At 36.1% G+C, this 66,379-nt stretch overlaps 2 protein-coding genes and 1 non-coding gene across 15 annotated transcripts; 1 reads left to right on the top strand and 2 right to left on the bottom strand.

Moving 5' to 3' along the window:
• Positions 1 to 9,506: 9,506 nt before the first annotated feature.
• On the bottom strand, positions 9,507 to 23,095 carry LOC138903481 (dehydration-responsive element-binding protein 2D-like). 13 transcript variants are annotated; one of them, XR_011412605.1, is made up of 4 exons: positions 22,856 to 23,095; positions 20,239 to 20,322; positions 10,727 to 10,771; positions 10,061 to 10,532 (listed from the first exon to the last, which is right to left on the bottom strand). XR_011412605.1 is itself a non-coding variant. In XM_070191621.1 (3 exons), exon 3 carries the CDS (start codon positions 11,930 to 11,932, stop codon positions 11,282 to 11,284), a length of 651 nt encoding a protein of 216 aa, XP_070047722.1. In that variant the 5' UTR covers positions 11,933 to 18,085; positions 20,214 to 20,322; positions 22,856 to 23,095; the 3' UTR covers positions 10,778 to 11,281. The 13 variants fall into 13 exon arrangements, 6 of the variants coding, with proteins under 6 accessions (XP_070047722.1, XP_070047723.1, XP_070047721.1 ...); XR_011412607.1 differs by having other exon boundaries at positions 20,239 to 20,319; XR_011412609.1 differs by lacking the exons at positions 10,061 to 10,532; positions 10,727 to 10,771 and adding an exon at positions 9,507 to 9,575 and having other exon boundaries at positions 20,214 to 20,322.
• Positions 23,096 to 26,745: 3,650 nt separating this feature from the next.
• LOC104113117 (uncharacterized) lies at positions 26,746 to 30,113 on the top strand. Its single transcript, XM_009623216.4, has 2 exons — positions 26,746 to 26,989; positions 29,330 to 30,113. Exons 1-2 carry the CDS (start codon positions 26,847 to 26,849, stop codon positions 29,940 to 29,942), a joined length of 756 nt encoding a protein of 251 aa, XP_009621511.1. The 5' UTR covers positions 26,746 to 26,846; the 3' UTR covers positions 29,943 to 30,113.
• A 34,109-nt stretch (positions 30,114 to 64,222) lies between these two features.
• Positions 64,223 to 64,316, bottom strand: LOC117280763 (small nucleolar RNA SNORD96 family). Its single transcript, XR_004511342.1, has one exon. It is a non-coding gene; the product is annotated as a small nucleolar RNA SNORD96 family (small nucleolar RNA).
• Between the last annotated feature and the right edge of the window lie 2,063 nt (positions 64,317 to 66,379).

Genomic DNA, 66,379 nt, shown 5'->3' with positions numbered 1-66,379 from the left:
GTTGTGGGCCCTCGACTCTATTCTCTTGAATAATCCAGCTGTGTGAGAGGTGCGATGTTTTGTTGCAAGTCCAAGTACCCGTGTGAATGGTCTAGAACTTGCCCCGGATGTGTTTCTAGGTAAAATTCTAAGTTTTGCTTGGCTTGAGAAGTGATTATAGGCTCTCCTTAACCTGTATCGAAATTTTCTATGACCCACCAATGTTGTTATCCCTAGTCAACCCTTTTGAGCCTAAAAACTTTCTCATTTGATAACCATGTTACAAGCCTTTACCCATTTTATAGTGATCCTCTCTTGGCACCCGATCTTTCCTTAAAACTCTTGAGAAACAGTTGGCTAAACCATAAGTTTGGGGGAGAGACGAGAAATTTAAAAGTGGTATCAAGGTACAAAAGAAGAAAAGGAAAGGCAAAGAAAAAGAAAAAAAGAAAAAAATTGCAAAAAGAAAGTGAATAAGTTGAAGAGTTGAAGGACTTCAAAGAAAAGCAAAAATGCAAAGCATGGAGAAAACAAAGAAGGAGAAAACGAATATCATGACCAAGAAAGAGTGATGTTAAGTCTCTCTAGTTCCCCTAGGGAAAAAGAAAATGACTCAAAGAGTCGGCAAAGCATGAGCCAAAAAAAGAAAATGGACTGCTTAAGGAAAGATGAACCCGTTCTACTCTAACATTTCCTAACTTAGTCCAAAAGCCTTCATTACATGCCGAAAAATCCCTACGTGATTTCAAGACGAGTGAGCTTACATTGGTGGTGATTATGACATTCTTTTGAGAGAGATGAGCGAACGTTTCACAAATCCTTGAATTGAGTGCTTCATTCTTAAGTGAGATAAGCTAACAGAGAATAGAGGAGGAGGAGTTTGGAATCCACAGTAACCTATATGAAAGTACGAATTTTCTTGATGAGTAAGTCAACTCTTGATGCCCAAGTGTCACATTAGAACTATTTGTGCTTAAAACTTCAAATCATTGTTTGTTGATAATTCATAAGTATTTTCGGTAATTGTAGGTCCCAATTGATGTGTGTTTGCTTCATCTTAGATTAGCTGGAATAGCTCTTTTCTTGTGGAGGTGGGAATTGCCTTATTTGCTTGAGGACAAGCAAGAGCTTAAGTTTGGGGGAGTTGATAAGTAGGGATTTGGACTACTTATTTGCGCCTTTTGGCTTCTCTTTAGTTCAAAAATATTTAAAGGTATTCCCGAAAACTAATGAAATATGCTTACTTGCAGGAGTATTGGAAAATGAGCCACTATGATGAAATCCAACTCAAGGAGGAGTGATCTGAATAAGGACAAAAATTAAGCACATAAGATCAAGTGCAGATCGCAAATTTCTATCTGCGGCCGCAGAATGTGAAGGAAAATCAATAGAGCCCTAGTGCAAAGTGCGGACCGCATAATTATTGTGCGACCACAGAAGCTACGTAAGAGCCAAAGTTTAGAGAGTTTCATTTCAAGCTCAGGAAGAAATGCGGACCGCACAATAATTGTGCGGCCGCAGAAACAGCTATGCGACCGCACTTTAGGAAATGTGCCGTCCGCTGAAGAGCCAAGTGCGGCCGCACCCAGAATTGTGCGGACCGCAGAACATGAGAGATGCGGCCGCAATTCAGAATTATGCGGCCTCATAGTCTACTCCTGTCAAGATCTGAAGAGAAGTGCGGATCACACATATAAGTGTGCTGCCGCAGAACCTCCGAAAGAGCAATTTTATCTGAAAATTTTAGTTTTGTATAAATAGACTACTTTCACGAAATTAGGTCAAGTTTTGAATATTGAAAGTACTGTAGCCGTTTTTCTTTACTCCTTTAGGCAACTTTAGCTTACTTTGGTGATTTAACATTGGATTTTTATCTTTTAATCTTGCAATATGAGTTTTATCATCTTTTCTTCTCTATTTTCTTCTATACCCATTATGAGTAGCTAGATTTTTAGTTAGAGTTGTGACCCAACCCTAGTGTGTGAACCTAGTGGATGTTTGATTTATCGCTTGTTTATGGTTGGGTGTTTATTATTTAGCCTTGTTCTTGCCTTTAATTGTAGAATTAATGGTTGCAAATATTAGTTTATACCTATTTAACTTGGTCTCTACTTGATAAAATAAGACTTAGTCTAGGAAAACGTGGCTAACAAGAATTTGGGATAAAATTAAGAGATTGATAGTCCCAATTAAAGGGTTGAGCCTAGAGATAGTAAAACCCGGCTTGAGTATTTTATCAACTATTTTGTTCAATACCCATTTGGACTTGAGAAAGCCAAATTGGGCAAAATCACTCTCTTACCGAGAGGTATTGAGTGGGTATTTGAGTGTTGGTTGCTATAATACACCCCGACTAACAAAACAAGATTTAAAGTTTACAACCCGTTAGGCAAACACCTAGGTGAAGGTTATACCCCTAGGACTTTTTATATATTTGAAAACCATCCAAAAATAATATTCTCTAGTTTTATATCTTTAGAATTGTAATCCTTAACGTAATTCTAGAAGTAAAAACAAAACCATATTTGTGGAAGTGCAATCAAGATACTTCACGTGCTTTATTCAAATATATACCACTAATCCCATCTCAGCTTCCTGTGGATTCGATCCCGACTCCTTATTGGATATTATTATTGCAATCTACCGTTTCAAAACCCCGAATAGATATGTGACTTGGCGAGATCAGTCATCACATTATGCATGTGTTTTCTTGTGTTTTCCTGCAAAGGTGGTTAAAAACGAACAATGTTTTACAGCTCATAATACTTATTTAGATTTGCTTCTTTTTTAGGAATTTTTCTATTCTAACTTTTTCACTTTCTACACTATCCTTCAATTTTTTTTCTTTTCTTTTGATTGAATGAATCTAGAATGTATTAAACAAAAAAGATGAAGTAAACACAATATTTTTCGCCCAAAAAAAGGAAGTTAATGCATTATTTCCAAAAGAAAGAAGTTTTATTCCTTTAAGATTTTTTCTTCAATTTTTATTCTTGATATAACATTTGATATAATTAACGTGAGAAGTACGTGCAACGTACGTGCCAAATGACTCGCTTTTATGTAAGATAAATCTCCTTTCCTACCCTCTTACGAAGCCACTTCTTTGGCCTTCAGCATTTATAATGATGATAATGGCCATGTGGTATATAAGTATATAAGAATTAATAGATTGATTGCGTTATAGACTTTTCTAGTTCTGTCACTATAGTTGATCTGAACTGTCAATTTGAAATACATAAAAGAATTGGGCAAGAATAGGAGATAACAATGACATATACATGAGAAACCAATAGTTTAAAAGGAAAAAGAGCTAGGAAGCTGGTCTCAGATACGTGTCTTTCACATGACAAGTTCACTAGTACTTGCTTACGCTACTAAAAACAGGAATAGCGATGGATAAAATTCATTGCTAATCCTAGTTTCCCATGGATTAGCGATAGGTTATTAAAATTTTTGTTATGTACGAGCGATATAGAAATAGATTAGCGATGAAGTTTATAGTAGAGCAATCAAAGATCATGTTTTTATTTGGTTTTTACATTAGCGCTTATGCATGTATATATTTTTTGTTCCCATGTAAAGGTAGCGATTTACATCTCAGAATATCTTTAGGTTTTCTTCCCTTTTAGGAATTTTCTTTTCTAACTTTTTCACTTTCTACACTATCATTCAAGTTCGTTAATTTATTTTTCTTTCTTTGTTCCCATGCAGAGCAGTGAGATATTTTGGGAAAATAACATTGATGTGGAAAAACATTGAGTTTTCAGTTGTTCAATATGGTATAGGGATAGTATTTGTAGTTTAGGAATTGAAGCGGACAATGAGCTTTATAGAGGAAGCTAGTTTCTAATATGTTTTTATATACAGAGAAATTTCACTGATACTTGTCAAGAGATAATAGGTATGGATAATTCATGATTTATTTTCAGCATAAAACCAAAAAGTTCTCTCATTATTTTTCATGTGTGTTGTCTCCTCTCTTTTAAAAAAAATATGTGTTACTTCTTGATTTGTCTTTCCTTTGTGAGGACAAATAGGTTTTCCTTTACCAAGATCATGTAGCGCAAAATGGAAGGTTCTATTCCTTTTAACTTTTTTATTCTTCAATTACACACAAAATGTGTAATATATAATTAACGTGAGATATACGTGCAACACCAGTGTCCAGTGGATAGCCTTTATACATAATATATCTTTTTTCGTACCCTCTTCCAAAGCTATTCATCTTTGGCCTTCAGCATCCACAAAGCTCCTGTAGGTGCAACTAGCATTTTCAGAGCCACCTTTACCTCACAGACAACCTTTTCTAGAGCAATGTGACATTTTGGAAAAATGAAACTGATTTGAAAAAGAGTTTGAGTTTTGAGTTGTTCTATATGATTTAGGGTAGTATTTATAGTTGAGTAAGTGAAAAATGAGCGTTAATGGAGGAATTTGGTTTCTCATACGTACATGGGAAGTTTACTAATACTAGTCATAGAGAATCAATTTCATGTTTGTAATTTACTTCTTAGAATACTTCTTTCGATTTTTATTTTTTTGGGAGTTCTTTTGTTACTTACTTTTTCTTCTAAGTGGATGAATCTGGAATGTATTAAAAAAAAAAAGTAAATTCTGATGTCAGTGGAAGAAAAAGATGAATTTAGTATTCGTAGTAATTGACGTGCGATAAACGTGCAATGCACGTGTCCAACTAATAATTATTATAAATATATCTTATTAATATCTCTATCTATCATAACTAAATTGTGTATCTAACAATTGTTCATATATCATATCGAAGTTATAAAAAATGAATAACAAAAATGCCTAAAAACGGATTAAAATATGTTAATAAGAAAACAAATTTATCCCTCATGATGGTATATGACAAAAAAAAAATTATATTCATTTGCAAGTTGTAAAGAATAACATCTTTAATTAAATATATAATAACACCCAAAATAATATTTTTCTATAACTAAAAGCAATCAATGATCATGTTTATAATTGCAATTAACATGAATGCTTATACATGTATTTTCTTTTTGTTCCCGTCTAAAGATGGCGAAGAACGGACAGGGTTTTACAGCTCAGAATAGTTTTTAGGTTTTCTTCCTTTTAGAAATATTTCTTTTCTAACTATTCCACTTTCTATACCATCCTCCAAACTCGTTATTTTCTTTTTCTTCTGAGTGGATGAATCAGTAATGTATTACACACAAAAAAAAGGTAAATCCTTATGCCAGTGTGAAAAAAAGTCAAGGGAGATAAGTATTTATAATAATTGACGTGTGACAAAAGTGCAATGCACGTGTCTTTTTTTAAAAAAAAATATTTGTGTTATTTCTTAAATTGTCTTTCCTTTGTGATGTCAAATAGATTTTCGTTCACCAATTTCTATTAGTCCTTGCAATAGAAAATTTAACTGCTAGAATAGTTATTAGTATTAGTAGTTTAGTAAGATAAATTACATTATCAAATTCATGTAGGAAAACGGAAAAAAATATGTAATATTTTCCAAAAAGCGATGGTACTATTCCTTTTAACTTTTTGTACTTCAATTATTGTTCTTAATATGAAATTTTTAATAAACTGTTGTGAGACCACGTGCAACGTACGTATCCAATGACTACTCTTTATATACGATATATCTTTCTTTTTTACTTTTTCCCAAAGTTATTTGTCTTTAGACTTTAGCTTTCATAATGCCCTTGTAGGTGCAACTAGCATTTTCAGGGGCATTTTTGTCTCGCTTTTAACCTTTTTTTTGAAGTTGCTTGAGTGATTTCTTTGTTTTCTTTTCCGTATAGCAGTGTGAAATTTTGAGAGAGTAGGGCTGATTTGAAAGAGAATTAAGTTTTGAGTTATTTAATATGGTTTAGAGGTAGCATTTGTAGTTGAGAAAGTACACATAAGTTTCAATACATGAATTTAATTTCTAGATACTTTTGAGAAAGGTCGAGCACCACCGAAGTGACTATACATATTAATCTATTTATGAATTTATATACTTCGATTGAAATTGGAAGTTCCAAGATAGGTGGCTGGTATTCCTATGTGTCGATGTATATATATGGGAAGTTTACTAAACTTTATCTAAAGCAATCTAGAGTTATGTATCCATATTTGTAGTTACAACTAAAACGAATGCTTTAATGCTTATGCATGCGTTTTCTTGTTGTCTTTATGCAAAGGTGGCTAAGAACGGACAAGGTTTTACAACTCATAATACTTATTTAGATTTTCGTCTTTTTAGGAATTTTTCTTTTCTGACTTTTTCACTTTCTACACTACCCTCCAATTTGTTACTTTTTTTTTTCTTCAGAGTGGATGAATCGAGAATGTATTAAACAAAAAAGATGAAGTAAATGCAATAATTTCCTCCAAAAGAAAATGCTATATTTCGAAAAAAGGAAGTTTTATTCCTTTAAAAAATATTCTTCAATTTTATTCTTGATATAAAATTCGATATAATTAACGTGACATATACGTGCAATGTACATGTTGAATGACTAGCATTTATATAAGATAAATCTTCTTTCCTACCCTCTTATGAAGCTACTTTTTTGGCCTTCGGCAATTATAATGATGATAATGGCGATGTAGTATATAAATATATAAGAATTATTAGATTGATTGTGTTATAGATTTTTCTAGTTCTGTCACTATAGTTTATCTGAACTGTTAATTATAAATACATAAAAAAATTTGGCAAGAATAAGAGATAATAATGACATATACATGAGAAACCAACAGTTTGAAAGTAAAAAGAGCTTTAACGTAGGAAGTTGGTCTCTGATACGTGTGTCTATCCCATGAGAAGTTCACTAGTATTTGCTAGCACTACTAAAAACCGGATTAGCGACGGATAAATTCTACAGCTAATTAAACAGTAAAATTCGTTGCTAATCCTAGTTAGCGACGGACTAGCAAGAGATTTTTAAAAATTATGTTAGCTACGAGCGATTGAGAAATAGATTAGCAACGAAGTTCATAGCTAATTCCTCTTTTTATTACTATAAGAACAATCAAAGATCATGTTTCTATTTAGTTTTACATTAGCACTTATGCGTGTATATTTATTTTATGTTCCCATGCAAAGGTAGCAATTTACATCTCAGAATATTCTTTAAGTTTTCTTCTTTTTAAAGAATTTTTCTTTTCTAACTTTTTCACTTTCTACACTATCATTAAATTCGTTAATTTATTTTTCCTTCTTTGTTCCCATGAAGAGCAGTGTGATATTTTGGGAAAATAAGACTGATTTGGAAAAGAATTGAGTTTTCAATTGTTCAATATGGTGTAGAGGTAGTATTTGTAGTTGAGGAAGCAGACAATGAGATTTATAGAGGAAACTAGTTTCTAATATGTTTTTATATACAAAGAAAGTTCAATAATACTTGTCAAGAGATATTAGATATGGATAATGCATGGTTCTCTTCCGGTATAAAAACAAAAGAGTCATCTCATTATTTTCATGTGTATTGTCTCCTCTCTCTTTAAAACATATTTGTATTACTTCTTGATTTCTCTTTTCTTTGTGAGGTTAAATAAGTTTTCCTTTACCAAGATCATGTAGCAAAATGAAAAATATATATAATTTTTTTTTTTCAAAAAGGAGGTTTTATTCCTTTTAGCTTTTTGTTCTTCAACTAATACGAAAACGTCTAATATATAATTAACGTGAGACATAAGTGCAATACACGTGTCTAGTGGCTAGTCTTTATATATGATATATCTTCTTTCGTACCTTCTTCCAAAGCTATTCGTCTTTGGTCTTCAACATTTTGGGAAAATAAAACTGATTTGGAAAAGAGTTTGAGTTTTGAGTTGTTCTATATGGTTTGGGGTAGTATTTATATTTGAGTAAGCAGAAAACTAGCTTTAATGGAGGAATTAGTTTCTCCTACGTGTGTATGTACATGGAAAGTTTACTAATACTAATCACAGACAATCAATTTCATGTTCGTAATTTACAGCTCAAAATATTTCTCTCGATTTATTTTGGGGAGTTTTTCTTTTCTAACTCCACTTTCTACACTCCCCTCCAAACGCGTTACTTTCTTCTTCTTTTTTCTATGTAGATAAATCTGGAATGTATTAAACAAAAAATGAAGTAAATCCTAACGTCATGATAGAAAAAGTTTGAACGTAAGTATATTAATATCTCTATCTATCATAACTAACTTGTGTATCTAACAATTACTCGTATATCATATCGGTGTTATAAAAAATAAATTAAAAACACGTAAAAAACCTCTATGTTCAATAATCTTCTTCATTATTTTTCATGTACGTTTTCCTCCTTTCTAAATGTTTGCGTTACATTTTGTATTTAACTTTCTTTTAATAAGGACGAATCGGTTTCCTTTACCCCTTTTTTCTTTTTTCTTTCTTTTTTCTTTTTTATCCCTTCTAGAGAAAATTCAACTGCATATAAAGATAATCAATATTAGTAATTAGTAATTCACTGGGAGATATCAACACTGCCAGTCATTTAATAAAACAGGTAAAATATGCAATACTTTCCAGAAAAGGAAGGTTTATTTCTATGTTTTCACATAGTTATCACTGAGACATTCTTATCTTCACCCGAGTTTTATATCAAACCAAGTAATTTAACTTTAGCATTTAAAAGAATACAATGTTTATCAAAAATACGTTTTTTACATTCATTAGTTTCGTGTAAATTACACAGTAGGAATAAATTTTTACTGTTAACACTTCTCAGGGAAGCCCATTTTCCGGTAGTGATTAGTGTTGCATCTTTAACCGGTTGGAATCAATTCTGGGTTTAGCAAGTCTTCCTTTCCAAACCTAGTCACTGTCCTTTGTTCTTCAATATTCGTATTGGTGATAAATGATAGTATTGCCATGTGTAGCGGTAGAGTCAGAAAATGAAGCTTATGCGTTTGGAATTTTACATATTCAATAAATTTCTTAAAATAAATATAAAGTTTAGACTAAAGCGCCGAAACGAAGGCCGAAAGGCTGGCTCCGCCGCTGACCATGTGGTGTATAGAAACTATTATATTGATTGAGTAATAGTTTTTTCCCGTTGTCGGTAGAATTTGTCTGAACTGTAATAAGTCAATATTGGGTCAGTCGAGACTCTTTCTTAGTGAAGAAGAAAGGGACAGCGGAATCTAAGGCCACACCAGACAGAAAACATATATGCAAGAAATATAAAAGAACTGATAGTATATAGCAAGTCAAGAATCAATAGTTCAAAGGGGTAAGAAAGGAGTAAGATATCTCATCATCATTGATTCTAACATGTATGCCTATTTTATCTTTTTCATGTACAATTTTTTTCTTCTTATTACACCTCTCAACTTCACCTTCCAAATACATATATCATTTTCTTATCCTTGCCTTATTCTTCCTTGTTCTTATTTTTCCTCCTATTAACACGTCTTATGTCTTTTCCATTGCTTCCTCTGGTATTACCATTAGTGTTTATAAGGCAAACTCATAATACATCCTTATTTCTTCCCTATCCCCTTTAGAAACCAAAATTCATAATGGTGATAATTGCCACGCGGTATATTAAACTATTAGATTGATTGCGTAATAGATTTTTCTTGTCTTGTCGGTAGAGTTTGTCTGAACTGTTAATAATTACGTGAAAAATAGAAAAAGAAATTGACAGCTTAGATGTATATGATAAATCATGAATCAATAGTCAAGGGAAAATTTAACCAAGAATAAGATATCACCATAGATTCATATCCTACAAACCTCTTTTATCTGTACATGTGCCTTTGTCATTGTTGTTCTTATTTCCCCTCCTACCAGCATGTTCGCTTTTTCGTTTCTTCCTCTGGTACTACATTTGGTTTTGTAATACAAACTCAACAACAATAACATATCTAGTATAATCCGACAAGTGGAGTCTGGGAAGGGTAATGTGTATGCGGATCTTACCCCTATCTTGTGCAGATAGAGAGGCACAAGATAGACCATTGGCTCAAGAAAAGCAAAATCACAGCAGTTTTAAAAGAAAACGATAACAGCAAGATAATAAAAAGCCCAAAGCAGAAGAAATACCATATAGTAATAGAAATCTAAGAATAAGAATTATAACACACTCATGTAATGAAATTTTTTCTTTCTTCCATACCCTCTTTTGAAGCCATTCTTCTTTCCCCTACAACATTGATAATCCACGTGGTACATAAAAACTATTAGATTGATTGCATAATAGACTTTCCTATCCTGTCAGTAGCGCTTATGAACTATCAGTTACAAATACAAAAGAAAACAATTGTGCAAGAAATAAGAGAAAATGATAGTCAGATGATGTAGTAAATCAGGAATCAAAGTTAAAAAGGAAAAAGAGTAAGAGTGAAGACATCTCATAATCATAGATTCATGCTCAATATACTGTCAGGTTTAATAAGGCAAAACCATAATACATAATTCTTTCTTCCCTACCCTCTTCCAAAGGTATATATTCTTCCTTGTCCTTCAACATTCATAGTGTTGACCATAACAGCCGCGTGGTATATAAGAACTATTAGATCGATTGTGTTATACACCTCTCCAATTCCGTCAGTAGAGTTTGTCTGAAATGTCAATCAAAAATTTAGAAAACAATTGTGCACGAAATAGGAGAAGGTGATGACAAATGAGGAATCAATAGTTTAGAAGGAAAATGAGGAAGAGCAAGACTTTGATACCACATTCACAAGGAATAATCAGTTATAAAATACAGAAGACATTTCTAGCAAAGACAGAAAAAATGAAACAGGGTACATACTACATAATCAACGTGATAATTCATAAGCCCTCCTTCATCCCCAGCCTATTTAAAAAGAGAGAAAAGAAACACTGGCCTTAGCCAAAACAAATGAAGTTACACAAACAGTGAAGTTAAAAATACAATGCACATCGATATACTTGAGCAACACTGATCTTAGTCAGACATAATTAGGTAACAGTGCTGATATAAACGCCAATGTTTAGAGCACTGTTAAATTTCTTCACACAAATGTAGGTTATTTAATATAGTTTCTCTTAAGAAAGATCATAGCTTGTGCATGAGCTAAAAAAGTCCAAGAAAAGGAGAGGAAGAAGACACGGGCAAACTACTAAATAGTAGATCTAGTCATATATAGATATTCTTCTGTTTTCTACTTTTTTCTCTTAATTTGCTTAACACAGTAGTCTAACATTGGTTCATCCCTATACTTATAAACACACCAAACAAGATCACATCACTAAGGATCTTAGATAGCAAACCTTTAGGTTTCCAATACACAACTAAGTGACAGCTTAGCTAATACCTATAGATGTACAAGTGCATTTTAAATGCTTAAGAATACCAGGGAGGATATTCAATCCCATCGCCTAGGTTGCCAGCAAACATTCCTGGTTCGTTCACTGCCTGGAATAAAGTTGTGGCTTTTGCCTCTGCCCAGATGGAGGAGTCATCAATCTCCGGCAAGTTCACATTTAAATCTTCCCACATTCCACCAAATCCTACACCTTCATCATTGTTATCATCTTCAACTTTTTTGTTGTCCGGTAATGGAAATGAAGCTTGCCCCGCAGAGTAGCAGCTGCTTCTGGAATCATTGCTGAAGAACAAAGATTCATTCACCATATTCACAGTCTCTGGAACTCCATTACAGTATGTCGAGCTGCTAGAGCCAGTTGAATTTGGGGCTTGGTTCTTGGTGTTCAGATGAGGAAAATTGAGCTTGGCATTATCACCATAAAGTTTACGCGCAACAGCATCATAAGCCACAGCAGCATCGTGAGAAGTCTCAAAAGTACCGAGCCAAAGGCGAGGGCCACGGTTGGGCTCACGGATTTCGGCCACCCATTTTCCCCATGTACGTTGGCGAACACCCTTGTAGGTGCAGCTAGCATTTTCTGGGCCACCTTTGCCTCGCATGCAACCTTTTCTGGAAGCTGCTTGGCTGATTTTCATGATCTTCTTTTCTGCAGGGCAGTGTGACATTTTGGGAAAATGGGACTGATTTGGAAGAGAAATGAGCTTTGATTTGTTTGATTATGGTTTAGGGGTAGTATTTATAGTCGAGGAAGCAGAAAATGAGCTTTAATGGAGGAATTTATTTTCTCCTAAGTCTCTATGTACATGGGAAGTTCACTAGTACTTGTCAAAAACAATCAATTATCATGTTTGTAGTTGCAATTATCATGGATGATTATGCATGCGTTTTCTTTTTGTTCCCATGCAAAGGTGGAACGGACAGGATTTTACAGCTGAGAATACTTCTCTAGGTTTTCTTCCGTTTTAGGAAATTTTCTTTTCTAACTTTTCCACTTTCTATACTACCTTCCAAATTCGTTACTTCTTTTTATTATGAGTGGATGGAATTTGGAATGTATTAAACAAGAAAGGTGAACTAAATCCTGACGTCAGTCCTGGAAATATTGAATGTTGATAAGCATGAACTAAAGAGCGTGAGACAGAAGATGGGTGTTTTGAACAGCTGTAGTAGTTGTACATATTCCGAAGAGTTTATCTACAATAACTCAGTCTTGTGACTTCGACAAAACAATGTCCTACTGTCAAAGCTTCCCTCTAATAAGTACAAGCTCTCATACCATATCCATCCGGAGTGAGGGGAGAAGAAGGGTGTATCGTCTCCCTTCCCAACACTAAAAGAGAAATCTCATAAGCGAAATGACAGTATATATTGAGTTGTGAATAAAGTCACATTGATAGTAGAAAAGAAAAAGAACTTATATTTAAGATATAGGGATATTTTTAAATGGTGTGACACATTGTTCGCATTCCTGTCAAATCTTCCCCTCGAACTAAATTCTGCTTGTCCCATCATCAGAGATAGAAGGGCCCCTCAAACCTAGAACCACATAGCCAGCCACAAAAACTGACAGGTTAATCTGGAAATTCAATATGTGCCAACCACATTGTCGAGTATTTTTGTGCTCATCATATCCCACAGACTTCTCCTCGTGCGCATCTCCAACGGGTCCAAGTGTTCCAACCAACTGGGTCCGCACATCTGCCATATGTTCATGCTCGCTCCAGCGAACCATTGGCTATGATACCAATTTATTGGACCTCATACCAGCACAAAGACACTCTTAACATCTGTGATACTAATCGCCTTGGACCGGCAACACATTTTTTCACAACAGGTCTGAAACCATTTAAGAATATCTCTACACCTAAACTTCTTTTTCCCTTCAAGTTCAACTATCAATGTGAGATTGGTTCACATTCTGTAACGACCCAATCGGTCGTTTTGGGAATTAGCACCCCATTCGACGGCTTAAGGTCTCGAGAAGCTTTGTAATGTGTATTATGACTTGCGTGTGTGGTCGAGATTGATTTTCAGATGATTCGGGATTTAATTGAAAGAACAACTCCTATTTTTGAAGCTTAAAAGAGTTGACCGGAGTTTGACCTTTGAGCAAACGATTCCGGAATGAAATTTTTATGGTTTCAATAGCTTCGTATGGTGGTTTCGGACTTAGGCGTATGTCCGAATTTGGATCTGGAAGTTCGTAGGGCAATTTGGCGCATTTCGGCGAAAATTGGAAAGTTGAAGTTTTGGAAGGTTGAGAGGTTTGACCGAGGGTTGACCTTGGTGATATCGGGGTCGGAATGCGATTCCGAGAGTTGGATTAGCTCCGTTATGTCATTTGGAACTTGCATGCAAAAACTTCGGCGACATTCCGGGTTGATTTGATATGTTTCGGCGCGAATTTTAGAAGTTAGAAGATTTGAAAATTTATAGATTCGAGTCGTGGTGCGATTTGTAGTTTCGACGTTGTTTGATGTGATTTGAGACCTCTAGCGGGTCTGTGTATATTATAGTACTTGTTGGTATATTCGGACGGGGTCCCGAGGGGCTCGGGTGAGTTTCGGACGAGCTTCGGATCAGTTGGAGCATTTTTGGGTGAGGCTGGTTTGAGCTGAGTTCTGGTGTGGTTGCACCTGCGGACCACTGGGTGCAGGTGCGATGGTCGCAGGTGCGAAGGTCCGCAGGTGCGAAGATGAAGGCGCAGAAGCGAGAAAGACTAGGCTTGGCAGTCTTCACATATGCGGAAATTAGTGCACATCTGCGGCTCCGCAGAAGTGAAATATTGGACGCATAGGCGAGCTGGAGCGTAGAAGCGATTTGGGCATGAGCACATGCGGTTCCGCAGAAGCGGAAGAATGTACGCAGGTGTGAGAGGGAAGCTGGTCAGTGGGCTTCGCATGCGCGGTTCATTTGTCGCAAAAGCAATGCCGCAAAAGCGGCTAATTATGTCGCAGGTGCGATCAGGCCTGGGCAAACTCTATATTGTCGAGGGTTTTTGAGGATTTATTCATTTTTGGAATTGGAGACCTCGGTTTTGGGAGATTTTTCGTGGTTTTTCAAGCAACTCATTGGGGTAAGTGTTCTCTACCCGAATCTTGTTATATTTCATGAATCCATTGCTATTTTCATCATTTAATTAGTGAATTGAGTTGGAAATTTGGGAAAAATTTGTAAAAATCTTTCAAAATGTAAAATGAAGATTTGGAGGTCGAATTGTTGTCGAAAATTGTTAATTTTGGTATGTTTGAACTGTTATCAGAATGGGTGTTCGGGTTTTGTGAATCTTATCGGGTTCCGAGGTGCGGGCGACTTTTGGGTTGACTTTATAGTTTTAATTAAAAATCCAAACTTTATTATCCGGAATTGTTTTATATAAGTTTTATTTATGAATTGAAGTTATTTTGGTTAGATTTGAGTTGTCCGGAGATTGTTTCACGTGAGAAGATCAGTTTAGAATAACGGTCTAGCTTCTCTAAGGTAAGTATCTTGCTTAACTTTGTGGGGGGAACTACCCCTTAGGATTCGAGTCTTTTCTGCTAATTCTGTCATGTGAAGGCCGAGTACGCGAGGTGACGAGTACGTGCTCGAACTTATTTGTGAAAATTTGACCGTCTAGTGCTCTTAGGTTCTTGTGTCCATTAAATATAAAGTTTTTTTGTCATGTTAAATTTCTCATTTACTAAATTTACCCTTACGTGTCTTAATTGGAATTAATTGCTTCATGTTCTACCCTTATTGCCGATTAGACTCTTATGTGCCTTAACTGAAGTTGTTGCCTCTTTTATCGTCATGCTATCTTTCTGTAATTGCTTAACCTTAGTTGAAATCATTGTTATCTTTCCGTAATTGCTGAAACCTTAACTGAAATCATTATTATCTCTTCCCTAATTGCTTAACCTTAACGGAAATTTGTTACCCCTTTCATTGTTGACGTATTCTTATTTGGGGTCATTGATTCATGCTATCTCTCTTGTTGTCGAATTGCACTTTCGTGGAATCACCGTTACACATTACCTCTCCCTTGTTAAACTATTCTTGTTGAGACTATTATTTCTCTGTGGTTTCTTTCTCTATTGTTGTTGTTGTTGTATTCCGTGTTGTTGGGCCGAGGGCTATACGTGGTTGTGATATTGAAATTGTTTTGAGGACATGTTGTGACATGTGGGCACAGATGGTGAAAGTCATTTATTTGAGTTGTTATGATTTTGGCATACGCATTTTGTTGAGAAAATTGTTATGTGTTTGCACGGAGTTTCTGCCGTGCGGTTGTTATTGTATTTGCACAATACAACTGCATGGTTGTTATTGTGTTGCACGAGGTTTCTGCCGTGTTGTTGTTATTGATACGCATGCGGCGGTATAAGGTTTGAAACGCATGTGGTGAGATAAGGTGGGCTTGAAACGCATGGCTAGCAGGGGGACTACTAGAAACCATGCGGTGTGATAAGGTGGGCTAAAACGTGGGATGCTATTTCGGAAAAATGATTTTCAAATAACTAAATATAAAGGCTCCCGCGGTGATATAAGGAAAGTTGTGATTCATTTTACGATTTGAGACTACGAGGCGGTACCTCGAGAGTGCTCTTGTTGTCATTTCCCCTTTTCTGTGCACTTGTTTTTGATTGTTGTTTTCCTTAGCATAATATTAATTTTTTTCCTCTGTGTTGCACTATTTGCTCAGCTCTGTGATCTTGTTGTGTTGGTCGCTGCTTCAAATTTCATTGCTGCTTCTGTTACACCGTACATTTTGTGGTGATCGTTGCTTATGTGCCATTCATTGACTCTAATCTTATTTGTTGATTAGAATTATGGTAGAACACTTGCACAAGCATGCACGTAGTTAAATCACCCATATCAGTTTTAAAATGTGAGTCCTGACGACATTAACCATTATACGTACTCTTGTCTTCTTGCCTTCTGTGTGAGGATTGTTCTATTGGCACATGAGTCGTCCGTGCGATTATGAGTTGTAATGTGGGCACAAGATGCCAAGTGATTAGGGTTCATGAATTGGGAAAATGCTTGAACAGATCTGGTGTGAAAGCGGTTATTCTTATTGAGTTGTTGTTGGTTTCCCCTTTATTTGGGTTCCCCGGACTTAGACTGTGATTATTTACTCTACAACATTATTACCTAACTGTTTCATGTTGAATATTGTTGTTACTAGTGTATCATTGCAAATATTGTCTTGTATTCCTTATCCTGCTTCGCTTTATATTAACATTATTTCTCTGTTAGTTCATCTACACACTTGTTCAGGTTGTTTAGTCCGGTAGGTGTCTTGATTGTCCCTCATCACTACTCCACCAAGGTTAGTCTTGATACTTAGTGGGTACCGTTGTGGTGTACTCATACTACACTTCTGTACATTTTTGTTTAGATCCAGGTGCCTCGGTTGTTGTTGATTATTAGCTGGCTGGTCGAGCTGTGGAGACTCAAGGTAAACCTGTCGTCACGTTCGCATGCCTCGGAGTCACCTTATGATATTTTCATTGTACTGTTGAATTGTTGTATTTAGGGATTTTCTAGCAAATTCAATAGAGCTTATGACTTGTACTACCGGTTTTGGGAATTGTAATTTGTATAAGATTTTTATCTCGTATTTTTCATTTGACGGTTGAATTCTTCTAATTATTTAGTAAGTGTTAGGTTTACCTAGTCTTAGAGACTAGGTGCCGTCACGACATCCTACGGAGGGAAATTGGGTCGTGACACACTCCCAACACATTTGAGTCATGGAGATCATCTAATCGAATTATATCATTTCTAATATTTGATTCCATTTGCTCTAGCCTCGAGAATCTTAGAAAAAATTTTGAAAGAAAAATAACAAAAGATTGTACTATAGGAAATGTGTAATGCAACCAATTCCACACATAAGGGAAGTCAAAAGTTGTCACAAACTCATAGATCAAACATAAAACAACTATATTTTAGCAGGCGATTCACGTTATCATCGCGGCAACTCACAACTATAAGAAATTATTTATAAATACCAATTTCAGACTTCCATTAAAATAAACTCCAGCAACATAAATAGTAATGATATTGTACAAGGTTCTTGATTTGCGATTTTTAGGCGCCTAATGTTACATGATGAAAAGATGTAAATACAGTACTATATAAGTTGTGATCGGTGAGATATCCCGAAACACAAAATTACATGTTTTTTTTTCTTTTTCTTTTTAGTAAATAGAGAAATTGGTAGGAGCACACAGCTTCTTGCCCACAAGAGCTGGAGGCACTTTAATATTAAACTAAACAAAGGAGTCAAAGGTGTGGCTCTCGACAATTTTATACAAGGTGGATAATTTCCAGAAAGAAATGGCTAGAGTGCGGATCCAAAAGATTGCAAATCTATGTTGTACGAGTCAATACGGCTGTAAGTATTCGGCATGGGTAAGTCAAGTTTCATTTTGCTAATTGTTAGTGTATTTTGAAGAGTTCGTCTAATGTACTCACACCCATATCAATCCGTTCTATACAGATGTCACTGCAAACGAAGAATTCATATAAAATAACAGCAATTGCCGGCCTGAAACGACTGTACAGTGCATACACAAAAGTGGCATACGCTCTGAAAAGTCACAAACTAGGCTGACAGATTTTGCCTCTGGTAATCAGTAATGCATCCAAAATCAAGCATAATGAAGGGCCATGTAACATCAGCTCATGACTTAAAAAGGCAGCCTATCATTGTAATGGTGTAAGTCCTCTTCATGTCTTCTGACATAAACAGTTGTAGGGGACGTCAATGCAGGGAACCTTCACCTGGGGCCCCAAATAACATGTAACTATATGCTGAAAAGATTTGGCTGAAATCCATAAACTACGCACATGTGATGAACACGAAACAAGAATACAGAAGTAAAATTTTGATTTTTTTTTCTTCTTTTCTTATTTTTGGCGTATGGTTAAAAGTAATTGAGGTGCCTTTTGACAGCATATGGTATGGCATATATTTTAATACTGTCACAGCGGAGGTGGATCTACGATTTAAACTTGATGTATTCAACCTTTAAGATTCTTAGCACTGAAATCATTGTAATATTAAAATTATAGGTTCAGATCTAATATTTATTGAAATTTGAGTAGGTTTCCACATAATGTATATATACTCTGTGTCACAAAAACTTGGGTTTAGGTGAACTCGTAGTTAAAAGGCTACATCTGCCTCTTGTCACGGCCAAGCCACGGTATATAAATTAACTCCCGGTAGCTAAGCATTGTTGCAAAGAATATTACACAAACAATACCAACACCCTGCGAAAAATGATGGCAAGAAAGTGGAGGCACCACTCAAAATATCCTTCAGTTATCCTCATTAATTCCTGTAACAAATTCCATAGCTCTTGTAACAAGAGCCTCCTCCAATACCATATACCAACAACAATGACCAGAGCAATTCAACAATACATAATTATCAATAACAAGACACCATATAAAGACAACAAGTCACAACTACTTCACGACGAGCGGCAAGCTCCGATTGAAACATGTATAACCCATATCATCCCTTATAGACTTCTTAATTTAACTTAACAGTATCATTAACATGATAATGAAGTCATTCATCAATTATTCCAGCCTTATACCATATATTTATAACAAAGAAAACAATCCACAACTCCAATTATCCTCAATTAGCAACTTTATTCACTAGTTCATGTCTAGCTTATCCATTTAACTTAAAGTTAATCAACATCAAGATAACCATAAGCACATGCAAGAACACAATATAATTACCTCCTACAGTGGATTCAAGTCGAAATCCATGTTATATTTAGCTTACAACAGCTCAACACACCCCAATCACGTCATACCCAAAACGACAGCTATAGTAGTGTCAAACACCCCGAAAATGTTACAAAAAATGACTAATCCACCATTTCGCCATTATGTGGTGTTTCTCCACACCATTTCTCCTCCAAAACTCCATTAAACAGTAGCAAAATAGACAGCCCAAAAACAACACGAAACAGCCCACAAAACAGTCCACTACAAGTTTTTTTTTTATAGCCGAGAAATCCTCCGGAGCCAATGGCACAAAGTTCAAAAATCGGTGGACAATGGGTCCTCTCCTGACTCCTCTACCCTTCTCCAAATCTCAGGCTTTAGTTCGTCGCAGAGTTTGAAGCCGAACATTTATTCCTAAGTTAGACAGCCGGTTATTTTATCTTTGCTTTCACAATTCCTCTAAAAACCTGTCTCAAAATTTATCACTCTTAAAAAGTTCATCAATTCCTGTCTGTGAGACCATCAGATTATGAGAAAACGACTTCGTGTGCCACGTATGCTCAGTCTTAATTAGTTTTGCCTCTACCTATAAGGCTCGCGTCCATCTTATATGACAGAAAACAGAAAGTTAAGGAGGTTAAAGGATAATTTGTTGATCTCCTCTATAGGTTAATACCTAATGAGAGAGACATTATTGTTAATGAGCACATTACTGATACATCAGGATGGGAAATCCTAAAGATCCATCCATGCTTCAAAGTTTGAGTAGGATGTTCTTAAAACTTAGGTTTCACAATACATAGTGACATATATTTTATTTTTCCCTGCTATATTTATAACTGAAAAAAGCAGCAGACAGCAAAAACAGGAAACATAGCAGACCATATTCAAGAAGTTCCCCTAGGAAAAAATCATAATAAAGTAGTTGAAAACTCAATAAACTTAAATAACCTAGATTAAGTGCTTATATGACACTTTATAATATCCACATAAATAATGATAATGCAATGCAAACTTAAATTCCTGACATAAGGCATATAACAGTCTAAGAAAGATCAAAGAGAAGCAAAGGTTCTCTATTCTGTAAAAAGCACTAAAATGCAAAAACAAAATGGTTCACTTCACTCAAATCTCAACAAAAGGAGAGGATTTTCATTTAAGAAGACGCAGGGGGCTGATGTGGAGGAAAAGAAAAAAGCAGGATACCAGACTCATGGGTGAAATTACTAACCACAAAAGAGCGGTCAGCTTCAGATAACTGTGTGTCCAAGAATCCTGCCAAAAACAACTCGCGCTCAAATGTGGAGTTTACCTGCTATACAGAATTAAAAGATGAATAGAAGAGTTAGCACTCCCATCATAATACAGACAGCAAAAAGGCATAAACGGAGATTTTACTGCCTACCACTTGGAGCAAATTGAGAATTTATGATTAGTACAACTACTCCACCAGCTTTCAACACTCCCAAGATGTCCACACACAATTCATCACTAGGAAACTCAATGGACCTAATATACAGCAATATTCTTACACAAAGACTCCACAGATGTCAAGACATGCAATAACCAGTCAATATGAAGAAACTTGAGCTCTTATGCTCAATAGGTAAAAGGACAGAAGTAGGAAAGAGGTTCGATATTTTCCAAGTACCCGACCAAGGGACAAATGAGCTACTCCAACTAGAACATGAAGCAAGTTACTTTCTCTCAACCAATTTTGGGAGTTAGTCGCCCCCTTGTCATGGTTCCTTCTTTCTACTATAATAACACAAAGGATACACATGATTCTTGGATAATATGTTCTTTTCCAGATGAAAAAACTCTTCAAGAATTGACGTCCTCACTCTCTATACTGAAATCACACACAGTAGAAACTGTTAGCTTTTACTACCATTTCACTTAGACAGAAGGCTCGTTTATCACCATATTGTGAAAACGTAAAACTTTATGTAATTTGGAGTCAATTTTAATACTCCAACCTCTCCTTTTTATTTCTCTCTTTTTTATAAGTCCTCCAACTACATATAATTAAAGGCTCTATTCTTCACCATCCTTCAACACAAACCTGGTTCATTTCATAAAATCTTCAAACCCTAATTTCCTTCTTCATCTAAACCCGAGATAAGAATTTTCTCCAAGATAAGCAGACGCTTCAGTATACAAATAAGGTATTAGTTCACCATAGCAGAGAGAACAAGCTTAACTTTGCAATGAAGCTTGAGTAGCACGAAAGGATCCAACTTGTCGACTCCCTCCTTTTTCACAATCTTAATTACATTGAACACTAGTAAAGTGCGGCGTAAGAAGTATTGGAGATAGGTGATCAGGTAGAACATGGTGCGGCTTTAGATTTCCGAGGATATGGCCCTTGATAGGGCATTAAGGTTGTAGGTTAGGAGGTAGTAGGCTAGTCTGATAGTGTTTTGTCTTAGGCTGCTAGTAGCTCATGTTGTGTCCATATTACTTCATTAGGGTTGCAGATTAGGTTGTAGGCGGGGGTGAATTTATAGCCCATTTTATGGGGCACGTGAACTCATGGTCTCTCTATTTTCTAGAATTGATCTAATATTGTCTGTTGGTACCCATGCTCCAAAGAGGCTAAATGGTGCACTTAGTTATGTACTGAGTTATTTACCTAGAGGAGCAGGGATCAATTCACACAGAATACTTTTTTTTTTCTCCTTTCTTTAGTGGTGCACCCATGTTACAAAAATCTTAGATCCGCCTCTAGTTGTAGAAGGCTAGTTTGAAAGTGTTGTCTCAGGATGCTAGTGGCTCTTGTTGTGTCCTTATTACTTTTATTGTGTTTGTAGTACTGTGCCATTGTTATTGTTTATTGTTATTGCTTTTCTTTCTATTTTTTGGTTATTACGTTGTTGGTGTTATCTTTCTGACTTTCTTTGCTGTTACTGCTCCACTGTCTCTTTCCATCGTCGTGAGATGAGGGTCTATCGGAAACAGCCTCTCTATTCCTCCGGAGTAGGGTAAGGTCTGCGTACACACTACTCTCGCCAAACCCCACTTATGGGATTCCACTGGGTTGTTATTGTTGTTGTAATTACATTGAACACTGCACTAATCGGTACCATAACATCATCTTTGGAAAGGAACAATATAGTGTCTCCAACTGGACTGGTCCAGAGAAGAATCAAATCCAATATTTATTTTTTAATCAATAATCATTTCATATTGCCCACAAAAAAAACGTGCACTCACGCAATCAAAACAGTAGCAACTAGTAAAAAAGTACACACGCGCTTAGTTGTTTGGCAACTGAACTTCCACCTTATTGGTGGAGGACTTACCCACCTTGTAATCCCCTCTCTGTCCCCAATTTTCCCTTCCCCTCACCTTTGTAGAATTAAAAAAATTTACAAAAAAAAAAAGAAGAAGAAGAAAAACATTAGTAACATCTCCACAAAGCAAGTAAGTACACCATAAGATGGACCAAATTTCAGCTCTATTTAATTCAAAATGTATAAAGTTACTCTTTTTTTTGTTTACAAAGGGGGGGTATTTTTTAACTGAATTGCATTTCTTGTATGCTTTACTAATAAAATTCTTATTCATTCACCAAATGGAATTAGAGAATCACTCTATAAACCATCGAAAAAATCAAAAATTAGAAAATTAAACCAATTTCCTGTGCACCATTACACATTGGTGAAACTCTCACTACACATACGGTGAAAAAAATGGAAAAAGAACATTGGAATTTGGAAAACTGTAGCGAAACATACTTCGCGATGAATTGAATAAACAGATATAGAATTTCACTTCGAATTACAAGCAGTAATTATTGTCTAAGTCAGAAAAATTTATAGAAGATACAAGAAGCACAAACTCACCATAATGCTGTGGAAATTCGAGAAATGTTGCTGTTTGCAAACAACTTCTAAAATGATTGTAGAATAACTAAATGGGTTATGTCTGACCCATTTATACAAATTGGATCGGTTTTGAAACGGTTAAATGGGTCAACTTTTCACTAATTAGGTGGAATAGTAATTTTATGAGATGAAAAAGAAATTTATATTTTTGTAAATGAGATTTTCGGAACAGAAAAAAGAATATATAAGAAATACAGAAGACTTGGAAAGTAAGCAAACAAATTGTTTCGGCCAAATACATATAGACAGCCCGTTAAATTTGGCTCAATTTTTTATTTTAGCACTCTAACTCAATCATATTCCATTTTGGTTGTCCAACCTCATTTCTTATGTTTCACTTTAACATAAAAACTTTTATCCGACGTAAAAATACAGCGTGTATACATACTTGCTTGGCCAAATACATATACATCCCATTCAATTTGGTCTCATTTTTTATTTTGGCCCTCTATCTCAAGCTTGTTCCATTTTGGCCCTCCAACTCTACTTATTATGTTTTATTTTAACACAAAAACTGAAACCAATGCAAAAAAATATAGCGTGTGTGTATACACAAATCTGAGGTGTAATAAATATCGAATTAAATGTTGTTCATCCTTGTCAAACGGGTAAATACTAATGTGCAACAACCATCCAATTAGATTTGGATACCAGTTTTTTTATCCTTGTCAGCTGGGTTTAATCCACCCTCCCCCTCTACACCCCCCTCCCCCGTAAAAAAAAGTTTTTTTTTTACTTTTTTTTGTAATTTTAAATTTTTATTTTTTCGTTTTTCTGCACCCCTCCCCTGGGGAAAAAAATATATTTTTTTATATATTTTTAATTTTTAGTTTTTTCATCTTTCGATTTATAGGTTCGAAATTTTACAAGTTCCAAAATTATGAGTTTGGAGCTTTTATGTGTTTGGAAGTTTACGGGTTTAGAAATTATAAAGTTTACGGTTTCGAAAGTTCGCAGTTTCAAAAGTTTAGCGGTTCAGAAGTTTATGAAATTTGTGGGTATTTCAGGATATGCATGCATACATGTTTCACAAAACATAAAATTAATTTTAAAATATTTTATTTTTTAATATTTTTTTATGAAACCGACCAACTTCGGTCGTTTTTTTTGGCGCAAAAATGTAGAAAACTCTTTTATTGTCCCGCAAAATTTATTTTTTAAAAAATCGACTAAAATTGGTCGGTTTTCAGATAAACAGTAAATGGGGAAGGAAATAATGAAGATGAAATACGGGGGAAGGAAGTTGGGGGCAGGAGGGGGTTAAAAATGGGGACAACGATTATTTTATTACTGTTGGAGAAGGAATTTTGCCATAAACAATCTGCCTCGCGCGCCTATCATGTGAGCCAATTCACACTATATGACTAGTCAGCTTTCGTGTTAAAATGAAATATAAGAAATAGAGTTGGAGGGCCAAAATGGAACAAGGTTGAGATATAGTGCCAAAATAAAAAATTGAGCCAAGTTCAATGGGCTGTATATGTATTTGGCCGAGAAGGAAATTTGCCCAAAAAAATCTCCCTCACGCGCCTACAGGGTGAGGCAACTCACACTCTGAATCTAGTGAGCTTTTGTGTTAAAGTGAAACATAAGAAAATGAGGTTGGAGGGCCAAAATGGAACAAGATTGAGTTAGGGTACCAAAATAAAAAATTGGGCCAAGTTTAATGGGCTGTCTATGTATTTGGCCAATTGTTTTTAATGTGTTAGATTAGAAAAATATTTTTTTTAACTAGGTTAAAGTTATTAATGTTTCATATGTGAGTATAATCGTTAGCTAAACTTATAGCCTATTTGCTCGAACTTTTAAAATCAACTTATTTTGAAAAGTGTTTTTTATCAAAAACGTTTTTCTCATAAGTACTTTTGATAATAAATAGTTTGTGTTTGTCTAATTAATTTGAAAAGGACTTATGAGCAGCAATTGTGATTAGCCAAATTGTAAGAAAGTGCTTCTAAGTATATTTTTCTCAAAAATACTTTTCAAAAAAGTGTTTCGAGAGAGAAATTACCTTTTTTATGCTTCTCCAAAGTTGCTTCTTCTTCTTCTTCTACTCATAAGTATTTTTTTCTAAAAGGTTGGTCAAACACTCTTAAAAAAAATTAACCTTGGAGAAACTTGGCCAAAGAGGATATTAGTTAAGCAATGAATGGCAGAATGCTTCGATTTTTAAATAATTTATTCTACAAATATTTTTATACCACTAATATTAGTGTAGAAATTTTAATATAAGAAATTTTACATAAATATCCCAAATAAGTCCTAACTATCAACCTCTAGCCATTAATCATAGACTTACCAAAACTAGTCAAACACGTATAAAAATTAAAAAAACAAATAAATAAAGTTCTTTCTCCTCAACAATCACACGCAAAGATCTCCTTCCATAATTTTAAGCGCGATCAGCAACATTAGATACAAGACGGAAAGGGAATTAATGGATAAGGTAACAAACAAGTTGATGAAATACAAAAAAAATAATATACAAGATTCCAAAAATCTAAGCAAATAGGACTTTTTTTCAATGGATATGGTTAAAATTTATTGAAAACGTATAGATGAATCAATGTATAAAATTTGAGGAAGATTGGAGGTGATTTGGATTGATTTGGTAGCAAAATTCGTAGTTAAAATATAATAGAGTTCAAAAAAAAAATTTGCATGTATCACATACACAGGTATGCATGGATACATGTGTTACACATTTGATACAAATATGATATATGTGTAATACACAAATAATACATGGTGTGATATATATTATTTTTTTCATGTTCATCTTTTACTTTGAATTTTCAATTCAAACCATCTCAGAACTCCACCAAATCATTCCAAAAGTGAGATTCAAGTTCCTTAAGATGTACCCAATATACTCTAATAAGACCCACTAAAAAAAAAGCAAAAATTTGACCTTCATTGGCTACAATAGTTAATTGGCTAATATTAGTAATATCTTATGAATTGATCAATTTTTATAATAAGCTATTTATAAATGACATACCTAATAGTTTCCCTTTAATATAGTGTAGTCCATACGTCTTTGTTTCTCATTTAACCATTATTGAGAACATGAGTCATATATGTCCATTATTGTCTATGTCTATTATTAAGAGGATAGTCTCAAATAAATTATTTTTAGGACAAAGTTATACTTTGCAAAGTTCACACAGACAGATTTAATATTTTCATAATATATATTTTTCATCATTTTCAAGATTTATTTGTAAATATTTCTCTTCAACGCCTAAGTTGTGCTCATTCCTATTTTAGAGTTTCAAAAGATACATATTTCAAAGAATATTTAATTATTTTTTAACTAAAGGCATAAATAATAAATTTCAACTAAAATATCTGTCTTCTTTCATAAATTTCAATTTAAAAAGTACATAGAAACTTTTCATTTAAAATTTAGTTTGTCTTTTTAGTTACGGATACACCTGGGATGTAAGTGTAAGATTTTCATAGTATAAGGGGTATTAGTATTTGATTTCGAAATACAAAGGAAATATCCGAAACTAAATTATTTTATATGAATATTTAGTGTAATTAACCATATATATGTATACCTAAATTTTAATTTACTGTAATCTATAGCCATTGTTCGGAACGTGATTCATATATGTCTATATTATTAAGGGAATTGTCTCAATTAAATTATTTTTAAGACAAAGTTATACTAGCAAAATTCACATAGACTTATCTAAATTAATTCGTAAATATTTCTCTTCAACACCTAAATTACAACTCCTTTTATCACACAAAAAAGAAAAATATGCAAAGCATTTTCAATATAGTATAATTTGCTCTACCTAATTGGTTAGCTTACTTTTCTTATTGTGCTTTACTCCACAATATTAAACACCAAGCACAGGGAAAAGAAACAAATTTCACCTTCAATTCCCAAATTCGAACATTCTCAAACTTCACATAGTAGTAGAAGAAGAAGAAAATGGGGAACCCAAAGAAACAATCAACAGACAGAAACGAGGAATTACATGCGGCGGCTCGATCTGGCGACCTAACCGCCGTTCAAACAATATGCAGTACCAATCCTTTAGCCGTCAACTCCAGAGATAAACACTCTCGCACCCCGTATGCTTTCTTTTCATTTACTTCTTCAACTTTAAAATTTACTACTATCAATTAATTTTTACTATTTACATGCCTTTGTTTAGCTAAAATTAGTCTTAAACAATTGTGGTTTTGTTAAAATTGCTAGTTGAAGGTGGGAATTTACTATGTGGGTGTAATTTGTTGCTGAAACATCTAAGATTTTATTTATAGGGTTCAGAAATAATTTGTCGAATATATGAAGTAAAAGATTTTTGATAGTGGGTATTTCTAGAACTGCACTATTAGGTTTTTAGTTTTTACCATTGAATCGGTTTATGGGTTCAAAATGTGATTTTCTTTTTGAAACTTTAGTGATTTTCACATTTATGTCTATACTTTATGTGAAAAATGCTGGGTTGGTTGAACCTGTCGTTTACATGCTCCTGCATAAATAAATAGAAAGTTAAATATTGGAAAGTACTTTGGAGCTAAATGGCAAATGTTGCTTTGTGGCAGCAGCACATCTTTTGCCTATCGAACTATATATAGTTGAAAATTAAACTGCATATAGGGCCTCTAGGTAACTGAGGTGATAAGTGATGAGAAAACTACATAAATTCATTACTACTGAATTATTAGCTAAATTTTGATATATGATGGGACTAATTGCTTGCCTGATTAACCGTTTGTGAGTTAACTAAATCTCGTATTTCCAACTAACAAGGATGTAAATCCACCAGTTCCGCAAGTGATACTAAAATGCTACATTTTTTTTTGTGCTTAGAGGAGCTTAAATAGAATGACATGGTCAGTGAGGATTCATATGGCTGACTCCAGCTTGCTTGGGGGATGCAGTTGTTGTTGTATTTTACTTTTTGAGGCTTTTTTGATTCTATTTACCCACTGTATACTTTGTTTCCTTTTAAACATGTTGCTTTATTTGTGTTAAAGGACTTCCGTTTTGCTACATCATTGACACACAGTTTTGTCTAAGCTGGTGGGTGAATGTTATTCAGAATGTATATATTCAACTCTGAGAGGATTCATAGATATCTGCATATCGTTTTAAAGTCTAGTTAATACTTCTAACCAGTATTAGAGATGATTCACATCCCTTTTTACCATAATTGATGTTTCATCCAAGTATCCGTTCTAAAACATTAAATTGTTAGTTTTAGGTCACAGTATATGCTATTTAACAAACAAACTTATCCAAAAATTTGAACGGGGGGTTGGGGGGGCTTAAGCTTTCACAGTTTCTGCTCATACATCCTACACATTTTCTTCTCTCCTACCATGCTTTTAGCTGTAAGAATTACTTCAAGGGCATTGCACCTGTCGAAATGCTGCTTTCATTACCTACTGGGATGCTAGTTCCAGACTTCCAGTAAATAATTTCTAAGGTTTGGTCTTCATTTGTGTTGCTTTCATTACCTAAACTCTGACATATGTTTGAGTGTTAAGCGGTGTATCTTAACACTTGGGTTTATCTCTTACATGTAAACCAATGTTCTAAATCTATTGTGTGGCTAATGTTATATATTTTTTGGCTTTGTAGCATCCACTCTCCACATTATTATGCTGTCATGTCTGAAAGATCTACCTTTGAGTCACGAAGAATATGCATCATAGATAATTCCAAGTATTTCTTGTTGCTGGCTATGAGCTGATTGTCTCCCTCTGCATAAGTTTTGCAAGACGTGTGAGATAATAGGAAGAAAAAAAAAGAAATGCACATTGGAATGTCAAACTGAATGACTCGTTATTGAAACCTGAATACTACATGTACAGATGTACTAGTAGGAGGATGTAGGTATTCAATGGAACAATCAAAGTGTGTGCAAGTTTGCTTGGATACTCCCATTATCATTAGAATAAATGAAAGTGAAAATTGAATAGGGTCAGTAAATTCATTTGTCTGTACATGCGAAGGATGGATGCATATGGTTGTTTTATAAGATTGCTTTATTTCCTTAAGTCCCTGCTGTATCTTATTTTGTTCTCACCACGGTCATCAACACTTACATTACCAGACCTTTGTGGATTATCTCATTTGTCATTTTCTTTTTTCTCTAGATATTTCAATCAACCACTACATCAATGAACAAATTCTGAAATTGATATGAAGGGAGCCCCTTTTGTGTTTCACTTTTCAATATCTTTCCTCCTGAGCTTCTGCCCCCGCATGACGTCAATATACCATAATATGGCTAGTTATGGACGTCCCTCTCTGTGTGTTCTTTTTTTCTCCCTCCCCCCACCCCCCAAATAGCTAATTTCCTTGTCCGGGGTTTTCCACTCTCAAGTGAGTGAAGTCATTGCTCCGGTAACTTCTAATATCTTTTTTCCTTGTTAATGAATTTTTTAAATGGACTTCAGGCTCCATCTAGCAGCATGGTCTGGGCATGCCCAGATAGTGGATTATCTCTGCAGGAACAAAGCCGACGTGGGTGCTGCTGCTATGGATGACATGGGTGCAATTCACTTTGCCGCTCAAAAGGGTCACTTGGAGGTTGTTAGGTTTCTGGTTAGTTCTGGAGTGTCCATCAAATCATGCAATCGCAAGGGTATGACGCCCCTTCATTATGCTGCCCAAGGATCTCACCTGGAACTCGTCAAGTATTTGCTGAAGAAAGGTGCAAATGTTAATACCAAAAACAAGGCCGGGAAAACCCCCATTAATCTTGCAAGCAATGAAGAACTCTCCTCCATTTTACGTCAACCTGTAACTGCACTTTCCAAAGAAGCTGGAAATGTTGAAGAAAACAGGGTTGAATCCGAATCACAGTCATCCTCGCAGGAGAAGATAGAGGGCTCTGATGGCAAAGCTGTTGCAACTGAGGAAGGAGAAATAGAGGCTGAGAAAGATGAATCCCTCAAGAGAAAGGGTGACGAACATGAAACCAACGAGAAATCAAAAGAAACGAAGAAGGCAAAAGTCGCTTTAAATCATCTTCTTGCCTCAGATGACAACCAGGAAGATGAAGAATAACTTTCTCTAGCTACAAGTGTTACTAACATGTAAACTAGCTATTCTGCTAGTAGAGTAGTTTACTAAGACCACTTATAAATATATCACTTTTCCTTCCTTTAAAAGAGGCAGAACATTATGTTATCGTGTAACTTGAGTTGGTAAATGGAACTTTCCCAGACTTTATGATCATGTTCCGCTTCAAAGTCAGTTGTCTTTGCTAAGTGTGAACTGCAGGCGAATCATCTTTGCTCAAGTGTGAACTTTAGGTGAGTCGTCTTTGCTCAAGTGTGAACAGCAGTGACTCTAGTGGTTTCATTCCTAGTAGCCTGTGTACTTGCAGTAATTTTGCAATAGCATCTACCTCCTCGTTCATACAACAAAGGTACTATTGTTAGCATAAGTATATTAGAGAAGAGGCTGAAGTTCACAAACCTTAGTAAACATTTCATGTAACATGTACTCACTTTTTTCAAAGGTCCAATTAGTACCTAGTATATAGGTAACTTCAGACGAATGCTTCTCCTCTGCTTCTTTTTCTTAGTTGCTGTAAAATAGTATTTTTAAAATTTATAGCAATTGAACTATATTACGTTGAAGAAGTGAGTCTTGAATTTGGAATTTGAAAAGTGAGTTCAAATCAAGTGGTGTTGTTGGAAAAGCTTGAAAACATTAGCAAATTACCATTATTGCAAAATGGATTTGGTAGAATTTGTTGTTGTTGTTTTTACGGATTGATGATTGGGGTTTGTTCTTAATGATATTTAAGAATTTGTGTTTTAAATTTAAGCTCATTTGGATTAGATTTGAATGTTGAATTGTGTGTTTGTCAACGAAGAATAAACTACTGCTTTTGGGCAAAATTTTGTTACCTATATGTATATGACTGAAGTTTAAGCAAAAATGTGGTTGAACTTAAGGTAGAATTGCCTGAACTATTGCCATAAAAATAAACAGTTTTTGAAAACCTTTACATAGACATCTTTGACTTGAGTTTATTGAAAGATTTATCAATGCATCCAATGAAAGTACAAGAGGGTGTGAATGGTAACTAATTAAAAAATTGGTCAACTTAGAAGAGACTTAGTCAACTTTTTCTTATCAGCAGGTTTGATTGACGAAGAAAAGTAAATTGCAAGGAATTTAAAAATTGAGAACACGTGAGTTTTATACTGGTTCAGTACCGGTGTGGTACCTACATCCAATTTTCTTGGGTCACAAGGGTTCTCTTAGATCTTCAATAGTTGGTTACAATAACAATGGTTTTATGGATCGTTTACCACCAACGATTTTCAGCAACAATGTTTTATAAGCTTGACACAACTCTTGATTTGCTTCCTAACATTTCCTATCTTTTGAGACACTAGTAAACTTAGGAATACAGTGTTTGTGTTAAGAACTGGGAAGTCATAGAAAATAGTGGTAAGTTGCGTGATTGAATTATTGAGTCTACCAATCTTCTTATACGAGAGTTTTGAGTAGCTGTTGCAGTTTGACCCTTGATTGAGGCACAAAATATTCTAAGAGATTTAACCCAAGGAGTGCCTCCGAATCCTGCATAAGAGATGGGATGGATTCATTTATGTCCTTCCTTTTCGTATTCATAATTAAGAGAGTGATTTGTGGTTTGACTTGATCGATCGGTCTTCAGAATCTCCAGATTCCAAATCAGTCCTTGAAGTAGGGCCCGACTTCCTATAGCGGCTGCACTTGATCTTGTTTCCTTTTTGATGGCCTTGACATCATTTGATTTAGCATTGTGCATTTGATCTTGTTTCCTTTCTTTAACGTAAAGACTTTCTTTGAATTAATACTGTCCTCCTAATTTCCTGCAATTAAATAGATACAGTTAGATTTGCACTATTGTCATTATTGAAACTTAGGTATAACATCTAACTCTCAGTGGAGGATTACAAATCAGTCTGTAGTAGGAGATTTAGAGGTGAAGAAATGAATTAAGATTATGGGTTAAGAAATTATCATGTGTTGCTGCCAGTAATTAAGGTACGTCCCAATACAAGTAATTTTCATATTAGTGAATCAAATGGATTGATTCCATCTATATGAGCATGAACTTAAGTAAAACAATATATGAAGTCGGGCCTTGTCAAGGTCACAACTTCAGCTAAAATGTCCGAAATTAGCGTTGGCAAGCAGGGGCAGATTTATGTGGAAGGGGCTGGGGTGCATGCACCCATGCTCCCCTCCCTAGGCTACATATAAATAGTACTTATATAAATATATAAATAATTACTTTTTTTTTAATTACGTCCATAAATATAATTGTGGTCACCATACTCAAGTGATCTAAGTGCCCCTCTTGTCTCCTTCGTGTCCCCCAGGTTAGGGTTTTGATCCACACATAATTATTTTAATTAATTCCTTTTATAAGTAAATAAGTAAATAAATTCTTAATTTTTCATGCCCTTTTTAGTTAACAACAGACCCCTACGCCCTTTCCTTCTAAACAAGATTTTTTTTGTTACCTTTTTTTTAAAAAAAAACCTTCTACCTACATCTTTTATTTGTCTTATCTTAATCATTCTTTAGGGTACAAAAACTTTGAAATCCCTAAAAATAAAGTACTTGTGACTTGTCTCTATTACACCTCATATTTTTGTACGTGATATTACACCATAAATAAATTGACAAAAGCTCGAAAATGAGATATTACATCCCACATTTTTGTACGTTAAAATTTCGTCGTAAGTTAATCGACGTAAGTTCGGGAATGAAATTATTTGGATATTATAAGTATTATGCTATTTCAAATAAGTGATAAGTAAATTCGTGAAGGTGAGAGGGTAAGCGAGTCGAAGAAAATGAGTTTTCGTCGAAGTTTGTCATTATGAAATAAAATACGATTCAAGTTACAATACACCGTATTTATGGACTAGTGTCATACAAGGTACCACATGACCATGATAGTAAGGTCCATGAAGTGTGTTAAAAGTAAATAGTATTTTAAGTAATTTGAGATAATTCTAAATTATGTGAATATTTGGTTAATTATGGATTTTGGTGGAAGATTAACAAGGTGATTAAGGAATTTTTGATAAAGACTAAAGGCCCCAATGTGGCAGCCCATAAAGTCTTGATCAAAGCCTAATATGTGACTCTTAAGTGCATGAAATAGGTGGCACATTTGGAGAATTCATGTGGCCTAGTCATCACAAAAATGTGTGGGCCACACCCAAAAGATTAAAGAGATCTCTTTAATTCATTTTGAGTCTCTACAATTCAAAGAAGGTTTCAGCAAGAAAAATTTCATCCAAGATCATCTATGATAGTAACGTAAGTTACTTCAATTCATACGATACTTCTTAGCATAATAACAATAATATTTTGCGATTCTAAGGGAGTACGGTGCAATCTTTTTCAAAAATATCATATGGATTTTTTTCTACTTCGATCCGCCGTTACGCATTGTCGCAATCAATGGTGTTAAAGCAATTGTCAAGAGAATTGGTTCAGGTATGTTAAAGCTATCCCTTCTTTCTTTTGGCATGATCTATACGACACAAACGAAACGAGTAAATGCACAATTTCCATAAATGACTCTATTCATAGAAATACTAGAGATGCTTATGTTCTTGATTCCCCATGTGTCATATTATTCTATCATTTGTTCATGGGTCTCAAAAAATATGTTAGTTGATAAAGTTTGTTTCATGATATTAATCAGAGGTATAATGGTCTTATGACGTTCCGAGAGATTTTATTGATGTACTTCTCATGCATTGCATTTATTTATACATGTACATTGACCCATGACCAGACGGCGTTATATATGCGTATATATGTATATATATGTATATGGGATATAGAAAAAAGGTTACGGTGTATATATGCACCACCACCTAATTAGCTAGTATACGTTGATGATTTGCCCACAGTGGCCGAGATGATATGATGGGATGCCCTCAGAGGCTTGATAATATTATGGACACATATACCCATGCATGGTATGATATTTATACGCATATGCATGACATTATAAGTATTATTGATTCACAGAGTTGTTCAGACATACATGTCGAGTCTTTTACTCCATATTTTTCTCATGTCTATTGTTTACTGATTTTCATTCCTTACATATTCGGTACATTATTTATACTGACGTCCCTTTTGCCTGAGGACACTGTGTTTCATGCCCGCAGGTCCCGATAGACAAATCGAGAGTCCACCAAGTAGGCTATCAGCTCAGCAGAAGATGTTGGTGCGCTCCATTTGCTCCGAAGTTGCTATTGGTCAGTATGATTAGGACATGTGTTGATTGGTATGGCGGGGCTCTGTCCCCGACCTTTATGACATCTATATATCCTTAGAGGCTTGTAGACATATATCGTATATATGAAAGATTGTACGGCCTTATCGGCCTATGTTCAGTGTAATTTCGGTCTTATCGGCCCTATGTCACATGTATACGTTTTTATGTAAGATTGGGTCGTCTTTTATTGAGTATTCCCTTATGTTTATTCTAGTAGTCCATGAGGGCCCGTTTGGCCCATTTGTCAATGACAGTACGATAAGAATGATACGTTACGTTGGTACTCAGTTGAGTAAGGTACCGAGTGCTCGTCGCGGCCCATCGGTTTGGGTCGTGACAAAAGTGGTATCAGAGCAGTTTTGTCCTAGGGAGTCTACAAGCCGTGTCTAGTAGAGTCTTGTTTATGGGTGTATTATGCACCACACTTATAAGCAGAAGGCTACAGGACATTTAGGACTGTCACTCTTTCTTCTTATTCTAGATCGTGTGGTAGAGCTCAGTTGTAAGAACTCAATTTCTTAAACTCTATCTTATTCATAATACGACGATACCTACATCCAGAAAGACGGTTGGTAAGACATAGAGTTGTGGAAGAGTTGAGTCATAGGAACTCAATCTTTGCATCATGCTTATGATAAATAAATACGAGGCATTCAGCAGATCATGCGTATACTAAGATGTGTAAGCTTCTTGATAAGGATCCCTAAGGCAAGAATGCCTATCCACTCTTACGGTAAAAAAAAAAGAGAATCGGAAGGTAGACACAAGTTACAACAAATAAAAGAAGCAAGATGAAAAAGGATACGAGCTACCTAACCAATGAAGATTATCACAGAGGAATATAAGCCTTTGGAGTTACCTTCAACAATAACAGAGGTATGTACAATTGGCCACACCCATCTCATTTATGTCCTATGGGGGCTAACAGAAGTAGTATAAGAGAAGGCAAGATATCAGGATCTAGCTGGGGTTGGGGTAACCCAAAATGGTGGATAGATTGTTAGCGTTAGCTGACATTTCCAAAGGATATTGCAAATGTGCTAATAGATCTCCTTGTGAGACACCCAGATGGTGAATTCTAAAATAGTATAACTAGATATGAGTACTACAAAGATAGGCACTGAAAGCCTTGAAGGAATAAATATTACTTTAGTGTGGCTCCCGTCCCTAGTAGAACAGGAATGTTAGGCAACCCGAAGAGCCAGGGGATGGAGCAAGGGGAGCTAAAAGCAAAAGAATGTCTTGTTGGAATTTTCAGAATAAAATGATAGACATAAATGTTAGCAGAAAAATAAGAAGAGAGTTAATAAAACATTATGAGTAAGATGTGATACATCGATGTTAGCGGTATATAAAAAAGATGACAGCATTACACAGTCTATAGTCAAGTAAAGGAAAAGACGAGAGGTGACAGGCCTTGAGACAACAAATGAGTATAGGCCATAAAGTCATATCCTCATTTCAAGAAATAAGTCTGTGACTCTAACGCGACTACCATAAGGAAAAGTTAGACCCCAGAGTAATAGAAATCAGTATGGGCTGGTGAACAAGATAAACTAAATATGAATTAGGGACTGAATGATTTGATAATGGTCGACATCATGAGAATTTCAGATTGCGTTATGGCAAAAATGGAATTGACAACAAAAGAAGATTCATGAGAAATTTTGAGAATGGTCATTCAGGAAGACGCCTCCCTAAAGCAAGCAATGTGAGCAAAGTTAAGCTTAAGGGACTGTATGTGCCAATTGCACTAAGTGTCACCATCGCGAGTAAGGAATTTTGTTATCCTTGGTACATTAGGATTACCGCATGGCGGGTAAGGGTCATCGATGATAGGCAAGGACGCCAAAAATGAAGAGGTAAAACATCTATAGGTATATCGTCGTAGCGCTAAATCTTAGTACTCCCCTAAATGGGAGAATTTAGAGTGATGTGGCGTTAAGTCAGAATTAAGTGGTTCTAGTAACTATGGAATGGTAAAGGAAGAATGCGATAAAGATGAGAAATGGATGAGATTGCACTCATTCAAATCCTACAGACATTTAACGATTACAGGACATTTTGCAAACACGACGTCAAGGAGAGGAAGTAAGGATTCCTGCCCGAGATGTTATTAATAGATAAGGAGTCAGTGCGAGATGTAAGTTAAGACAAAGGAAATAACCAAAGAAAGATTACGTGGAAGTATGATATGAGAATGGGCCAACGAGTACTTAGTAGTTGATTCAGGAAGAGCCTAGTTATGGCTAGTCAAGAGGATACATACAAATCAGCAGGTCGTGCAAGATAAAAATAATAAAACCCAATATAGTGAATTCAGCCCCGCAATTATGACATTGTAATACTTGAGAAATGTTCGGATAAGGAGTCAGGGTAGTTAAAGGTACCATACGAGTTGCACAAAAATTCCGGCATGCGTGGGAACTGAGATAAGCTGAGTATGCACGCAACAAGGGGGCAGAAAGACCAGGAAAAATAATAGCTTGCGTTTAATGAAAGTTGAGAAGGAACGAAAGGAATTATTCGATCACTAATCCAGGGTTAGTTACGTTATGAATGCACTTAAGATTTTGGAGTATTATTCATGCAGCATATATGTTGACAATCACACAATCGTAGAAGACTCCGATATAAGTTCAGGGAAAGAATTGAGTCCAGGTCATAGACAAAGGATTGAATTATTAGAATATTGCATCCTGGCTATTCCATAGAGTCCATGAAAGGCTAAAGTAATAGCTAATACCAGAAGCCACAGATCGGGAGATAGCTTAAGCCTACATAAAGGCTGATCAGAAGGAAGAGGAAACTAAAAATGAACTAAGTAAATTAGGAGTCTGATTATTGGACCCAGAAAGTTATAGACATCATGATTAAGAACATTGCAGAATCACTCTCCATATCAGAGGTACAAGAGAGACAATATAGTACCCAAATTCTATAACGGCTTTACGATAAAGCAGTTAGAAGAGTACTAGTCTCATAAGAAGTCAATATCAAGCTCCCACCGGATTGTGTATGCACCAAAGGTGCAAGTATTATAATAGAGCTTCGAGTTATGGGTGTGAATTATACATATGTGGAAGGAAGGTCATGAAAGAGATAGAATATATGATGTAAGATTTTAAGTCAAAGGTAAACAACGTACGAGATACTTAAATATAGAAGGTTGTGAATAGTCAGTACGGCAGATAGAAGGCTAGAAGCACGGAGATTCAATATTCAGGAATGATAGCGACGCCGTCAGTAACATATCTTCCAGTCGATGATTTCTAGGTATCGATAGGTCTAGTTAAGAGAGTAAAGAGAAGTTTAAGACGATGTGATGTCCCTCTTGATGTTCCAGAATGACACAAGGAAATCTATGGTGCAAGCAAGTTGAAGGAAGATTTCGAGTAGTATAAATGGATATGTGTAATTCGCAAGCTAAAGTATGGTAGAACGACAAGGTTTTAGGAAGACAAGAGTAAGGATAAGAAAGGGCGAGTTAGAAGGTGACGAGAAATGGATAAGTCCTCAAGATTAAGCCCATGAAAACAAGAGAGCTGATGGTTTCTCTAAGTTATAGAAAGCTCATTATAGCCTAAATGAACTCAAAAGAGTCTAAGACTAATAGCATTTAGAAGAGATGGAATGTTACCCTAGTGGTAGAATGAGGGTGTAATTGTGAAAGATAAAGGATGACGTTTGGGCCTTCGATTGAGTAACGATTTGAAGAAAGAAAAAAGGGGAATTTCATGAATTGTACTAGATTAAATTACCCACATAAGGTAAATCACATTGGGATGCTATGAAATACGATTATGGAAATATAACATTGTATCGCCCCCAAGTGGGTCAGGAAAACCACTTTAAATGATCCTCAATGCAACGTGAGCCCTAGTGATTACGTAAGAAGTTTTAAGTTATCAGTAGTAGATGGTAGATCAATATTGAGGTGAATCAACGATGGATGGATAAAAGTTATAAAGTATAGAATGAGATTAGGCTATCATTCTTAAGATGAACAGTAATGAGGAAGCATTAAAAGACTTAGATTTATACATATGGGATAAACAACAAAAGTAACCTGGAGTTCGATAGCAGACCTCAATTAAAATAGATCGAAGTAAGAGTTATGGCATAGTATGACCTACCTAGATGCAGTAAAGTCATACGAATGGATAACCGAGCCTATGAAATAAGGTATAACAATATTCGTAAGTTCAATAAAGTACCGAGCGAAGAACTTCATTGTACTTATAGATGCCCAGAGGGACATCTTATTAAGCTATGTATATGTTCACAAAATGAGGTTTAAGGATTGGCTAAAAGCTGGAGGAAAAATGAGAGAAGAGTTGCATATGTGCACTTACAAAGTCAGAGTCGTACATGCTGTATGATAAAAGATAGCAACAGTTACAAGATTGGAATGATTCCGACCACGAACCGTGGTGTGAGAAAGAGGACTAAAGGGGGGAATGCCCTGGTGTTTTGGATTCATTCACAGAATAGTTGCCCGAGAATGGTAAGTGCATCAGTCAACATTTGAAGACGAATGTTCCAGAGGGGGGAATGATGTTACACCTCATATTTTCGTACGTGAAACTACGCCATAAATAAATTGACAAAAGCTCAAAAATGAGATGTTACATCCCACATTTTTGTACGTTAAAATTTCGTCGTAAGTTAATCGACGTAAGTTCGGATATGAGATTATTTGGAGATTATAAGTAGGGGTGGGTGTTCGGTCGGTTCTGTTTGGTTTGAAGAGATTTGGTTCGGTTATTTGGTTTTCAGTTTTATAAAGGTAGTAACCGTAACCGAACTGAAATAAGTTTGGTTCACTTCGATTTTTTTCAGATCGGTTTTCGGTTTCAACATTATCATATTGGGCTCCTTCTATGTAATAATAGGACTGGCAAATTTGTTATTTTTTTCCAAAACTTCGTACTTCTTGAAAATACTATTTTTATAAATAAAATAAAACAAAATAAAAACTTTGCACACTATTATGGATCATAAAATTCAAACATAGTGTAAAATCCTCCAGGTATACTATCATATATGCTGTGGAAGTTTTAATATAGTGAAAGTCTTTAAGATTGGGAAGATGATAGACTTACATAATTAGGTTGGATCTTTGATGAATTGGACCTAATAGAATTAATTTATTACCTATGGGCTTAGCCTATATATAATTTAAAGAATTTATATGCTAATAATTCGGTTTTTCGGTTAACCGAACTAAATAAATTAATAACCGAAAACTGAACCGAAAAACTGAAATTTTAAAATTTTAAACCGAAATCGACCGAAAAAACCGAATAACCAAAACCGAAATAAAAAAATTCGGTTCGATCGATTTGTTCGGTTCTGACCGAAATATGCCCACCCCTAATTATATGTATTATGCTATTTCAAATAAGCGATAAGTAATGTCGTGAAGGTGAGAGGGTAAGCGAGTCGAAGATAATGAGTTTTCGTCAAAGTTTGTCATTATGAAATAAAATACGATCCAAGTTACAATACCCCGTATTTATGGACTATAGGTACCCCATGACCATGATAGTAAGGTGCATGAAGTGTGTTAAAAGTGAATAGTATTTTAAATAATTTGACATAATTCTTCATTATGTGAATATTTGATTAATTATGGATTTTGGTGGAAGATTAACAAGGTGATTAAGAAATTTTTGATAAAGACTAAAGGGCCCCAACGTGGCAGCCCATAAAGTCTTGATCAAAGCCTAATATGTGACTCTTAATTGCATGAAATAGGTGGCACATTTGGAGAATTCATGTGGCCTAGTCATCACAAAAATGTGTGGGCCACACCCAAAAGATTAAAGAGATCTTTTTAATTCATTTTGAGTCTCTACAATTCAAAGAAGGTTTCAGCAAGAAAAATTTCATCCAAGATCATATATGATAGTAATGTAAGTTACTTCAATTCATACGATACTTCTTAGCATAATAACAACAATATTTTGCGATTCTAAGGGAGTACGGTGCAATCTTTTTCAAGAATATCATACTGATTTTTTCCTACTTCGATCCGCCGTTACGCGTTGTTGCAATCAATGGTGTTAAAGCGATTGTCAAGAGAATTGGTTCAGGTATCTTAAGACTATCCCTTCTTTCTTTTGGCATGATCTATACGACATAAACGAAACGAGCAAATGCACAATTTTCATAAATGACTCTATTCATAGAAATACTAGAGATGTTTATATTCTTGATTCCCCATGTGTCATATTATTTTATCATTTGTTCATGGGTCTTAGAAAATACGTAAGTTGATAAAGTTTGTTTCATGATATTAATCAGAGATATAATGGTCTTATGACGTTTCGAGTGATTTTATTGATGTACTTCTCATGCATTGCATTCATTTATTCATGTACATTGACCCATGACCAAACGACATTATATACGCATATATATGTATATATATGTATATGAGATATGAAAAAAAGGTTACGGCATTATATACGCACCACCACCTAATCAACTGGGGTATACGTTGATGATTTATCCACAGTGGCCGAGATGATATGATGGGATGCCCTCAGAAGCTTGATGATGTTATGAACACATAACCATGCATGGTATGACATTTATATGAATATGCATGATATTATAAGTATTATTGATTCACAGAGTTGTTCAGACATACATGTCGAGTCTTTTACTCCATGTTTTTCTCATGTTTATTGTTTACTGATTTTCATTCCTTACATACTCGGTACATTATTTGTACTGACGTCCCTTTTGCCTGGGGACGCTGCGTTTCATGCCCGCAGGTCCCGATAGACAGGTCGAGAGTCCTCCAAGTAAGCTATCAGCTCAGCGGAAGATGTTGGTGCGCTCAATTTGCTCCGGAGTTGCTATTGGTCAGTATGATTAGGACATGTATTGATTGGTATGGCGGGGCTTTGTCCCCAACCTTTATGACATCTATGTATCCTTAGAGGCTTGTAGACATATGGCGTATACATGAAATATTGTACGGCCTTATCGGCCTATGTTCAGTATAGTTTTGGTCTTATAGGCCCTATGTCACATGTATAAGTTTTTATGTAAGATTGGGTCGTCTTATATTGAGTATTCCCTTATGTTTATTCTGGTAGTCCATGACGGCCGTTTGGCCCATTTGCCAATGACAGTACGATAAGAATGATGCGTTACATTGGTACTCGGTTGAGTAAGGCATCAGGTGCCCGTCTCGGCCCATCTGTTTGGGTCGTGACAGTCTCTCTCGGCTCTAAGGCTTATGGATTCAAAGTAGCACCCTCCTCAATATTAAGCATTGCCTTTAAAAAATAATTTAATGATTGTTGGTATATAGAGCGTGAGATATTTAAAAATGTACGTAATGATGCATTATTGACCATTTTCAAATATGAAAACTCGTCGAGGACAATTGCAAAGTGAATGATATTTTTCGCGAATATAGTATTTATATAGTTTGCTCGTCAACTAGTTGTCACCATAGAATTTTATGTAACGGAATCAAACATCTATCTTATAGATAATAATGCACCCATGTTATTAAAATCCTGAATACGTATCTGTTGGCAAGCCAAGCCACAATTCACACAAAAATATCTAAGTTTCACCTTGACAAGGCCACATTTCTGGCAAAAAAATGTCTAAAGTTTGCCAAACTTTATATTTTTACTACTTTAGTTTCGTATATCTAAAGTGTATTCCAAAATGGATAAATTAGCAAAAGAAATTGTAATGCGGGTATGACTTTAGTAGGCGCTCCAAAATTGGTTATATATGCACTTATCCCCAAACCTTAAGGATAACACTTGCGAAATCTTGGAAAATGGATATGAGACCAACTTTAGCTCAACTTCTTAATTAGAGGACATATATTGTAATTTAGTCTTCTAGTAGAGACTAGAACCTCAATTCCTCAACTTACGATGTCAAACATTAAAATCAAACTTAAGCAAATACATACTATAAAATCACCTTGTTCATTTCTCACATTGTTACAAATCAAGAACTGCTAATCACATCCACATCCCAATGACCAAAACTGAAAACTTGTTCCAACTAATAGGACAGGTTTTAACAAATAATAGGATAGTTGACACTGTGCCTTACAAGTTTTATTTGCAAATTGAATCTCACTAGCTACTAAGAATCGATGAACGAAAAGCAACCTACTGGTATAGGTGAAATCGAATGCATTTGCCTGAGAGTGAAGACATACATTTTTTGGAGGAGAAATTTTGAGTTTTTTTCACTCATACTCCATGTTAGGTTCTTGGGTAAGAGTTGCATTTTTTCTATTCTGTGTTAGCCATGTAGGTAAGGAGTAACAATATAGGCGTGGTTTGAAAAGTTCAGTAAGGCCATAGTGGCATGCTTCTAATCACATATTTTGTTAAAAAGAGTGACAAGTGAGCCGGATCATAATAATGTATGTGAAAACATGTGGTGTCACATCACAAGTTTGTGACATGTGTTGCTCACTGCGGCCAATTGGCCTCACGAATTTGTCCCTTAAGCTACACCATCATCGAGCCCAAAAGCGCGCATACCATATAAACTTATATTGTGCCTTATAAAACTTTTCACCTTCCTCTCTCATTCTGATGTAAATTTCGCCGATCTCATTCCAATATAAAATTTTCGTAAGGTGACATGTACACACCTTCTTCAGAAACTTACCGACCTAAAAGCCTATTAATCTTGCTTGACTCATCCTCATCAGCCTGCCTACCACCATGACAATCATATGAATCACATATTTATTGGATTGGTGTAAACCTTTCTTATTTCCTTAAAAGGAAGGTAGGACGTCATATATTCCCTCCTTCTCAAATTATCTGTCGTGGTTTTTAAAAATAGTTGTCTCAAATTATTATCATTTTAGAAGTTAAAAAGTAAATAAATTAGGTTTTATTAATAAATGAGAGCAAACTAGAACAATATAGTAATGAAGACAAGATATATATATATATATATATATGAGGGAGAATGATTTTGTTATTTCTCTTCTTGGGGTGTTTTTCATAGGTCAAAAATTTCTTATTTATAAAGGTGCAAATACATTCAAAGGTTATAAGTTAATGCACTTTTTAATTGAGTACATGAATACAAAGTACGTTAAATGAACAGACAAATGCATTCATCTCAATCACGTGCATTCATCTCATAATGCTCCCCCTTGGATGTCCATTTAAAAGATAATGTGCCTCGTTAAAACCTTACTAGGAAAAACCCAGTGGGAAAAAGCCTAGTAAAGAAAAAAGAGTACACATATATTGTAATACGCATTGAGTGATGCCTCATTAAAAATCTTACCAGAAAAACCCAATTGGGACAAAACCTTGGTTAAGGAAAATAGAGTACAACACGTATTATACTCTCCCTGATAAAAACTTTATTTGATATCTCGGAGATGATGCATTCCAATCTTATGTCTCAGCTTCTCAAATGTTGATGTTGGCAATGCCTTTGTGAACAAATCTGCCAGATTATCACTTAAACGGAATTGTTGAACATCTATCCCACCATTTTGTTGAAGTTCATGCGTGAAAAAGAACTTTGGTGAAATGTACTTTTTTCTGTCTCCTTTGATACATCCTCCTTTTAGTTGAGCTATACAAGTAGCATTATCTTCATACAATATCGTTGGAATCTTCGTTTTTAAAGAAAGACCACACAATTGTTGAATGTGTTGAGTCACTGATCTCAACCATACACACTCTCGACTAGCCTCATGAATATCTATTATCTCTGCATGATTGGAAGATTTAGCAGCTAAAGTTTGTTTTGTTGAACGCCATGAAATAGTTGTACCTCCACAAGTAAATAGATAACATGTTTGATATCGGGTTTTAAATGGATCAGACAAATAATATGCATCTGTATAACCAGTCATTTGTGAATCGGATTCATAAGAATAAAAAAATCCCATATCAATAGTCTCTTGGAGGTATCTAAAAATATGCTTAACACCATTCCAGTGTCTTGTTAATGGAATGGAACTAAATCTTGCTAATAAACTTACTGCAAAAGTTATATCTGGTCGAGTGTTATTTACAAGATATATTAGTGCCCCAATTGCACTAAGATATGGAGTTTCATCACCAAGAAGCTCTCCATCATTTTCATGAGGTCGAAATGGATCTTTATTTATATCAAGTGATCTCACAACCATCGGGGTAATCAATGGATGTGCTTTATCCATATAAAATGCTTTTGGATCTTTTCAGTATAAGTTGATTGATGGACAAAAAATCATCTTTCATATGCTCAATTTGTAGACCAAGACAAAATTTTGTCTTTCCAAGATCTTTCATTTCAAACTCCTTCTTCAAACATTCTATTGATTTTTGAAGCTCCCCAAGAGTTTCAATGATATTTAGATCATCAACATACACAACAATTATAATAAATTCAGGTTCAGACCTTCTTATAAATACACAAGGACAAATTGGATCATTCTTATACCCTTATTTCAGTAAACACTCACTTAGGTAATTATACCACATTCGCCCTGATTGTTTCAATCCATATAATGATTTTTGAAGCTTTATTGAATAAGTTTTTCGAAAACTTTTATTAGTTTCAGGAACTTTAAGACCTTCAGGGATTTTCATATACATTTCGTTGTTTAATATGCCATACAAGTAGGTTGTGACAACATCCATCAGACGCATATCAAGTTTTTCATGGACTGCCAAATTTATAAGATACCTGAAAGTGATTGCATCCACCACAGGAGAATATTTATCCATATAATCGATGTCAGGTCTTTGCAAAAATCCTTGTGTCACAAGTCGTGCTTTATATCTAACGACTTTATTTTTATCATTTCGTTTTCGCACAAAAACCCATTTGTATCCCACTGGCTTTATTCCTTCAGGTGTTCGGACTATACGTCTGGATACTTCACATTTTTTAAGTGATGCTAATTCTGTCTGGATAGAGTCTTTCTATTTTGCCCAATCATTTCTCTGTCTATATTCATCGACAGATCTTGGTTCAAGATCCTCATCTTGTTGCATTGTCTCAGCAATAACATTATAAGCAAAACTATTGTCGACAATAATATTATTTCGGTTCCACTTTTTTTCCCGTAGAGACATAACTTATTGAGATCTCCTCATTCTTATTATTTTCAGGTACCTGGACCTCCTATGAGGTCTTATAATTTGTTATGTCACAGGGTTATTTTTGAGCAATTGTCTTCATATTATGATCTCCTAGATCATTTGCTCATTTTCGCTTTCGAGGATTTTTATCTTTGGAACCAATTGGTCTACCACGTTTCAAGAGTGGCTTAGACTCATTTGTATTTATAGATTGTCCAACCGAGACATAAATTTGAATAGTAGAATTAGCAGCTGGAATATGTGACTTAGTCACCCTTGGTAGGTTAGTGAATGCATCTCGTAGTTGATTTGCAATATTTTGCAAATAAATTATCTTTTGAACCTCGTGTTCACATTGATTTGTTTGAAGATCTAAATGAGATAGTGATAATGCATTTGTAAGGACCCGTGAAATTTTTCCTAAAAATCGCGGTTCCATGATGCCAGGGTAGGCGTAGAAGTCAATAATAATATAAGAATTGAACAGTGCGTTGGGGAGTTGAAGGAAAATATTTTGCAGAGCTGGGCATTTCTGTGGATCATTATGCGGCCACATAATCACTCTGTGTGCCGTAGAATTGTCATAGAGTGAAGCGGCTATTTGGGCCATTTTTTATGTAAATTTCGCGGCCAGTTATGCGACTGCTCAACCATTTCATGGGCCACACTTTGATCGCATAATCAGCCTTAGAATTTTTGCAGAGGGAGGTTCTGCGGCGCATTATGCGACCGCAGAACAAGTATGCAGTCCGCATAACCACCGCAGACCCATGCCGTTTATTTTCCAGTTTTTGTCACCATATTATGCGACCGATATACGGACCGCATATCCATTCTTCGGTCGCATATGCAACCGCATACCCTGTTCCGGAGTTTTATTTTTGGGTTTTTATAACCCGACCCTACTTCGTTAAAACATATGCCATAGTCCATTTTGAGCAAAAATTCTGATACTTTTAGAGTGAGAAAGAGTGCTTAGAATGGGGGAGTAGCCTTCAACCTATTATCCATAAATTCTTACTCAATTATTGAATATTAACAAGGAAAGTCTTCATCCTAAAGTTAAGAGTTTATGACCTAGATCTTAATTTCGAAAATCTTCAAAAAATGGGATAATTAGAAAGACAATTCTTGGGTGTGAGGGTTGTTATCTTGTATGCATGTGTTATCAAAGAATCTGGGAAGGTTGTGAGCTAAAAATAGTAGAGAATGGGTTGGGGAATGATGGAATCTTTCGTAAAAGGGCATTACAAACCTTAATGCATACCTAGTTCTTGATAATATGCTCAAATGAGCTAGAATCATGATCATCTTCCTAATTTTTGTTCAACTTGTTATATTTCTAAAATAGATTGAAGTTTCTAAGAATTCCGGAACGTTTTAAAAGTTTAAGGAAGCTCAATTGATGTATGTTGGCTAAACCCCCTTCTTCTTAGAATCGAATTCCACGGTGTTCATGTAATTGGTGTAAGTCCCAAATTGATCATAAATTGACTATTCCGAATGTGCTTGTGTTGAAGGATATATGCTCAATATATATTATAAATTCTTCATCATATCACCTTATGATTGAGGATGTGTTCAAAATACAGAATATGTGTTAAAAATGTTAAGACTTCAAGTCAAGATCAAAAAAAATGTTGTTATGCCAAATTGTATGAAAAGCCTCTATGTGCCTAAGATTCCCAAATTGCTCATATGTGAATTTAATATCTTGAATGGTAAGCCTTATTATTGTTGATAATGATAATGATATTTGAATGTGGAAAAGGGAACTGGAATTATGAAATACGACCAAGTGCCAAGACTGACTTTATAATTGTGGCCACTAGTGCCAATGAATTGAACGGATGTTAAAAACGTATGATGTGAGATGATTGACTGAAAAAGACAATGTCTCGGGTGAGATGTCCTAGTCGATTGGGCTGTGATCGTACGCTATGCCACACATATGGTGGTGATTGTACTGGAAATTATAATGAAATTGTGGTTATGGTTGATGTCTCAAATGAGACGACCTAGCTGATCGGGTCGTGATCGGACTCCGTATGATAATACGATGGTATTGTTAAATATGGTATATGGGCATTAAAGATCACCCAACCTAATAACATGGAAACTGACTTGAAAACTTATGTGATCCCATAACTTTTTAGTAATATTTGAAGCTCTTATTGAATTCTTGATTGTTCCCCCTTGTATTATCATTCATTCTATTAATATGGTATTTAGTTATACATACTAGTACTATTTGATAGTACTAACGTCCCTTTTGCCGAGGGTGCTGCATCTTTAATAGATGCGGGTGGCTCCACAACAAGTAGCATTGACCAGCGATAGTAGTACACCTTCCTACTACCAGACTTGGTGAGCCCTACCTCATTCCGGGGTCATGTATCTTTTGTACATTTTGTTATTATGTTTTGAGGTATAGTCGGAGCCTTGTTGTCGGCACTATCATTATACTCTTTTGTATCTTTTAGAGGCTCCTAGATATTGTGTGGGTGTATGTCGGTGTTGGGGGAAGTCAAACAATTCATGTTTATGTTTGAATGTATCACTTGCTCCACTTTAGCCTATAAAAAGCTGTGTATTTGAGATATTAAAATGAAGAAACTAATAGAAAGGTTTTGGTATTGTATGCATGATCTCCCTATTGTCTAATTAATGAATATATGTCACCTCTTTTTCCATGAGTGAGTTTGGAGTAGAGAGTATCTAGCAGGCTTGCTCAGCCAGGTTCACTTGGTTGAGTGTTGGTCGCGCTCCTTGAATTTGGAGCATGACAAACTTGGTATCAGAGCCTAAAGTTTTAAAGTGTTCTAGGATGTCTCGGAGCCGTGTCTAGTAGAGTCCTTCTTATCGGTGTGTTGTCGACCACATCTATAATGAGGATGCTACTTGGGCATTTAGGATTAATACCCTCATTTCATGTTCTCAATCGTGCGATAAAGCTGATTGAAAGATTGTTCCTCCTTTAACTCGTGCTTTGCTCTAACTTTCAGTACATGGAACCTAAGAAGAGAGCAAGAGCTGGCCAATGAGCCAATGTCGCCTCAAGAGTGGCAGTTGACCTTTTATTTGATGATGCAGGTGAATACCCGAGGGGTGGGGATAATCCCTCGACTGCTACACTGCCTGATTCCGCTACATCTGACTAGGCCACACCAGTTCCTGCACCTACTGAGGGTGCAGTTGTTCCTCCAACCGATATTCCGATTCCACCTCCAGCCCTAGCTTCCGATTCTGGTATTTCTAACGGGGATCTTAGGGGAGCTATCCAGATGCTGACACAGATAGTGGCTTCTCAAGCCCAGAGATCAAATGTTACACTCACTTCTTCTAGCCAATAAGGGGATTCTAGTGGTTCCAGAGTGAACATGTTTCTTCAGTTGGATCCTTCAGTGTTCACGTGTGTTAATCCTAAGGATGACCCATATGACTTCATTGATGAGATGCATAAGACTCTCCGGGTTATGTGCGCTACTGAGACGGAGGGAGTGGAGTTGGCCGCCTACCGCCTGAAAGGGGTGGCCTATTCTTGGTTTGAGCTGTGTGAGGACTCTCGGGAGGAGGGGAGCCCTCCAACGAGGTGGAGTGAGTTTTTTGACACTTTCATGGACCATTTCTTACTGGCCGATACTATGGCAGCATGTGTCGTAGAGTTTGAGAACCTTAAGCAAGGAAGTAAGAGTGTGTGGGAATATCACATGGAGTTCGCACGCCTGTCTAAATATGCCACCCTCATGTTGCCTACTATGGAGGCTAGAGTGCATCGGTTTGTGCAGGGCCTTAGCCTTTTGGTTATCAATGAGGCCACTACAGCCTCCTTGAATTCAGATATGAACTATAGGAAGATCATAACATTTCCTCAAGCTACAGAGAACCATAAGTTGAAGAACAGAATCGAGCGAGAGGGTAACAGCAAGGCCCGATCCGAGGGCAACTTTGGGGAGTCATTTGGTGGGGGAAGATCAGCGTTTAGGGGAGGGTCATTAGGACCATCCCAGTTTTTTGCTTAGTCTTTAGCCAGTGCACCGCCAGCAGGGCCCAATTAGCAGCAGGGGGGTCATTTCAAGATCAATCAGGGTAGAAGGGGAACCCACCAACAAAGCCGATCATGAGGAAGATTCCAGCAGTAGCGGAGGCCCCCATGCCCCAGGTGTAGGATGGTGCACTCGGGTATCTTCTACATGGACCTACCTATATGTTACGGGTGCGGATTGAGAGGCCATATTCAGAGGGAGTGTCGTTCATTCCGCTAGTGTACGGGAAGGGGCACATCACAACCTTCTAGTTCTGCAGGTGCTACATCTTCAGCACCCCCTCTACCTCGAGGCACTCCAGCACCCGCAGGGCGTGGTGCATCTAGGGCTGGTGTGCAGAGTTTAGGAGGAACCAACTGTTTCTATGCTATGAGTGGTCTCTAGAGTGCAGAGGCTTCTTGAGATGTTGTCACAGGTATATTGACTGTCCAATATCATGATGTATATGCTCTTATTGATCCCGGTTCCACCTTGTCCTATGTTACCCCTTATGTTGCTATGGAATTTGGGATAGAACCGGAACAGCTTCCTAAGCCGTTCTATGTATCTACTCCGGTTGGCGAGTCTATTGTGGCCACAAAGGTTTATAGGGGTTGTGTCGTCATGGTGCGTGATCGGGACACCGTGGCCGGTCTCATTGAATTGGGGATGGTCAATTTTGATGCAATTATGGGAATGGATTGGCTTTATTCATCTTTTGCCAAGCTCGATTGCTGAACTACAGCTGTGAGGTTTGAATTTCCAAATGAGCCAGTTGTTGAATGGAAGAGGGATAATGTAATGCCAAAAGGTAGGTTTATTTCTTACCTTAAGGCCACGAAGATGATTAATAAGGGTTGTATTTATCATTTGGTCCGGGTTATGGACACTGATGATGAGGCGCCTACACTTGAGTCTGTGCCAGTGGTGAATGAATTTCCAGATGGTCTTTCATGATGAGCTCCCTGGGATTCCTCCATATAGGGAGATTGATTTTGGGGTTGATGTAATTCCAAGCATGCAGCCTATATTTATTCGGCCCTACAAGATGGCACCAGCTGAATTGAAGGAGCTAAAGGAACAATTGAAGGATTTGTTAGAAAAGGGTTTCATCCGACGGAGTGTGTCACCATGGGGCTCACCGATTCTCTTTGTGAGGAAGAAAGATTGATCATTGAGGATGTGTATTAACTACCGGCAGCTCAACAAAGTCACAATCAAAAACAAATACCTATTACCAAGAATAGATGATTTGTTTGATCAGTTGCAGGGTGCTATGTACTTCTCCAAAATTGATTTACGGTCAGGGTACCACCAATTGAAGATCAGGGAGCAGGATATTTCAAAAACAGCTTTCAGGACCCGGTATGGGCACTTTGAATTTCTGGTAATTTCTTTTGGGCTAAAAAATGCCCCAACGGCTTTCATGGATCTTATGAATCGGGTTTCCAAGCCTTTTATAGATTCTTTTGTGATAGTGTTCATTGAAGATATTCTTGTGTATTCACGAGGTCGAGAGGACTATATCGATCATCTCAGGGTAGTTTTGCAGACTCTTCATCAGCACCAATTATACGCGAAATTTTCAAAATGTGAATTTTGGCTTGAATCTGTCACATTCTTGGGTCATGTTCTCTCCAGAGAAGGAATTAGGGTTGATACTCTAAAGATTGCAGCGGTGAAGAATTGGCCTAGACCTACAACACCAACCGAGATTCGTAGTTTCTTGTTCTTAGAATGGTATTACAGGAAGTTTGTGTAGGGTTCTCTACTCTTGCCTCTCCGTTGACTAAATTGACTCATAAAGCGTTTAAGTTCCAATAGTCTGATGCTTGTTAAAGGAGCTTTCAGGAGTTGAAATCAAGATTGACTATGATGTCGGTGTTGACCCTGCCAGGGGGTACATATGGGTTTGTGGTATATTGCAATGCTTCAAGGATCGGGCTTGGGTGTGTATTAATGCAACAGGGCAATGTGATAGCTTATGCGTCTAGGCAACCCAAGAATCATGAAAAGAATTATCCAACACATGACTTAGAACTTGCAGCGGTGGTATTTTTGTTGAAAATTTGGCGTCATTATTTGTATGGGGTCCATATGGATGTATTCATGGACCACAAGAGCCTTCAATATATTTTCAAACAGAAGGAGCTAAATCTGAGGCAGAGAAGATGGCTTGAGTTACTCAAGAATTACGACATCGGTATTCTATATCACCCGGGGAAAGCCAATATGGTGGAGGATGCTCTTAGCCAGAAATCTATGGGTAGTTTGGCTCACTTGGAGGCATATAAAAGGCTATTGGCCAAGGAAGTTCACATATTGGCTAGTTTGGGAGTTATTATTGCGGGCTCTAGTGAAAGAGGGGTGATTGTGTAAAATAGAGTTGAATCATCACTTGTTGTTGAATTCAAGGAGAAGCAATACGACGATCCATTGTTGGTACAATTGAAGGAGCGGATTCACAAACATAAATCTATGGCTTTACTCTTGGCACAGATGATGGTACACTAAGGTACTAAGGGCGGCTATGTGTTCCAAATGTAGATGGTCTCCAGGAAAGAATCATGACCGAGGCTCACACTTTCAGGTATTCCATTCACCCGGTCTCTACAAAGATGTATCATGATCTCAAGGAAGTCTATTGGTGGAATGACATGAAAAGGAATGTGGTGGACTTTGTGGCAAGGTGTCCGAATTGTGAGCAAGTAAAGGTCGAACACCAACGGCCTGGTGGGTTGGCACAGAACATAGAAATTCAATGTGGAAGTGGGAAATGATTAATATGGATTTTGTGGTAGGATTACCACGCACTCCGCACAAGTTTTACTAAATTTGGGCGATTGTGGATCGACTCACGAAATCGGTATACTTCTTGCCAGTTAAATCTACCGACACAGCGGAATAATATGCTTAGTTGTATATTAAGGAAATAGTCAGGTTGCATGGCACTCCAGTTTCTATCATCTCCGATCGAGGAGCTCAGTTCATGACAAATTTTTGGATGAAATTTCAGCAAGGTTTGGGTACTCAGGTAAATCTTAGTACAGTCTTCCATCCACAGACCGATGGGCAGGCAGAGCGGACTATTCAGACACTTGAGGACATGTTGCGTGCTTGTGTTCTTGACTTCAACGGTAGATAGGATGATCTTTTTCCACTCATAGAGTTTGCTTATAACAACAACTTTCATGCTAGTATTCAGATGGCACCATTTGAGGCATTATATGGTAGGATATGTAGATCTCCCATTGGGTGGTTCGAGATTGGGGAAGCTGAGCTGATAGGACCAGACCTTATGCATCGGGCTATGAAAAAGGTTAAAATCATTAAAGAGCGGTTGAAAACTGCTCAGAGTCGTCAAAAATCCTATTCGGATGTTCGTCGCAGAGACTTAGAGTTCAAAGAAGATGATTGGGTATTCTTGAAGGTTTCCCTCATGAAGGGTATAATGAAGTTTGGAAGGAAAGGGAAATTGAGTCCGAGGTATGTCGGGTCATACAAAATCATTCAGAGGATTGGACAGGTGGCGTACAATCTTGAGCTACCACCCGAGACATCATTAGTGCATCCGGTATTCCATGTGTCTATGTTGAAGAAGGTAGTTGGAGATCCATCAGCTATTGTGTAGGTTGAGACCATTGAGGTTAATAAAGAACTGTCATATGAAGAAATTCCAGTTGCCATTCTTGATAGGCAAGTCCGAAAGTTGAGGAATAAAGAAATTGCCTCCGTGAAGGTATTGTGGCGAAACCAACATGTTGAAGGGAATACTTGGGAAGCCGAGTAAGAGATGAAAAACAAGTATCCTTACTTGTTTGTATAAGCTATGTAACCTTTCTATTGAACTATTGCCTATGGATTTTTGTATCACTTGTTCAGTTAATGTAAAGGTGCTTCTTTCAAAATATTTCGCATGTGAGGCCACGAATCGTGTTGTTATTAGTTATGTTACGTCATTAGATTATATATATGTTTTGGGGATGTGTTTCTGGGCTCTCTGATAAGTGGATAGGACTAGTTACAGGGAAAACTCTGGCGAAATTTTTGAAAATTTAAAGAGTTAGTCAAGTTTGGGGTTGTTGGTGTGTGGTATGAAAACTGAGTTGCATAATATACTAATAGTGAACCTTGACCCTCATTCAAGGATGAATGATCTTAAGTGGGGGAGAATGTAAGGCCCCGTGAATATTTTCCTAAAAAACGGGGTTCTGTGATGCCGGGATAAGCGTAAAGGTTAATAATAGTAGAAGAATTGAACAGTGTGCTGGGGAGTTGAAGGAAAATACTTTGCAGAGCTGGGCATTTCTGCGACCCATTATGCGGCCGCATAATCACTCAGCGGGCCGCAGAATTGCCGCAGAGTGAAGCGGCTATTTAGGCTATTTTTATGTCAATTTCGCGGCCAATTATGCGACCGCACAACCATTTCGTGGGCCGCACTTTGATCGCATAATCAACCTTAGAATTATTGCGGATGGAGGTTCTGCGGCGCATTATACGACCGCAGAACAGGTCTGCGGGCCGCATAACCACTGCAGACCCAGGCATATTTTTTTCAGTTTTTGGCACCAAATTATGCAGCCGATATACGGACCGCATATCCATTTTGCAGTCGCATATGCGGCTGCATACCCTGTTCCAGAGCTTCATTTTTGGGTTTTTATAACCCGATCATATTTCGTTAAAATATATGCCATAGTCCATTTTGAGCAAAATTTCTGATAATTTTAGAGTGAGAAAGAGTGGGGGAGTAACCTTCAACCTATTATCCATCAAGTCTTGATCAATCATTGAAGATTAACAAGGAAATTCTTCATCCTAAAGGTAAGAGTCTATGCCCTAACTCTTACTTTCAAAAAATTTCAAAAAAGGGATAATTAGAAAGATAATTCTTGGGTGTGGGGATTGTTATCTTACATGCATGTGTTATCAAAGAATGTGGGAAGGTTGTGAGATACGAATGGTAGTGAATGTGTTTGGGAATGATGGAATCTTTCGTAAAAGGGTCTTAAAAACCTTAATGCACACCTAGTGCTTGATAATATGCTCAAATGAGCTAGAATCGTGATCATCTTCCTAATTTTAGTTCAACTTGTTATATTTCTAAAATAGATTGAAGTTGCAAAGAATTTTGGAACGTTTTAAAAGTTAAAGGAAGCTCAATTGAGGTATGTTGGCTAAACTCCCTTCTTCTTAGAATCGAATCCCACGGTGTTCATCTAATTGGTGTAAGTCCCAAATTAATCATAATAGAATTGGATATTCCGAATGTGCTTGTGTTGAAGGATATATGCTCAATATGTATTGTAAATGCTTCATCATATAACCTTATCATTGAGGATGTGTTCAAAATATGGAATATGTATTAAAAATATTAAGACTTCAAGTCAAGATCGAAATAAAGGTTGTTATGCCAAATTGTATGAAAAGCCTCTATGTGCCTAAGATTCCCAAATTGCTCATATGTGAATTTAATATCTTGAATGGGAAGCCTTATTGTTGTTTATAATGATAATAATGTTTGAATGTGGAAAGGGGGACTGGAATTATGAAATACGGCCAAGTGCCTAAATTGACTTTATAATTGTGTCCACTAGTGCCAATGAATTGAAAGGATATGAAAGAAGTATGATGTGAGATGATTGATTAAAAAAGGTAATGTCTCGGGTTAGACGGCTAGCCGATCGGGCCGTGATCGAACGCCATGTCGCACACATGATGATGACTGTACTAGAAATTATAATGAAATTGTGGTTATGGTTGATGTCTTAAATGGGACGACCTAGCCGATCGGGTCATGATCGGACTCCGTATGAGAATACGATGGTATTGTGAAATATGTTATATCGGCACTAAAGATCACCCAACCTAATAACGTGGAAATTGACTTGAAAACGTATGTGATCCCTTAACTTGATGTTTTATTATTATTTGAAGCTCTTATTGAATTCTTGATTGTTCCTCCTTGTATTATCATTCATTCTATTGAAATGGTGTTTAGTTATACATACTAGTACTATTCGATAGTACTAACGTCCCTTTTTGCCGAGGGCGCTGCATCTTTAATGGATGCAAGTGGTTCTACAACAGGTAGCATTGACCAGCGATAGCAGTACACCTTCCTATTAGCAGACTTGGTGAGTCCCACCTTATTCTGGGATCATGTATCTTTTGTATATTTTGTTATCATGTTTTGAGGTATAGTCAGCGCTTTATTGCCGACACTATCATTGTACTCCTTTGTATCTTTTAGATGCTCCATAGACATTGTGTGGGTTGTATGTCGGTGTTGGGGGAAGTCAAACAATTCATGTTTATGTTTGAATGTATCACTTGTTCCACTTTAGCCTATAAAAAAGGTGTGTGTTTGAGATATTAAAGATGAAGAAACTAATAGAATGGTTTTGGTATTGTATTCATGATATTCCTATTGTCTAATTAATGAATATATGTCACATCTTTTTCCATGAGTGAGTTTGGGGTAGAGAGTATCTAGCAGGCTTGCTCGGCCGGGTTCACTCGGTTGAGCGCCAGTCGCGCTCCCCGAGTTTGGGTTGTGACAACATTCCAATAATTGCTTATTTTCTCCCTCTAATATTGGGTATACGGATTCATCAAAATGGCAATCAACAAATCTTGTCGTAAATAAATCTCCAGTCATAGGTTCCAAATATTTTATAATATAAAGAGATTCATACCCAATATATATCCCAAATCTTCTTTGGGGTCCTATCTTTGTGCATTGTGGTGGAGCAATTGGAACATATACTACACATCCAAATATTCTAAGATGGGAAATATTTGGCTCCTGACCAAAAGCCAATTGTATTGGGGAGACTTTATGATAACTTGTGGGTCTGATCTGCACAAAAGTTGCTTCATGCAAAATAGCATTGTCTCGTGCTGAAATGAGAAGTTTTGTTCTCATAAGCATTGGTTTAGCAATTAATTGGAGGCATTTGATCAATGATTCCGCTAGACCATTTTGAGTATGAACATGAGCAAATGGATGATCAATTGTTATCCCAGTTAATATGCAATAATCATTAAAGGCATGAGACGTAAATTCACCCGCATTATCAAGACGAAGTGTCTTAATTGCATAATTTGGAAACTGTGCTCTTAATCTTATTAATTTAGCTAGTAACCTCGCAAATGCCAAATTGCGGGTTGATAACAAGCACACATGTGACCATCTTATAGATGCATCTATCAAAACCATATAATAACTGAATGGTCCACATGGAGGGTGTATGAGCCCACATATATCACCTTGTATACGTTCCAAATATACAGAAGATTCAACTCCAACTTTAATTATTGATGGTCTAATAATCAGTTTTCCTCGAGAACATGCAGCACAAGAGAATCTTTAGTTGGAAGAATCTTCTAGTTCTTCAATGAATGACCATGTAAATTCTCAATTATTTTGCGCATCATATTAGAACCGAGATGGCACAACCGATCATGCCAAATAATAAAATCATTAGTAAACTTCGTTTTTACTATGACATGTGATTCAACTACACTAATACTAGTGTAGTATAATCCGGAGGAAAATGCGGGAAGTTTTTCAAGCACATACTTCTTTTCTGCTTTTATTATAGTAATATAAAGATATTTTGGCGAATATCTTTAAAACTCAACAAGTTTCTTTGAGACGTACTACAATATATTGTCTTCTTTCATAATTAAATAAGAGAAATATCTCTTATCTTTTAATATGGTGTGCGTCGTAGCACTAACCAGAAGACATATTTCTTCTTTATTATTCATACGGCTAACTAACGACTGGGAGGTTTTCATATTCTTCATAAAGAAAAATAAATACATCATAAGTAATATTGAAAAATTTAAGAACAAAAGAAACTACATTTAGGGAATTAAATACTGACAACATAAAAAGTTTTATTCAAAACATGAACTACATAAAAAAATATATTTATTTTTATAATATTTTCCAATAATAAGTCTTCAGTTATGATGCTCAAAGAAGTTTCCAGCTTCTAAATGAATAATATCTGCAAGGCCTTCAAAAATATCATCTTTATAGGTTACTGTAACACCATATTTGAAGCATGAGAAGTGGAAAGAGTCTTTTCCAACATGTCCTCGTCATTCATAGGTTTCCCACATAATTTTAGTTGAAAATTATTCTATATACAATAAAATTATATTCACTTATGTATTTGGCCTTTAACAAGTCATAACCATAACGTTAATACATCACTAAATACACATACTTTTAGCCAAATTCAACTCCCAACTCAAGTATTGTACAAAGTCCAAACCCGTAAGATTTTACTAAAAAATGTGAAATTATTGCAACATCTGTATAAAGAAAATATATGAAATGCATATCTCAAGGACAATCCCGAATAATAATTGCAGAGCCTTTGCTGAAGGGGATTCTCTTCCTCCCATAAGAGTGAAGGGGATTCTCTTCCTCCCATAAGAGAAAAGGCCTCTGACTGCAATTTATCAACAAAAGAGGCTTGCTCTATGATAATTTTTTTTACTTGAGTCATACAAATTCTTGCCTCAGTTCAAAAGTAAATCATCACAAAATAAATAACAATTTCACTTCTATGAAAAAGCTTAAAGTTAAAAACTTCGTGGGTCATAATATATGTGTAGCTATAAAAGCTTATCATTAAAAATAAAGTAGATATAAATGTACCATTCTTTCATTTAAATTGAGAGGGAGTAAGAAATTGTCTCTCTCTTTATATGGCACCCTATTTTTAAACTTATATTAGAGCAAAGATTCCAAAAGTCAATCATTCTTTTTTATTAAAACTATGTCAAATCAAATAAGGCAGCGTAAAATGGTGCTATTTGTACATCTTATCCTTTATAATTTTGAATTTAAGAAAATAATATTTTAAGATATCTTTAATTTAAGAAAATAATATTTTTAGATATCTTACATATAAAAAGACAGATCTCTTAAAATGAGGCAGACGGGTAAATATTATGATACCTTTGAAGGATTTTACAAAAAATCGGGAAGAAAAGTTTCCAAATAGGAGGAACCCTAAATCGCCTCACCGTCGTTCTCTCAACATAAACGATAAAATGACCCTTTTGTTGATTAAAAATGGGTAATAATCTATATATGTAACAGGTGAAATAGATTACGGATTATATTAAAAAGGTTGGGTCAGACCTGTCTAACGTGGCTTTCCATATGGCGTTTTAATTGCTTTGTTGGACAGGGGTTGAAAATAAGGGTAATTTTACCCACTTTCCTAACGGTAGGCCTTTAGATGGCCTGATAGTATAACGGGGGAGAGAAATGCACTATTTACTCAAGTAAAGGGATATATCAGTACCTTTTCCCTACAATCGAACCTCTCTATAACAGCCGCGTTTATTCCAATATATTTTTGATGCTATGGTCAAATGATGTTATAGAGTACATGTATTATAATATAACATAAAGAATCGGTTCCATGAAAACTGAACTTTTATAGTAAAATAGTTATTATATAGAGATGTTGTTATAGGGAGGACTGACTATATACATATAATTTATGTATACTATGTGTATAATATTGTATAATCAGTATATAATTTATGTATACCAGCTAAAAAAATAAATAGTAAATCCAGTCAATTATTTGTAAGATTGCTAAAATTATTCAATATTTAGATGTTTTTTAAAACGACAATAAAATTTATATTAGAATTTTCTTAGCTGAATAAAAAAATCATAATATGCTTAGTTCGAAACTTCTACAAGTGAAATTCCAACACTATGTAATCGTGTGTCGATTTATATACAATCAAACATATATTTCAGTGACTAAATTCCTGCATAACACTACCAAACCAAATCTTCTATTTCTGCATTAAACAATGATGAATAATTTAAAGACTCGATAACAAATAATTTTAAACATAAAATAAATTATTGACTCATCAAAATAAAACTTTAAATCAAACTAGAATATAATTAAGGTAAACGCAAAATTTTTATTATAAATTAAGAGCGTAGATAATTAATATATACGATAAAATTTTAATAATTTTATATATAAATATTCATATATTTGTGTAATTATAATTTTTAAATAAGTATTTATATAATATGTGGTTACATTACTTTCCTTTTGTTTTCCTAAAAGCCATAACCATATTGTTTAACCAAAGAATTTGATTCTCAGTCGAAACCTTTATTGGAAGTACTCGGGTTAGAGGTGTTCAAAACCGAACCAAAACCGAAAACCGAACCGCAAAAGTAGCTTAATGGCTTATTGGTATCGGGTTAACGGTTTAACGAACGGGGAACAGATTGAAATTTTTTTATTAACGGCTTATCGATTTGGGGGCTTTTATATTAAATAGTTGTTATAGGGAGGACTGACTGTATACATATAATTTATGTATATTATGTGTATAATATTGTATAATCAGTATATATTTTATGTATACCGGCTAAGAAAATAAATAGTAAATCCAGTCGATTATTTGTAAGATCGCTAAAATTAGTTTTTATCCATATTATTACTATATTTAATTTTCATCTTTTTAATTTGAGTAAGACACCTAGCTTTCCCTTTAGCTTTATTTCATGATTTCCCGTTCTCCTAAATCCTAAAATCCCTTCCCCACTTGATTAACATTTAACATTCACAATAGTCCTCTTTTAGAAACCCTAGCAGAATCTAAAGTTCTAAACCCAGCAACCAACCCTCGGGCCCCTCTCGCCTCTCCCTCTAGCAAGAAATTCTCAAACAATTGCTCTCAAGAATAGACATGTTCCTTATATCATACGAGTGGAATTATACCTTTCGAAAGATTAAGCAAATTGCTCTTCCCAAAGTTGTATCATATCAGAACCCTATCATGCTGGAGAGTAGGGATTGAGACTCTAACCCATCCTACGTTAAATTTGAAAACATTTGGCTGAATACAGAAGGTTTCGTGGAAAATATCAAGATATTGTGGTAGAGTTATGATGTCAATGGCACTCCTGACTTTATTTTGGTGCAAAAGTTGAAGCTCTGAAAGAAAGACCTTACTATATGAAATAGAGAAGAATTTGGCAACATTGCAGTGAAAAGGGAAAGAGCATTAGAAAAGCTTTCTCTTTTGTCACGGAACCGTTTTCTGGGGATTCCGTGGAGGCAGCAAGATAGCCTGACTACTACTCTTGCTTCAGCCCTTCCCAACAAACAAGCACAACATTGTGCTTTGGACCAATGCAATCACACAAACTCACAGGTTGGAAGATAACAAAATGAAAGACACACAAAGATAGGAGGCCAATGCCAATTTTTGGGGTTTAATTCATATACAAAAGAAGGAAATACAAGTAATGAGATATGTCTTCTAACAAGGCCTAAGTATGCCAATTTATACATAAAATGTCCACATGCAACTAGGCTGGCTGTAGACCCGCCCAGCTGTGGTGCACTGCTTTGTGCTAGCTTCATGTGATTTCCAGGAAGGTGTTGGCAGCCCATGTGCCAATTGATCTGTCCAGCTGTTGTGCCCCAGTTCTTGTTGGCAGACAGTTGCTCCCATGTTCAACCAGACAGGATGTGGCCCTACCTAGCTGTGTAGCACATGCCTTTGCTGGCAGCATGTTGCTTCCATGATTGTCCTGGCAGACTGTGGTCCTGCCCAGTTGTGCTGCATGTGACTTTGCTGGCGAAAAGTAGCTCCTAAGAGGGCCCGGACAGCCTATTGGATTGTTGCCTCCATGTGCAAAGACCATCTGGTCTTTGGCAGCCCTTTAGGCGACAAATTTGGGCGGAAAATATGCGGGTCAGTGCACTCTCCCCCACTTGAAATGGCGACGACCTCAGCGCCACAACAATTCAAGTAGTCGTGAACTTGATCTTTGAACGGCCACAATGCCTCATATTTTTCCCATGATGCCTCCTCTGGCGGTTGCCCTTTCCAACGAACAAGGAATTGGGCGCTTGAATTGCCCCACCCTATTTCTTGTATCACCCGATGGTTGATAATGGTCTCGATCTTATTGTCGACGACCGAAGAACATGTGAAAACATTTGGTCGCCTGGATTGCCTCTGTTCCCTATCACTCTTGTCTCTACAAGGTGCCTTTAACGGACTGACATGTCTCGACCCAAGCAGCTTTCCAAGTTGCTTCCTTGAATCCTCCAACTTTGGAGGTGCCATGTACGGACCTATGGCAGGCGGCTTCGCCCACGGAATGAAGTCCTTACCCTTAAGGACTTGTGTTTCACAAGGAGTCAAGGCTTCGTCCATCTTGACCTCCTTAGTCTCTGTCACGATTGATAAAATCGGTGCTCCCTCTTCCTTGAAGCTTTTTACAATTTGAATCGCGGACAACAGACTAACAATTTGCGATACCCGAACTGTCGGTACCACGCATGGACCCCTTTGGTCATAAATATAGATCTGGTTGAGAAATGGGCATATGGATGCCTTCACTGCATCCAATAGTCCAGACCCAGTACCCGATCAAATACATCCAGGGAAGCGACAAAGAAACTCATGTTTCCCTGCCAAGTTCCTAAGTTGAGCAGCACATTGCGGGCAATCCCTTTCACGTTGGTGGGTTTGGCGTTTACCGTCTTCAGTACCGAACTACTAGGACCAAACACAAGGCCAAATGACTTAGCCTTTGCTTCAGATACAGAGTTGTGTGTTGCGTCGGTATCTACTATGATACGAACAGATTGTTTGTTCAATTCTGCATCCACGAACAGTGATGCTGGCTCCCATCATTGGCGCTCCTTGCCAATCTCATTGTCGCCTAAAGCGTGAACCAGTTTGACAATGTCATGCTTCCCTTAGGCGACTTGCTTCAAAGCAGGCTTTTCGGGTACTACTGCGCCCTTTACCATGTTGCCAAGATGAGCTACGCACGACGGTGGTTGGACTTCTGCTTTGGCTTGTTCATCAGCTTGGATTCTTTCCTCTGTTAGCCTCCGCTCGGCCGTAATTATGGCACCGAATTTCTTCAAAGAAAAACAATCCTTATAGCCATGACTAGTGTCCTTGCAGATGTAACAACCATTGCAGGGACCAACTTCCTTTCTCCTTTGGTTGTATCGGTCGCGCCAGTGCGCCTTGTTGCCTTGTTCTCTAGAATCGCGGTCAGGGGCATCAACTTGCTTGTCCTTGTCTCGATATCCATGGTCTCCATCCGGTTGGAAGTTGGTGTCCCTTGCCTTCGTGGTTTCTGTCCTATAATCATTTAAGGACTCCGCCACCGTGATATATTCATCAACATCTTGGACTTGACGTCGCTGCAATTCCTGTCTTGCCCAGTCTTGAAGGACATCGATGAAAGTGAATAACAAATCGCTTGCTAAATTCGAAATCTGCAAAATGAGTTTAGTGAAATGCTTCACGTACTCACTTATGGAAGTTGTTTGTCTGAACTCTCTCAACCTCCTACGTGCCTCATTGAGAACGTTTTGGGGGTAGAACTGTCGCTTCAGTTCAAACTTGAACCGATCCCAGCTTTTGATTGGGCAAGTTTCCTTCTCCATGTCAGCTTTCTTCTGTTTCTACCAGAGCATGGCGGTAGAAACAAGATTCATCGTTGCTGCCCAGATTTTGGCAGCCTCATCATAGATGCAAAAGTACTCAAAGTAGTCTTCCATCTTCCAAATGAAGTTCTCTACTTCTTGAGCGTCTCATTCGCGGCTAAGGGAAAAAACAAAGGTATGACTGGCATAATATCTACAATTAGATTCAAAAGTGCTTGTTCTTCTCTTCTTTGGTTTATGTCGCTTTGTTGGTGACTCAACTCTGCCACGAATGTAGTCTAAATTGACATTATCTCAAACATTCATGGCAAAGACGAGTCACCAACAAAGCAATGCACCCAATTCTTGCTGGCAAACAGTTGCTCCCATGTTCACCAAAACAGAATGTGGCCCTACCAAAACAGAATGTGGCCCTACCTAGCTGTGCAGCACATGCCTTTGCTGGCAACATGTTGCTTCCATGATTGTCCTGACAGATTGTGATCTTGCCCAATTGTGCTACATTTGAGTTTGCTGGCGAAAAGTAGCCTCAGTACTTGCTTCCATGATTGTCCAGGAATAAAGAGCTCAATCCAGAGAAGAAAAAGACAATATTATGAAACTCTAAGTGAAAATTCAGCATTTAATGTTGATAAATTCAACAACATTAAATAGGGAAGAAAAAGTATGGTTGGTGCTATTTGTATGGCACCCTCTTTTTAAACCTATATTAGAGCAAAGATTTTGTACTATTTGTAGATCTTATCCTTCACAATTTTGAATTTAAGAAAATAAAATTTTAAAATATTTAAATTTTAGAAAATAATATTTTTAGATATCTTAAATTTGAGAAAATAATATTTTTAGATATATTACATATAAAAAAATCTCTTATGTTATATCTTTAAACAAGATAATTTTTTCACAATAAATATCAGCCACAATGAGGTAGACTTCCCTCATCTAAACGGCAGTTGACCGTCCATAAGCACAATCCAATTAACACAAATACAATATCCCAAAATGAACCAAAAGTTAAACAGAAATAACCAAATAAATCATCTATTATACTCTTCCATCCTATAAAGAACACATCTAACAAATTAATCGACCCTTAAAATTAGAACTATTTATACCAAAATAAGACATCTTACAAACACGCTGGACCTAAAATAAGCGTAAAAACTACGCATAATTTACAGAAAATCAATATGAGCAGACTCAAAAGATATACTCCCTATGCATCTTTATATGTGATACACTCGATTTCAAGAGTCAAACTTTATTTAATTTGACAATGAATTCAAACATAGTATCTTAATTTTTTCTGAAATAAGAGAATCGCGGTGAAAAAAAACTAGTTTGACTAATAAAATCCAAACACTGAAACATAAATTGAGAGCATGATTTAAAAATAATTTGCAAATGGCCTCCGAATTGCAGGATTAACAGCAAGGCCTTTAAAAGGCTATTCAGTCCCGAAAGATGGTGTTTTTAATAATAGATCTCCTCACAGTCCAAAAAAATCAGCAAAAGTAAAAAAAAATAAGTAATATGAATTTAATAAGAATTAATAGGAATGTAATTCTCATGGCCAATCCCAAGTAGTAATTGCAGAGACTCTGCTCTACAAGGCGATAGGATATGAAATTGCCCTCTTCGGATAAGAAATCAACAAAAAGGGCTTGATTTTTGATGATTTTTACACACTTGGATTTTACGGGTATCGTATAAAACCCGCCACAATTTCAAAAGTGAAACCATCATTAACAGAAATAATCAAAAAATACCAGAAATACACATTATTATAAGCATAATACATAAATCACATCTAAAGATTCACTAATTATTTTTTGAGAAAACACACAGCTTTAAAAACTAAAAAACAAAAACAAATTAGGTTACAACAAATTTAAGAAATAAAATAGTTAGCTACCAATACCATATAGGTGAAGCCATTGAAACGAGGGTGCAAAACCTGATATGGAGGAAAACCCTAATTCTCTGAAAGAGTAATGGACGATGCGAGGTTTTTATAAAGGGTACTATGTTAATAGGTTTGGAAAATGGTATAATGTGGGCTTCAAGAACATCTAGCTGTATATGGGCAAATTTGGGTTAGTTTTGTGGGCTGGGCTGTAGTTTGTGGAATTTGCTGATATGAGCGGAAAGTTTTGACAAATAACCAGCCCTTTTCAAAAAGGTGAATTGACCCAAATAACCGCTCACCTAATCGCTTAAATTAAAAATAGTCGGTGAATGTATAATATATATATATATTATATAACTGTATATAATTAATGTATACAGGTTAAAAAAAATAAACAATAAATTTGACCAGTTATTTGTGTAATAAGCCCTTCCAAAAAATTGCAGAAATATGATATTTTTGGGGTGGTCTTTAACTTTTACCCATGTTTGTCCCGTTGACAAAATTTCAAAATCAAAAATTAAAAGTATTGCCTATGGGACAAGCAAGAAAAAATACTTGTTAAGTATGAAGTTCTGTCCGAGAACAAAATTAAGACCATCTATTTTGAGGGTTATTTATGTACTTCATCCTTTTTTTTTATTGTCAATGAAGCTTTAGCCAGCGCAAAAACTATGAAAAAATTAACTTAAATAACCATCCACACCATTGTCATAACTTAATTAAATAGTGATGAATAATATAAGGACTCAATGACAAGTTATTTTTAATATGACATAAATTATTGAACTTATCAAAATAAAGACTTCAAATCAAATTAGAATATAATTAGGTTAAATGCAAAAAACTAGATTACAAAACAAGAATGTAAATAATTAATATGAGTATATATATTTAATAATTCTCTCTCTCTCTCTCTCTCTCTCTCTCTCTCTCTCTCTCTCTCTCTCTCTCTCTCTCTCTTTTAGTTGCTGGTTTTTGGATACAACAATGTGCATTGCAATCGCAGAGAATTGGACGCGATCGCGAAGAGTAAAATGGGAAATATTAGCTTGTGAATCACGATTGCAAAAGGCTTTTCGCTACCGCGTAGAGAAAATTTTTGTTGCACTGACACGACTTTGGAAGTTTATATCTTGCAATCTATTAGAAATTTGGAGATGATCCAAAAATAAAAATTGTAGTCCTTTATGTCTAATTTTCCGAAAATCAAATCATTTGGAATTTGAAGTTATGTATAGGAAGTTATGGTTGATACACTACAGACTGTTCGGGAAGAGTTTGGAAGCCGCGAAGAAGACATTTCTGATGCACACGGCTAATTTTGGAAGCTTATATCTCGCAATCTATAAGAATTGGGAAATGATCAAAACATGAAAGTTGTAGCCCTTGATGTCTAGTTTTCATAAAGTCAAATCATTGGTCATTTAGAGTTTTGTACAAAAGGTTTTGACCATTATACTAGAGGTTGTCTCGGAAGAGTTTGGAAATGGTTGTTGAGGAATTTGTTCATCGCGAACGCGAAGAACAAACCCCTCGGCAGTAGAATAAAGTCAAAAATTGAGACTTCGTCTCATTCTTTCATTTTTAGACGAAGAAAGGTCGGGTGAGGCGATTTTTCGAGAGTTTTTCAAGGAAAACATTGGGGTAAGA

This window comes from Nicotiana tomentosiformis, chromosome 12 (genome assembly GCF_000390325.3).
Source record: "Nicotiana tomentosiformis chromosome 12, ASM39032v3, whole genome shotgun sequence".
Classification (NCBI taxonomy): Eukaryota; Viridiplantae; Streptophyta; class Magnoliopsida; order Solanales; family Solanaceae; genus Nicotiana; species Nicotiana tomentosiformis.
The sequence above is the reverse complement of the archived record's forward strand: the minus strand, read 5'-3'. Positions and strand labels throughout refer to the sequence as shown.

Coding starts and splice junctions, on each gene's coding strand:
- LOC138903481 (XM_070191621.1), bottom strand. CDS start 11,932: ATGTCACACTGCCCTGCAGAAAAGAAGATCATGAAAATCAGCCAAGCA.
- LOC104113117 (XM_009623216.4), top strand. CDS start 26,847: ATGGGGAACCCAAAGAAACAATCAACAGACAGAAACGAGGAATTACAT. Junction 26,990..29,329: donor GATAAACACTCTCGCACCCC/GTATGCTTTCTT, acceptor AATGGACTTCAG/GCTCCATCTAGCAGCATGGT.